Source organism: Lissotriton helveticus, chromosome 4_1, assembly GCF_964261635.1.
Source record: "Lissotriton helveticus chromosome 4_1, aLisHel1.1, whole genome shotgun sequence".
NCBI lineage: Eukaryota > Metazoa > Chordata > Amphibia > Caudata > Salamandridae > Lissotriton > Lissotriton helveticus.
This window is the reverse complement of record NC_136063.1, coordinates 973,300,515-973,372,603: the sequence shown is the minus strand read 5'-3', so window position 1 is coordinate 973,372,603 and position 72,089 is coordinate 973,300,515. Positions and strand designations below refer to the sequence as shown.

Sequence of the window (72,089 nt, the reverse complement as noted above, 5' to 3'; positions counted from 1 at the left end):
TATATTATCAACATGAAGAAACTAATATGGCTTCAAAAAAATTACAATACAAAAGAGATTTTCATACTTAGTGTTAGAACTTAGAACCGTTAAAATTTTTTCCATGTGGTTAAGCAATAAATAAATAAGCATCAGCTATATTGAATTGATTTATCTAATCATTTTATCAGCTTCTCCTCAAAGGAAATATAGAGATAAACATGATACAGTAGAAAATACATCTATTTTCAACATTAAAGGAGCATCAAGTATTGTCTTGGAGCCTGACTGAAAGTATATCCTTTGCGTTTTTAGTTTAACATCATGCTCTAAGAGACTAAACTAATAGTCCCACTAAATATATAGCATACTATTGAAGATGAAGCAGATGATGAAGTCCTACTGATTGATAATCCGGGATTATTGGAAAGCTTATATTCAGCTGTTTACATTCATAGTACCTTTATATGTTATCAACAAGACTAAACAAAAATGATCTCAATAAATTGCAATAAATAAGAGATTTAGTTACTTGGCGTTAGAACTTAGAACCATTAATAGATATTCCAGGTGCTTTGAGAATAGTAATTAATTCTACAATGATATCAAATGTATTCATCCAATCCTTCAAGCAGCGTTTGATCCAAGGAGATAAACAGTCCAAAATGAGACACAGGATAAAATTCATCTTTTTTCAATTAAACTTCGCCTGTACAGGGATCAAAGCTTTGACCTTGGTGTTATTAGCACAACGCATTAACCATCTGAGCCAACAGGACATTTTGCACAACTACCTGGTGGTCCAAAATATGAAGAAGGGCAAATGATAGTTAACCCAGGAGATTTGGAAAGCTTAATTTCAGCAGTTTACCATGAAGTTATAGTTATATATTATCAACCTGAAGAAACTAATATGACTTCAAAAAAATTACAATACAAAAGAGATTTTCATACTTAGTGTTAGAACTTAGAACCATTAACGATTTTCCATGCGGTTAAGCAATAAATAAATATTCATCACCTATATTGAATGATTCATCTAATCATTTTATCAGCTTCTCCTCAAAGGAAATATAGAGATAAACATGATACAGTAGAAAATACATCTATTTTCAACATTAAAGGAGCATCAAGTATTGGCTTGGAGACTGAATGAAGGTATGTCCTTTGCGTTTTTAACTTCATGCTCTAACATACTAAACTAATAGGCTCACTAAATATACAGCATACTATTGAAGACTTAGCAGATGATGAAGTGCTACTGATTTTTAACCCGGGATATTTGGAAAGCTTATGTTTAGCTGTTTACATTCATAGTATCTTTATACATTATTACTTGGCATTAGAACTTAGAACCATTAATAGACATTCCAGGCGCTTTAAGAATAGTAAATAATTCTAAAATTATATCAAATGTATTCATCCAATCCTTCAAGCAGCGTTTGATCCAAGGAGATAAACAGTCCAAAATGAGACACAGGATAAAATTCATCTTTTTTCAATTAAACTTCGCCTGTACAGGGATCAAACCTTTGATTTTGGTGTTATTAGCACCACACGCTAACCATCTGAGCCAACAGGACATTTTGCACAACTACCTAGAGGTCCAGCAAATGAAGAAGGGCAAATGATAGTTAACCCAGGAGATTTGGAAAGCTTAATTTCAGCAGTTTACCATGAAGTTATAGTTATATATTATCAACATGAAGAAACTAATATGACTTCAAAAAAATTACAATACAAAAGAGATTTTCATACTTAGTGTTAGAACTTAGAACCATTAACGATTTTCCATGTGGTTAAGCAATAAATAAATATTTATCACCTATATTGAATGATTTATCTAATCATTTTATCAGCTTCTCCTCAAAGGAAATATAGAGATAAACATGATACAGTAGAAAATAGATCTATTTTCAACATTAAAGGAGCATCAAGTATTGGCTTGGAGACTGATGGAAAGTATGTCCTTGGCATTTTTAACTACATGCTCTAACAGACTAAACTAATAGTCTCACTAAATCTATCGCATTCTATTGAAGATGAAGCAGATGATGAAGTCCTACTGATTGTTAATCCGGGATAGTTGGAAAGCTTATATTCAGCTGTTTACATTCATAGTATCTTTATATATTATCAACAAGACTAAACACAAATGATCTCAATAAATTGCAATAAATAAGAGATTTAGTTACTTTGCGTTAGAACTTAGAACCATTAATAGATATTCCAAGCGCTTTAAGAATAGTAATTAATTCTACAATGATATCAAATGTATTCATTCAATCCTTCAAGCAGCGTTTGATCTAAGGAGATAAACAGTCCAAAATGAGACACACGAAAATGTCATCTTTTTTCAAATATTTAAACTTCACCTGTACAGGGATCGAACCTGTGACCATGGCATTATTAGCACCATGCTCTAACCATCTGAGCTAAAAGCCCATTTTGCTCATCTTCATGAAGACCAGCTCAGGAAGCAGTGCTAATGATAGTTAAGCTGGAAGATTTGGAAAGCTTAATTTCAGCTGTTTAATATGAATTATAGTTTCATATTATCAATATGAAGAAACTAATATGACTTCAAAAAAATTGCAATACCAAAGAGATTTCCATACTTAGTGTTAGAATTTTGAACCAGTAACGTTTTTTCCACGTGGTTTAGCAATGAATAAATATTCATCACCTATATTCAATTAATTCATCTATTCATTCTATGAGCTTCTGCGCAAAGGAAATTTAGAGGTAAACATGATACAGAAGAAAATGCATCTATTTTCAACATTAAAGGAGCATCAAGTATTGGCTTGGAGACTGATTGAATGTATGTCCTTTGCGTTTTTAACTTCATGCTCTAACATACTAAACTAATAGGCTCACTAAATATATAGCATACTATTGAAGACTTAGCAGATGATGAACTGCTACTGATTGTTAACCCGGGATATTTGGAAAGCTCATATTTAGCTGTTTACATTCATAGTATCTTTATACATTATTATTTGGCGTTAGAACTTAGAACCATTAATAGATATTCCAGCTGCTTTAAGAATAGTAATTAATTCTACAATTATATCAAATGTATTCATCCAATCCTTCAAGAAGCATTTGATCCAAGGAGATAAACAGTCCAAAATGAGACACAAGAAAAATTCATCTTTTTTCAAAAAATTGAACTTGGCCTGTAAAGGGATCAAACCTGTGACCTTGGCGTTATTAGCACAACGCTCTAACCATCTGAGCTAATAGGCCATTTTGCACATTCTCAGGTGGACCAGCACAGGAAGCAGTGCTAATGATAGTTAAACTGGAAGATTTGGAAAGCTTAAATACAGCTGTTTAATATGAAGTTATAGTTATATATTAACAACATGAAGAAACTAATATGACTTCAAAAAAATTGCAATACAAAAGCGATTTCAATACTAAGTGTTAGAACTTTGAACCAGTAACGTTTTTTCCATGTGGTTTAGTAATAAATAAATATTTATCACCTATATTCAATTGATTCATCTAATCATTCTATGAGCTTCTGCGCAAAGGAAATTTAGAGGTAAACATGATACAGAAGAAAATACATCTATTTTCAACTTTAAAGGAGCATCAAGTATTGGCTTGGAGACTGATTGAAAGTATGTCCTTTGCGTTTTTAACTTCATGCTCTAACATACTAAACTAATAGGCTCACTAAATATATAGCATACTATTGAAGACTTAGCAGATGATGAAGTGCTACTGATTGTTAACCCGGGATATTTGGAAAGCTTATATTTAGCTGTTTACATTCATAATATCTTCATACATTATTACTTGGCATTAGAACTTAGAACCATTAATAGATATTCCAGGCGCTTTAAGAATAGTAATTAATTCTAAAATTATATCAAATGTCTTCATCCAATCCTTCAAGCAGCGTTTGATCCAAGGAGATAAACAGTCCAAAATGAGACACAGGATAAAATTAATCTTTTTTCAATTAAACTTTGCCTGTACAGGGTTCGATCCTGTGACCTTTGTGTAATTAGCACCACACGCTAACCATCTAAGCCAACAGGACATTTTGCACAACTACCTGGAGGTCCAGCATATGAAGAAGGGCAAATGATAGTTATCCCAGGAGATTTGGAAAGCTTAATTTCAGCAGTTTACCATGAAGTTATAGTTATATAATATCAACATGAAGAAACTAATATGACTGCAAAAAAATTACAATACAAAAGAGATTTTCATACTTAGTGTTAGAACTTTGAACCAGTAACGTTTTTTCCATGTGGTTAAGTAATAAATTAATATTCATCACCTATATTGAATGATTCATCTAATCATTTTATCAGCTTCTCCTCACAGGAAATATAGAGATAAACATGATACAGTAGAAAATACATCTATTTTCAACATTAACGGAGCATCAAGTATTGGCTTGGAGACTGACGGAAAGTATGTCCTTGGCGTTTTTAACTTCATGCTCTAACAGACTAAACTGATAGTCTCACTAAATCTATAGCATACTATTGAAGATGAAGCAGATGATGAATTCCTACTGATTGTTAATCCGGGATAGTTGGAAAGCTTATATTCAGCTGTTTACATTCATAATATCTTTATATATTATCAACAAGACTAAACAAAAATGATCTCGATAAATTGCAATAAATAAGAGATTTAGTTACTTCGCGTTAGAACTTAGAACCATTAATAAATTTTCCAGGCGCTTTAAGAATAGTAATTAATTCTACAATTATATCAAATGTATTCATTCAATCCTTCAAGCAGCGTTTGATCCAAGGAGATAAACAGTCCAAAATGAGACACAAGAAAAATTCATCTTTTTTCAAACATCTAAACTTGGTGTGTACAGGGATCGAACTTGTGACCTTAGCGTTATTAGCACCACGCTCTAACCAACTAAGCTAACAGGCCATTTTGCACATCTTGCGGATGACCAGCACAGGAAGCAGTGCTAATGATAGTTAAACCGGGAGATTTGGAAAGATTAATTTCAGCTGTTTAATATGAATTATAGTTTCATATTATCAAAATGAAGAAACTAATATGACTTCCAAAAAATTGCAATACAAAGAGATTTCCCTATTTAGTGTTAGAATTTTGAACCAGTAACGTTTTTTCCACGTGGTTTAGCAATAAATAAATCTTCATCACCTATATTCAATTGTTTAATCTAATCATTCTATCAGCTTTTGCGCAAAGGACATATAGAGGTAAACATGATACAGAAGAAAATACATCTATTTTCAACATTAAAGGAGCATCAAGTATTGGCTTGGAGACTGATTGAAAGTATGTCCTTTGCGTTTTTAACTACATGCTCTAACAGACTAAACTAATAGGCTCACTAAATATATAGCATACTATTGAAGAATTAGCAGAAGATGAAATGCTACTGATTCCATCCAATCCTTCAAGCAGCGTTTGATCCAATGAGATAAACAGTCCAAAATGAGACACAAGAAAAATTCATCTTTTTTCAAACAATTAAACTTGGCCTGTACAGTGATCGAACCTGTGACCTTGGCGTTATTAGCACTACGTTTTAACCAACTGAGCTAACAGTCCATTTTGCACATCTTCCGGAAGACCAGCACAGGAAGCAGTTCTAATGATAGTTAAACCGGGAGATTTGGAAAGCTTAATTTCAGCTGTTTAATATGAATTATAGTTTCATATTATCAACATGAAGAAACTAATATGACTTCAAAAAAATTGCAATACCAAAGAGATTTCCATACTTAGTGTTAGAATTTTGAACCAGTAACGTTTTTTCCACGTGGTTTAGCAATAAATAAATATTCATCACCTATATTCAATTGATTCATCTAATCATTCTATCAGCTTCTGCGCAAAGGAAATATAGAGGTAAACATGATACAGAAGAAAATACATCTATTTTCAACATTAAAGGATGATCAAGTATTGGCTTGGAGACTGATTGAAAGTATGTCCTTTGCGTTTTTAACTTAATGCTCTAACAGACTAAACTAATAGGCTCTCTAAATATATAGCATACTATTGAAGAATTAGCAGATGATGAAATGCTACTGATTCCATCCAATCCTTCAATCAGCGTTTGATCCAAGGAGATAAACAGTCCAAAATGAGACACAAAAAAAATTCATCTTTTTTCAAAAAGTTAAACTTGGCCAGTAGAGGGATCGAACCTGTGACCTTGGCGTTATTAGCACCACGCTCTAACCATCTGAGCTAACAGGCCATTTCGTATAACTACCTGGAGGTCCAGCATATGAAGAAGGGGAAATGATAGTTAACCCAGGAGATTTGGAAAGCTTAATTTCAGCAGTTTACCATGAAGTTATAGTTATATATTATCAACATGAAGAAACTAATATGACTTCAAAAAAAGTTACAATACAAAAGAGATTTTCATACTTAGTGTTAGAACTTAGAACCATTAACGATTTTCCATGCGGTTAAGCAATAAATAAATATTCATCACCTATATTGAATGATTCATCTAATCATTTTATCAGCTTCTCCTCAAAGGAAATATAGAGATAAACATGATACAGTAGAAAATACATCTATTTTCAACTTTAAAGGAGCATCAAGTATTGGCTTGGAGACTGAATGAAAGTATGTCCTTTGCGTTTTTAACTTCATACTCTAACATACTAAACTAATAGGCTCACTAAATATATAGCATAGTATTGAAGACTTAGCAGATGATGGAGTGCTTCTGATTTTTAACCCGGGATATTTGGAAAGCTTATGTTTAGCTGTTTACATTCATAATATCTTTATATATTATCAACAAGACTAAACAAAAATGATCTCAATAAATTGCAATAAATAAGAGATTTAGTTACTTCGCGTTAGAACTTAGAACCATTAATAGATATTCCAGGCGCTTTAAGAATAGTAATTATTTCTACAATTATATCAAATGTATTCATTCAATCCTTCAAGCAGCGTTTGATCCAAGGGGATAAACAGTCCAAAATGAGACACAAGAAATATTGATCTTTTTTCAAACATCCAAACTTGGTGTGTACTGGGATGGAACTTGTGACCTTGGCGTTATTAGCACCACGCTCTAACCAAATAAGCTAACAGGCCATTTTGCACATCGTTCGGAGGACCAGCACAGGAAGCAGTGCTAATGATAGTTAAACTGGGAGATTTGGAAAGCTTAATTTCAGCTGTTTATTATGAATTATAGTTTCATATTATCAAAATGAAGAAACTAATATGACTTCCAAAAAAGTGCAATACAAAGAGATTTCCCTATTTAGTGTTAGAATTTTGAACCAGTAACGTTTTTTCCACGTGGTTTAGCAATAAATAAATATTCATCACCTATATTCAATTGATTCATCTAATCATTCTATCAGCTTCTGCGCAAAGGACATATAGAGGTAAACATGATAAAGAAGAAAATACATCTATTTTCAACATTAAAGGAGCATCAAGTATTGGCTTGGAGACTGATTGAAAGTATGTCCTTTGCGTTTTTAATTACATGCTCTAACAGACTAAACTAATAGGCTCACTAAATATATAGCATACTATTGAAGAATTAGCAGATGATGAAAAGCTACTGATTCCATCCAATCCTTCAAGCAGCGTTTGATCCAAGGAGATAAACAGTCCAAAATGAGACACAAGAAAAATTCATCTTTTTTCAAACAATTAAACTTGGCCTGTACAGTGTGTGAGAAGATGGCCTGGTATATGCTGCTCACTAGTTCTAGTGATCACCTTGTACCATGCCAATCAACCCTTATGATGATTGGTTGTAAGTCAACCTTATAGACCAGCTATCCTAGTGGTAGCATGGACAAAGCAGTCTTAGGCTAAACTCTGTAAAGGCATGTGAAGCAAGCTGTTTTACTGTAGTGTAGTTCCTATTATCCCAATAGGCTCTGCGCATTGGAATAATATCTTCAATAGTATAGACCTAGGGCAGAGGTTAACTAGGTCTTCTACTGACGATATTAGACTTAAAGTTTTTGGTTTTGCCAGCTAGCTCAGAGTTCACTAGAAACTTTCTCGAATAGACAAGGAGGAGTTTAACTTCCCTGGATAGACAAGAAGGGATTTAGTTTCTGACAACCATAGAACATGACAACTTTGCTCTCCCCCAATCAAGAGTGTATCTCTAGAGTCGTGTGAAAACAAAAGACAACTTATTTTGCTCAGTCAGTACGTGCATTCTTAGTTTCACCAGTTTGTAGAGAAAAGGAAGAGACGGGCGTGTTCAATAAAAGATGGTATTTATTGATCAGTCTCTTTTCTCGTACAAGAGAAATGAATCGATATTATTGCGATACTTATGGTTAAGTAAAGTGCATACAATAAAAGCAGAAGTATAAAATAATACTGCAGAAGCATTGATATGGTTTCTAAGCCATATGATATTTAAAATCGATAAAATAGATATATACATATATACATTGACTAATCATACTCAACTGGTGCTTCTACCCACGCCTACCCCAGTGTACCTGACCTAAGCCTAATACTTGGGCGGGAGTAGATAAGTAGCAGTTTAAGTTAAGTTTGTTTTGCCAAGTGACTGACTCAAGAATTCTCTGCAAGGGGTTGTTCAGTTCTGTACCTGAGATCTAGAATGGTTGAGGGCTGGTATCTCTCGTCTCTGGTCTTGATTTTCCAGCTGCCTGCGAGGGCTGCTTGGAAGCGCCGGAGCTGGATTTCTCAGCAGGAGAAAACAGCGTCTCGTTCTCAGCGCGTCAGGAAGGCGGGGCAGCGCGTGTGGGCTTCACTCTCTACTCGGCTCCTCAGCACGTCTCGCTGCTCCGATCTCGTCACCACCGCGTGTGTTTGCTTAAGGCAATGTCGGTAATATTTATACCTGTAAGGTGTCGAGATTGACGTAAGGATGGACATAGATATGTCAATAAGGATGTCATACAAACGGGCTTGTTCGCACATTCTTTTGCTGAAGTTCTCGGTGAAATCAAAACAATGGCCGCAGGGATTTTCCCAGGTTGTCATAGGTTTGATTTGTTTTGAGAACTCCGTATGCCTTATCAGGGGCTGGAGGAATAGTGCTTGTCTAATTAGATGGCATGCGTTATTACCTAATCAGATAACACGTTTCTGTGCCGTGGTGTGGCTTAATCAGATAACGGTTTTTTGCACCGTGGGTCGGCTGCTAGTTAAGTATTAACCAGAACAGGGTCAGGAATAGGGGAATCGATACAGAACCTATAGGAATACATCACACCCACTCCACGCTGACTATGTCCATATTTACAAGATCTAGGCATAGTAAATATACTAGTAGAGCATGTGTATACCGTACCACCCCAAAATACATCCATATGCATTTTGAAACATGAAATATACGAAAAGATATATATATACATTATATGCACTCAAGCAGTATATTAATGCTAAATAAATCACGCATATTCACACATCATTATTAATAAAATATGAAAATTACACATGAAATGGCTCTTAATACAGAAAAAAAAAAAAAAATGCGAGACCATTTCATCACAAAATAAAATATTTATGAACAGGCCAGAGGGCAGCTAATGACTCTAAAGTTCCTAAAATAGAAATATAGTTCTCTAAGAATAGTTTCTACTTTAAGCAGAAGATAAGTGTCCCGAAAAATTGTAAAATATTTTTGGGGCCACTGAAAAATAATGTTCCGCTGTCCGTAAACTGGAGAAAATTGTTCATGATACTTTATTATCAAAGTTGAAGGCCAAATTCAGGGTGTTGGGAACGCCTTGTGCTAGCTTGTTCAAAAGTCATTATTTCTGCTCTGGTGAGAACATCATATCATTTAGACTCTCAAAAAAGCTGTCAACAGCTTCTTGTGAAAGTTCCATTAACTCGGAAAAAGATGTTACCATGCATTCGTGAGCATGATTGCCTTCATTGGTGTTTGGATCAGCATAGCTGACAGAAGGTCGTACCTGATCGATGCTGCTTTCATCTTGAACCTCACTACCCCTTAATCGTAGTGGTGAAGTCTCCACGAATGCCGTCATCAGGATTGGTAGCCGCTGGGGACAGCACAATGCATGAGCCGTAACCAGACCCAACAAATTTTCTGCATCCATTGGCGCATCCGATTGTAGCGTCAGACAGGTGTCCAACACGCATTCTTCTCCGCATAGCAAGCACCTTAATACAGGTAAAACACAGCTTTGCCACATAGGTCTAAATGAAAGAAACCAAGTCATGTTCAGGTCTCTAAGCCGGGACAGTCCAAGGATTTTAGATATCCGGTCCCGGTATCCAATGGCTAGGATTGTTTCTTCCCTTGTCGCAGGTGTTTTGTCTGTGACACGGTTTGCCATAGCGAAATAACAGGATCAAAAATAGGATTCCTGCCACTAGTCCCAAAAGGAGAGGAAGTCCACCAAAGACGGAATGGACAAAGTCTGGAAAAATACCCAGAATGGCTTTAAATGGTGTTAGAGCCCCTGAAAACACTGTCTTAAATACATTTGAGACTCCACTGGTATCAGAAATATTTAAGATTTCGTTCAAGATTTCTGCGAAATGTATGGGGGAATTAGTCGATAACAATGAATGAATCTCTGCCGTTGTCCTTGCAACTTGGAGATCATACGTTTCTTTTGATGACGTGAGCCTGGTCGGCGTCTGAAGGAGCACAGTTTTCATTCTGCTTAAAGTATCAACTCTAATGGAAGAAATTTTCAAATTCGGCCATAACCTTGCCTCCCTGTCTGGCATTGCGCTGGGGAACAATACTCGTTCACGGCACATGACCTTCGCAGTCGTAGTTATGAGATAAGCTATTCCGGGCACCAAGCTACAACATCTGCGGTCTACAATTATAATGTAACTCCCGTTCGATAGACTCCTAAAGAATGGTTCTATTTGTGTCGCAGGTGTGCCTAGCTGGTGACATGAAAGGTTATTTGAGGACCCTTCACAGGCTCCGTGTAAACTAATACCATTACACAGAAGTGTACCGCTTAGTGACATGGCACAATTATCGCCACTAAGAAACACTTTCCGGCCTTTATTACTGACACATGCATGTGAATAGGGCAAGTTCCATGTTGACTTAATGTACCCTTTACCCAATTTTTCGTACATGCCAGCCTGTATATATTTTTGGCAGTATTGAAACCTGAAAGTAGATATTGGAATATTAATTATTCCATGTATTATCCACTCACTGACAGGTCGTTCTGACATTGTCAATGGTAATCTCTCGAGTTTCTCAATGCTCAGGATTGTATAATCAGCACCCTTCTGTGCCATACTGATTTGTTTATCAGTAAGGTTAAAGATATTGAACAGTGACGTTGTGTTGATTAAACGCCAAGGCACATAGCCTGAACGCAGATTTTGTAACGTCCAGCCAAGTTGTACAATAGAACGCAATTGGGACTGACCGTGTTGTAATAACAGTAAGTCTTGCGATATTATGTCGATTGCTGAAGACACAATGCTGTCCAAAGAGTATATTCTGGAGGACAGAGTCATTAACCCATTGTCCACCACAGAAAGTGATTTTTCCAAATTAATACGGTCAATTTCCCGTATTTTCTCTGATGTTTCAATTTGAGTTATTTTCCAGGCTTCGTTATAAGCTGCATATACAGAGGCTGCTATGAAGCGTTTTTGACGCTGTTTGCGTGGTCCCATAATGAAATCACGCAAGTCAGCACCATCAGTAAGTAAAGTTAGGTGTTGCTTAATTTCAGACAGTGTGGATGTTTGTAGCCATTGAAGGCAGAGTTTGCCCACACTGTACGTGGTAATTATCCCTGGGTGTTGTCTTTGGGAATATCTAGGGTCTGGCCTGGTCAATTTGAACCCCTGGATTTTGTTCAGGAATCTGTCTTGACAGTTATTAGTATCTGTGGGCCAGATCAACCACTTTTTCCAATCTGGATGTGTTCTGTTTTGGCTTAATATATGGTTTACGTCTATCTCCTCATCTGTAGAGCTATTACTGTTCATTGTTGGCTTTGGAATAGATGGTTTGTTTAACTCTTTGATTTTGGCTAGGCCAAGACAGGTAGTTTGTTGAATAGTGTCATTCAAAAATATCATTTGTTCTGGGATCATGCAGGCTCTAAACAATGATTCTATACCTTGTACTTGCCATTCCTTTGTACCCCAAACACTTTTTACTTCAACATTTTGTCCCAGTAATCAAAATAAAACGAGTCTGAATATATCAATTTAGTGTATGTAAGCATGGTCTTCGTACCTGTCTTATTTGATAATTTGAAATAAAATGTTTCTGCATTACTTGTGTTGAACCCTGAAAAATATGAATATTTGTCATAAAAAGTTCTTGAGCTACCTTTTGGAGGGGTTGCACAGTGTTCCCATTGATTATAATTTAAAACATTTCTACGTTGTGCAGATTTATGCAGATAATGATTACTATAGTGATTATAGCAGAACATTTTATCATAATTAGACGAACCCTGCAAATAATCATGTTTTGTAAATTTAGCAGACATCACTAGGTCAGACATCATATTATTAATGCTTTCAACGTCCCAATCATCAGTAACTGAGCTTGGTTTTACAAAGTCACTCAATGAGATCTTGATTTGATGTGGATACTTCAGGATTTCAACCGGACCATAGATTTCATAATCAGTATTGTCCCCTGCTACCCCACCGGGTATAGGATTGGCTGTGAAGTTGACTGAAGAAAGTTCCCTTTTCTCGATGTGTGAAGACGTGTGTGGTTTGAGGACCAAGTTGATTTTCTGGCTTGCTGTGTCCATTTTATCATATTTTCCCTCAATGAAGTGTCCCAAACATAGTACCATGATGAGCCAAAGTATGAGGATAAGTGCACCTAAGGCCACCCAGAATTCAATCCATGGAGAAATCAGATAGGTTTCTTTCAGATGTTGAAAAAGTTCCTTAGCTTTATTTTTAAAGGTTTTTGTTGATTTTTGTTCCTTTGATTCACTCAGGTTTTCAGATGAATCGCTGAAGTTGATGAAGTAACCGGATGCCGTTCTGTCTATTGTTCCAATAGCTTCAGGATTGATATTTGCTTTATCCGTGTGTTTTGTTGCAGCAGCATAGTCATTTATTACTTCATTGTAGATTGGTGTGTCTCTGCTAAATGTTTTTATTTGGGTTTTTAGAGGTTTAAGTTCCATAGCATTGTTGCATAGTCCTTGTTGTTGTTCTTTTGGCATTTCAAATGTGAGTAGCCTCTTAGATTGAACCTCTGTGTTTGTAGCAAACCTTGGTGTTCTGCTACTTATCGGGAGTCCACTTGGCCTACTGTTTGTTATCGGCCACATGATTGTGGTTTAACCAGGTCGATGGATACAACTCGGTTCTCCTCTTTACCAGCAAGGGGCGGTAGTACTACTGATCTTGTCCCGTTGACAGACAAGACAGGAACTGCTTTTCTGTAAGAAGGCCCAAATTCCTTCTTTACCGCGATCTTTTCTCTGACTAGATCCCCGACTTTTGGAATCCAGACAGGTCTTGCTGGGACAGGTGGTTTTTCTTCAGTGGTTGTTGGCTGTTGTTTCAACTTTATGTTGCTCAGGTCTTTCCTTGTTTCGTTTAAGTCCTGTAAAATAGCCAAACGATCTTTGATATCAAAGCTTTTTTCTTTAACCACTGAAGTCTGACTGTCAAGATCTAAGACCATCATTCTAGTTCCAAACAATAGTTCGTACGGACTGAATCCCCTCAGAGAATTTCTTGGCAGGTTATTTAGACTACGTTGGACACTTATTAGATGTTTGACCCACCCAGCACCCGAACCTAATACCTTCGCTGTTATAGATTGCTTTATGTCACGGTTTTTTCTTTCTACGATTCCGTTTCCCTCGGGATGAAATGGACAAGAATACCGCAATGCAATGCCCATGCTGGTCATGGCCTCCTTATAAGCTCGAGAGCTAAAAGCAGGACCCTGGTCAGAATGCAGCATGCCCTGAAAAAGGCTCTCGCAACTACATATGTATATATCAAGACAAGGTTCAATGACCAACAGTAAAAGGAAAACGCAGAAGCAGGTTCTTTGGTGTGATACTTCTTGTTACAGCAAGTTGTTTTACTTTTCTCCAGACTTTTGAGAATTGGCGATTTCTTTCTCAAAAGTCTGGAGAAAAGTAAAACAACTTGCTGTAACAAGAAGTATCACACCAAAGAACCTGCTTCTGCGTTTTCCTTTTACTGTTGGTCATTGAACCTTGTCTTGATATATACATATGTAGTTGCGAGAGCCTTTTTCAGTGTATAATTGTCTTGTCTTTGACTTGTTTAGACGGTTAAGGAGGTTTTGCCGTCTGCTCTTTACGCACTACACTACGAAACCCTTGCTTTTCACACACTTTGTAACGTTTCAGCCCAGGCAGTGCGCCCCCGTAGTCCTAATTTTCTAAAAACCCCATGCACAGTTTCTCAGAATGCAGCATGCCAATTGCGTATGTGCCGATAAAGACTCGCAAATCTTTTATAACAGTTCTGGCGTCAGCCGATCGCTGGGGCCACATCCAAATTAATCTCGTGCAGGAATCCACTGCGACCATGATATATTTATAGTTACCATCCCTTTGTAAGGGACCACAGTGGTCCAGGTAAACACAAGCTAATGGTTTATCCGAGATTAGAAGGGGCGTCTGAGCTGGTCGTCTCACTGTTGATACTTTCATTTTTTGACATATTTCACATTCTAGAACATAGTTCCGTGTTTGTCTTCTCATTTGTGGCCACCAGTATCTCTGTTTTAATAACGATACTGTGGCTGAGACGCCAGCATGTACAGAAGCAAGTCCTTCGTGTGCCGCTATGATAAGTCCTAACCTATGTTCCATGTTTGGAATTGCCCTATCCCCCACTCCAGGGATTCGAGCAAACGGAACATTGTTTGTATCAGTCATATATGAGTATTTCACTGGAAAGCCTTTCGGGAGTGTTTCTATCGAATCTTTTCCTGTAGCGCTGACAGCTTGTAATATATCCCTGTCTATTTTTGTTTTTGACCGTGTGATGGCGGCTACGGAAGCCGTTTGCACCGCTGCCTTCGCTGCCTCATCAGCCAATGAATTCCCTGCAACGTGAACGCCATCACGTTGATGACTCAGTGTATGTATCACGTGAGTCTTTGGTAGTTCTTTTTGCAAATGAACTACTTGTTCCCAAAGCATTTTATGCTTGATTGTGCCTCCTTTTGCATCCTTAAAACCATTCTGAAGCCAGATCTGCAAGTATTCATTGTAAGACTGAACGCAATAATACGAATCGCACACTATGAGTGTGGGGAATTCTCGATCTGTATTTTCAAGCGCCATCTTGAATGCTAGTAGTTCAGCTCGCTGAGCTGTACAATCTCCTAGAGATTGTGTTTTAGTGACCGCTGGTTTAAATTTCCCTTCGTGCCAGCGACCTTTAACAATCGCGCACGCAGCACTGTAAGCTTGTTTACCCCCTACTGCGGGTTGTGCTGACCCGTCTGTATATACCCGGCCAGTCGACCCCAGCTGAATTGCTCTCCCCTTGCAGCCCCTGATTCAGCTCCCTGCTTGGGAGCTCCGGCAATTGTAGCCAGTCGACCTCAGCAGGGTAGCTTTCTCCCCCTTCTGGTGGAGCCTGCTCTCAGTCTGGGTGCTCCGGCAAGCGAGGCCAGTCGACCCCAGCTGAGTGGCCCCTCTGTCCCCACTTTGGATCAGGCTCTCTGTTTGGGTGCTCCGGAGATCGTAGCCAGTCGACCCCAGCTGAGAGGTCACTCTTCTCCGTCCTCGGAGCCGACCCTCAGTTTGGGAGCTCCGGCGAGCGAGGCCAGTCGACCCCAGCTGAGCAGCTTTCCCCTTCCATCCTTGAAGGAGTTCGGCGAATTAGCTCTGACGATTTCTTCTGGCTCGCCTCTGGATCCTCTCCCTCCAAGACTATGGAAGGTGTTTCAAGAGGACCTCTTCCAGCCCCTGCACGCCATCTGCTGTCAATCATTTGAGACAGCTACTGTTCCGAGCTGCTGGAAGAAGGCAGTGGTATCCCCACTTTTAAAAAAACCTACACTCGACCCTGCCTGCCTCTCTAACTACCGGCCAATTTCCCTGCTCCCTTTTCCCGTTAAAATCATGGAAAAACTGGTCACCCGTGCTCTGTCCAGCTTCCTAGAAGGGAACAGCTGGTTGGATGAGACGCAATTTGGCTTCCGCCCAGCGCATGGGACCGAATCTGCGCTGGTGACCGTGTTAGACAATCTGCGGGCGCGAGTCGACAGTGGTCGGGCAGCATTCTTGGTGCTGCTCGACATGTCGGCCGCGTTCGACACGGTCAGCCATCCCACCCTGATTTCTAGGCTGAAGGAATGCGGGGTCAGGGATAAGGCCAGGGATTGGTTAATCTCCTATTTGGACTGCCGTCAGCAACGGGTTTCGTTACCCCCCTTCAGTTCAGAGGAGCGGAGAGTGGGACAAGGAGTACCTCAGGGCTCGGCCATCAGCCCCATACTCTTTAATGTCTACCTCCGCCCCCTAGTCCAGCTCATTAAAACCTTTGGTATCTCTGCATGTAATTATGCAGATGATACCCAGCTGGTCTTCTCTCTGGAGGGACAGGACGCAGTCACACTGGAGACTTTCCATCGGTGCATGCAGGCGACAGCAGACTGGCTCCGGTTGAACTCGTTACAGTTCAACGGAACCAAGACGGAGGTTTTACACTGTTCCACTGATCGAGTTCCTCGTGACCTCCCAGTGGACTTCTGGCCACCGTCCTTCTCAGAGACGGTGTCTGCGGCACAATCAGCGCGCAATTTAGGCGTCATTTTTGGGCCTAACCTGCAGCTGGATCTACATGTGAATAAGATCTCTTCAAGATGTATGATGCTGATTCGTATGCTGCGTAAGGTCCTTCCTCTCCTCCCTGTGCAAGCCAGACCAGAAGTAGTGCGTTGTACCATCCTCAGTCGACTTGACTATTGTAACGCACTACTTCTGGAGGCCCCGGTAACACTCTTGGGCAAGCTGCAAAGGGTGCAAAATATCGCTGCTAAACTCGCCCTTTCTCGCCCTTACCATAGCTCTTCTACGGCAGCACTGCGAGAACTTCATTGGCTGCCAGTTCATCTACGGGTACGCTACAAAGCAGCGTGTATTGTGTTTAGGGCTATTCATGACCTGGGCCCCATTCCTCTGCGGCGAATGTTTGCCTGGTATTGTCCTTCCAGAGTGTTACGCTCCTCGTCATCCAGACTACTGGTAGTCCCAAGATTCCAGAGAATGAGGATGGGGGGCCGCTCCTTTAGAGTAGCGGCAGCCAAACTCTGGAACTCCCTACCCATATCCTTGAGAAGCCTTGGAGATCTCTTTTCCTTTAGAAAGGCTCTGAAAACTCATCTCTTCCCAGGATAGGCTGAGCTACTGTTTCCACTGAGTAGGGTTCAAAGCGCCAGGATGCCCTTGGTGGTGACAGGTTGCGCTATATAAGTATGCCACAATAAACAATAAACAATAAACAATTATACAGCCGTAGTGTTCTAGAGGCAGAATTTCGATTGGGGGAGGACATTCAAATTCGTATTGGAGAAATTCTTGTGTTTTTAAGTTGGGATCAAATTCGTATACCACGTCTGTTGCAGCAAGAGAATTAGCCCACTGTATCCACCTTGGATGGAGTGCTTTAGCATTCGGAATGCTTGCCTTTGTTACCGCCTCCAGGGCTGGTATCGGTGTCACGATGATTATTCGTTTACCTTGTGCTAGGGCCCTTTCCTTTGCTACAGCAGTCTGCACCGCGGTCAGAATTTTTTCCGTTGGACTAAATTTCATTTCAGCCTTTGTGTACAAGTGTGATTTGTATGCAATTGGTACCTTTTCTCCCTCATTAGAGGTCAGGTATGTGAATCCGCATCTTCCTGGGATGACTCGAATCACAAGATTACGTGTGTTATCACGTGTTTCTAATTTTGTTTTAATTAGCATGTCTGTTTGTAAAGATCTCAAAATTTCTGTGTGTTTTTGAGTCCAATTGATTCTTTTAAAATCTGGTTTTATTAGATAATAAAGGGGTTTTACCCTTTCTGCATAATTTGCAATGTATGTTCTTCCGAAATTTAGGAAGCCTAGAATTGATTGTAAGTTTTTTAGTGTTCTAGGAGCTTGGAGTACAGCACATTTCTCTAGGAAATTGTCAGCCAGGCTTTTGCCTTCACTTGATAATTCATATCCTAAAAACAGGACTGTTAGATGGGCAATTCTTGATTTTTTAAAGTTGAATTTGTAACCCTCTGCTGTGAACCCAAGTATTATGGTGTTCACTCTCTTCAAGTGAGTATCCAAGTCATCATCTGTTAGGTAAATGTCGTCGACATATGATAATGCCTCGTCATCGTATGTTTGTAGTAATTCTGTTACTCTCTTTGAGAATAATCCTGGGCTATTCTTGTGCCCCTGGGGTAAACGGCAGAAACTTTTTTGCGAGCCATTTACCGAGAATGCAGTCAAATATCTGCTCTCTTGTGCTATATTTTGACAAAAGAAGCCATTAGAGATGTCTAATGTTGTTTTGTATTTTTTGCGTACTATGTTATTCATTAGTGCAGCACTATGCGAGTTTTGCACTGCAAAGGTTTTGCAACATGAGTTTAGGTGTCTGTAATCCAAAACTAGACGATATGAGTTGTCTGGCTTGGAGACAGGAACCAAAGGATTGTTCATTTGTGAGGTGCAAGTTTCAATCACCCCCTGGTATTCAAGTTGATCTAGGATCTCTTTTACCTGTTTTTTAGCTTCTTGCTTAATTGGGTACTGCCTCTGTACAGTAGGTTGTGATTTTAACTGGATTTTGTGAGGAGGAGAGTCCTCATCCCATCCTACATGATTTTTATATAAAGCAGGAGCTTGAGCTACTGCCCACTTTCTAGCAAGTGTATATTTTTTATGAATTGGAATATGATTTGAGAAGGCAGGCATAATTATTTCTTTGTCATGAGGGCACTCTCTGAAAAACTCGGGTGGCCAGTCTCGTTCAGCTAGAAGGATGTCATAGCCCTTGGAGAGATTATTCCAAAAGAGACCCCTTATTTTTCTAGTCTTATCCCCCTCTATACGTAATGTTATTTCATATATTTTGTGAGGTTTGCTAACTCTGGTGTCTGCAGTTTCCACTTGAATATATTCATTCGTGTCCACTGTCTCCAGATTATTCATAAGGACTTTGCGAGCTATGCTCACTTCTGCTGCGCTGTCTAGCATTGTCTGAGCCCATTCTCCATTTTTCAGCTGTGTCCTCAGTATTCTCGGCATCTTTGACTACTTTAATACTGGCTACCTTCTTTTTTGGAAATTGTAACTTTTTATTTGGATAAGCAGGTTCCTTGTCTTTGGACTTGACGTGCTCTTCCCTGTGTTCTGATCGTCCTCTTCTTTCCGATTTCTGCGAGGAAGTCTGAAAAGATTGAGAGGGACGTGTATCAATATCTTGATATCTATCAGGTTTCTTTATATTATCCCTATTTCTAAGGTTGTATTTTTTCCCAGAGGGCTCACTTTGAGGAGACCTGCGTCCTTGGTTCGGAGATCTTTCTCTCCGCCGAGGAGACCTTCCTCTGGACTGGAATCTTTTTTCTTTAGGATTGGATTGTTTGTTTCCATCCCAGCTCTTATTTTGAGTGTTTAAATTATTTTTAATAAATATCTTTTCAGGACTTTCAATCAGTTGAGGTTTTACCGGTATTCAACCCAGACTATCCCTTCCTAGTTCTTCATAGGATTTCTCTATGATTCTGGCAATTTCAGTTGGTTGGTCCGCTATGTCTGTCTCTTTTAACCTTTGGCGGATCGCCACGTTTGCTGCTTCTCCCTTTATGTTGGCTAATAATATAGCCGAGACCTGCTTGAAGTCTTTCAGTAATTTCATACCAAGAGTTAAAGCGGGTTCTGGACCATATTCATCTTGAATTTGTTTTAGCACATCTGGTATTACTGACATGGATGGTACACCATGTGTTTTCGTGTATATGGAAGCAAAGACTGTACCCCAAGAGTCACAGTTCTCCACGTGTGGTGCGATTCCCATTGGAAGACAGATAGTCAGAATCCTGTGTTTATCTACAGGGGTGGTGTCTGGAAACACCGCCTCTATTTGAGTGATTTTTTGTGCTAGCCAGAAAGGTATTTGATCCCGTTTTGCGGGTACTTTACCTAGACAGGACTGTATGTTCTGTGGTGTAATTTTATTTGTGTTACCCTGATGAGGGGTCTCTGTGGAATTTTACTTGCTGGTTGGATTGTTGAAGTCCGCATTACATATTGGACTAATTGTCTATGTATTTTGATTAGTTGTTTTAGCTGTATTAGAAGCTCTGCTGCAGACATTTCTTCAATGTCTGGATGTGGTGTATATCCGGCTAGGACCGGCCACGTTGCTCCTGGTCTACCTAGTGGACCGAGCCTGGGGATGTGATTATTATGTTTTAGGGCGCCATCAAACAAGAGCAGGTGCTCTTGGAATTTGAGTGGTACTTCTACCTCCTCGAAAGGAGTGTAGGTATCCGATGGTTCCTCTATTTTATAATAGTGGAACTCTTTTGTTACAGCGTTCGCTGCTGGAAAGTTCATCCATGAATAGAATACCTCTGTCTGCCGATATTCGTGTGCCTCAATTACGAATATGACTGTACCACCTCTCGATGTCAGTCCATTTTCTATAAGTTTTAAAGTTATAGATTTTCTTATGTTGACCGGGATGAGTTTTATATCCGGGTCATTTTGTAGCAGACTATTATCAGCTGCTAGGAGTTCAGCTGCTAGTCTAGCTATCTCCCTTTCATCATCACTGTCTACCATTTTACCGACAGGAAGGTTATTCTGTTTGTTTGCAGATCAGGTTTCTAGGGAAACAAAGATTAGATGCACAATATTTTGGAACAGTGTATCCTTCAACGTTGACTAAACCAAGAACCATACATAGGAGTCTCCTCCTGCGAGGTTTGGCGGATATGACCTTTCACCCACTCCAGACGTCTTTGGAGTATTATGGGAAAAAAGGGGTTCTGTGTGAAAAAGCACGACTGAGTTACTCTAATGTCTTGCGTTAGTTTTATCGCCTATCCAAACGCTGGGCGCCATGTAGTGTAGTTCCTATTATCCCAATAGGCTCTGCGCATTGGAATAATATCTTCAAAAGTATAGACCTAGGGCAGAGGTTAACTAGGTCTTCTACTGACGATATTAGACTTAAAGTTTTTGGTTTTGCCAGCTAGCTCAGAGTTCACTAGAAACTTTCTCGAATAGACAAGGAGGAGTTTAACTTCCCTGGATAGACAAGAAGGGATTTAGTTTCTGACAACCATAGAACATGACAACTTTGCTCTCCCCCAATCAAGAGTGTATCTCTAGAGTCGTGTGAAAACAAAAGACAACTTATTTTGCTCAGTCAGTACGTGCATTCTTAGTTTCACCAGTTTGTAGAGAAAAGGAAGAGACGGGCGTGTTCAATAAAAGATGGTATTTATTGATCAGTCTCTTTTCTCGTACAAGAGAAATGAATCGATATTATTGCGATACTTATGGTTAAGTAAAGTGCATACAATAAAAGCAGAAGTATAAAATAATACTGCAGAAGCATTGATATGGTTTCTAAGCCATATGATATTTAAAATCGATAAAATAGATATATACATATATACATTGACTAATCGTACTCAACTGGTGCTTCTAACCACGCCTACCCCAGTGTACCTGACCTAAGCCTAATACTTGGGCGGGAGTAGATAAGTAGCAGTTTAAGTTAAGTTTGTTTTGCCAAGTGACTGACTCAAGAATTCTCTGCAAGGGGTTGTTCAGTTCTGTACCTGAGATCTAGAATGGTTGAGGGCTGGTATCTCTCGTCTCTGGTCTTGATATTCCAGCTGCCTGCGAGGGCTGCTTGGAAGCGCCGGAGCTGGATTTCTCGGCAGGAGAAAACAGCGTCTCGTTCTCAGCGCGTCAGGAAGGCGGGGCAGCGCGTGTGGGCTTCGCTCTCTGCTGGGCTCCTCAGCACGTCTCGCTGCTCCGATCTCGTCACCACCGCGTGTGTTTGCTTAAGGCAATGTCGGTAATATTTATACCTGTAAGGTGTCGAGATTGACGTAAGGATGGACATGGATACGTCAATAAGGATGTCATACAAACGGGCTTGTTCGCACATTCTTTTGCTGAAGTTCTCGGTGAAATCAAAACAATGGCCGCAGGGATTTTCCCAGGTTGTCATAGGTTTGATTTGTTTTGAGAACTCCGTATGCCTTATCAGGGGCTGGAGGAATAGTGCTTGTCTAATTAGATGGCATGCGTTATTACCTAATCAGATAACACGTTTCTGTGCCGTGGTGTGGCTTAATCAGATAACGTTTTTTTGCACCGTGGGTCGGCTGCTAGTTAAGTATTAACCAGAACAGTGTCAGGAATAGGGGAATCGATACAGAACCTATAGGAATACATCACACACAGGTGCCAAGTAGTGTCGGGTTTCGTCACGCAGGTCGATGGTGCCTGGAGATGAAGATGCTGCAGGCGGGTCATCGAGGAGAGTTACGGTGGATCCAAGAATGGATCGGAAGAGGTGAAGACCTGAAAGCAGAGGGGACAATGTTCAAAGTCACTAGCCAGTGACTACCGTGGAACCAGGATGGAACCAGGCGATGTCGGGTGCCAACAGGTGAAGAGGTATGGCTTGTCTCCGCAGCCACGTGGACATGAAGAGGTCGAGGATGTCCAGTAGTCGATCACGAGCTATCCCCCAAAGGCTCTAGCTGATGGCGGTGTCGGCAACTTGATTGGAGCACACAGGCCTTGGCTAATGCAAGCCACGCAGGAAATGAAGAAAGCTTGTTACTCGGACCAGCAAGGTCAGAGCGGGTGCTCCATTTCAGGGGAGCGAGGGCCAGTCTGGAGCAACCAGACCAGCAGTGTTGTTTGTAGATTTCGTTGCCAAGATGGCCACCAGCCAACGGGCTAGCGACCGGGCTGGCGCGTCAAGTGGCAAAGTGCAAAAGGGCTCCACGCAGATCGTGGAGATGCTGGGGGGCTGATCTTTGGTGCAGATGCTGCTCAGTGGTGGGGCTTCTCAAACCCCAAAGCACAGCATCGAGGGTGCCTCGGGTGCTGCGCAGTCAGCTTCTCGGGGGTCTTTCACGGGTCTCTTCTTTTCAGGGACTGTGGATCGGGCTGTGAGATGTCTTGGAATCCAGGTCTTGTCGGGCTCTGGGCTCAGGCCCTGGCGGGAGGCGGCGGCAAAGCAGATGTTGAGTTGCTGGTTGGTGCCTGTATTCACAGGGTGGTCACTCCTTGGCCACAAGGGAGATTCTCTTCAGTCTTCTGTGCAGCAGAATGTCGAAGTCCAGTTTTCTTCTTAGTTTCAAGTCGAGTTCAGGATGATCTGCAGTCTTGGGACACAGCTCCTACTCTTATTCCAAATCTAGGGGCCGGATTACCTGCTAGGTCCCTCCTCTGGGTGGGACCAGGAAGGGGGTGGTTACACCCCCTTTCCTTTGTCCAGCTTCACGCCAAGACTGGGGCTGGAGAGCCCCAGCACCGGTTTGAACTGGCATATGCACAGGGACACCTTGTGTGCCCCAGGCATGTCTCATTCTATTCAACCCTGTCCTACCCAATACACAAAATCCTGTCTGGGGTGGTGCTAGCACCTCCCAAGGCAGGAAACCCTTTGTCCAAGCCTCCCTCGCTGGAAGGACTCCCACTCCCACTTGTGGGACACCCCCGCGCCGCACGGCCACCAGCTGCTGCGTGTGCCCCTCGCTTTGCCCTCTGCCTCGCTGCCTGCCTCGCTGCCGGCTGACCCTGCTGTCGTTTGCCTTGACTTGTTTTGTCTGTCATTTGTGCTTGTTTTATTATAGATTTTGCCCGTGTTAGCGTTTCTTGATTTGTTTTGTTTTTCACTTGTGCTTGTTTTTATTGTAGATTTTGCCCGTGTTAGCGTTTCTTGTCTTTATTTGTGCTTGTTTTCGAGCAGATCTTGCCCGTTCTGCCTGTTTCCCGCCTCCCTCGCCGCCCCCCGCTTCCCGCCACCACCGCGGACCCCGCCCCTTTTTTCCTTCTGTTCCCTCCCCGCTCCCGCCTCCCAGCTGCTCCGCCCACCCGCGCACTTCGCCTTATATGGCGACCGTGCGAACGCGCAGCGGGCGTGCCGATTGTGCGCCGAAGGCGCGCCAAAGGTAAGCCCGTCTGCGCCCGTCCGCGCCTGGACCGCACCCAGCGCCAGGACCCCTGGCCCTCGAAGACCTCGACCGACCCGCCTGACGTACTCCGCCGCCTCCCTCATCGCTCTCAACACCGGCCGACTCCCAGATTGCCACCTAGCCACACCACGACGCACCCACGGACCTTTCTGCTGCCACGCCTGCAAATTCACCTGCATCCGGACCTGCCTCGCTCCAGCACCCGCCAAGTCGACCTCCAACAGCACCCACCTCAAGTGCATCCTGCTCAACACCCGCTCCGTCCACAGGCACGCGGTCGAACTCTGGAACCTCCTAGACGCCACAGCACCTGACGTTGCCTTCCTCACGGAGACCTGGATGAACGCCTCTTCAGCTCCCGACATCGCCATCGCCATCCCAGAGGGCTACAAGATCGTCCGCAGGGACCGCAACTCCAACCAGATGGGAGGAGGCATCGCCATCATCCACATGAACACCATCCGTCTCACGACCAGCACCGACGACTCCCTGACCACTGCGGAACACCTGCATTTCCAGATCCACACAGACCCGAAGACCACCCTCAGAGGCACCCTGATCTACCGACCCCCGGGACCACGCACACAATTCTGCGAGGACATCGCCGACTTCGTCAGCCCGCATGCCCTCCCCTCCGCCGACTACATCCTCCTGGGGGACCTCAACTTCCATCTGGAGAACAACAACGACCGCAACACCAGCACCCTGCTCGACGACCTCGCCAATCTTGGACTCAAGCAGCTGGTGTCCACCCCCACCCACCTCGCCGGACACACACTCGACGCAGTCTTCTCCTCCAGCACAGACATCGACTTCAGCCACGCCACAGAGCTGCAATGGACGGACCACAGCTGCGTCCACTTCACCTTCAAGAGAACGACGACCCACCACCACCAGCAACAGGCCGCCCGCAGAAGCTGGAACAAGATCACAGCAGACCAGCTCGCCACCTCCCTGAGCCAGCACCCTCCTGCCAGCTCAGCAAACCCCAGCCAGGCCGCCGACAACCTCACGAAGTGGATCAGCACCTGCGCGGACGAGCTCGCCCCGATGAGGACCCCGCCCAGCAGACCCGGCAGCAAGAAAGCCCTGTGGTTCACCGACGAACTCAAGAGCTCCAAGAAGAACTGCAGAGCCCTCGAGAAAGTCTGGAAAAGGGATCCTACACCAGACAACAGGACCACCTTCAAGCTGGCCACCCGGAAGCACCACCAGCTGATCCGCGCCGCCAAGAAAACTGCATTCAAGGACCGGCTGGACAACAACGCACACAACTGCAAGGAACTCTTCAACATCGTGAAAGAGCTATCCAACCCCAGCGCAGGAAACAACGACATCACCCCATCGCAAGACCTCTGCAACTCCCTCGCTTCATACTTCCACAACAAGATCAAGGACATACACAACAGCTTCAACACCCAAACAACGCACACCAAGACCGAACAACCACCCCCCACCACCACCCTGCACGCCTGGACCCCGATCAGCACCGAAGAAACCATCCGCACGATGAACTCCATCCACTCCGGATCACCGACCGACCCCTGCCCCCACCACGTCTTCAACAAGGCCGACGCCGTCATCGCACCCCACCTGCGAGACATCATCAACACATCCTTCGACACCGCCACCTTCCCCGAGAGCTGGAAGCACACCGAACTCACCGCTCTACTCAAGAAACCCACAGCGGACCCCACCGAACTCAAGAATTACCGCCCCATCTCGCTCCTCCCGTTTCCCGCCAAAGTCATCGAGAAGACCGTCAACAAGCAGATGACCGCCTTCCTCGAGACGAATGGATCCCTCGACCCCTCACAGTCCGGCTTCCGAGCCAATCACAGCACCGAGACCGCCCTCCTCGCCGCCACCGATGACATCCGAGCCCTGATGGACAACGGAGAAACAGCGGCCCTCATCCTCCTAGACCTCTCCGCAGCATTCGACACTGTCTGCCACCGCACCCTAGTGCAACGCCTCAGGAACGTCGGAATCCAGGAGAAGGCACTGGAATGGATCATCTCCTTCCTCGCTGGAAGAACACAGAGAGTCCGCCTACCACCGTACAAGTCAGAGGCCTCCGAAGTCATCTGCGGCGTCCCCCAAGGATCCTCGCTGAGCCCCACCCTCTTCAACGTCTACATGAGCCCCCTCGCGGCCATCGCACGCCAACACAACCTCAGCATAATCTCCTACGCCGACGACACCCAGCTGATCCTCTCCCTGACCAACGACCCCGCCGCCGCCAGAGCCAACCTGCACGAAGGGATGAAAGAAGTAGCCGAGTGGATGACGACCAGCCGCCTGAAACTGAACTCTGACAAGACGGAGGTCCTCATCCTGGGCTCTTCACCCTCCGCCTGGGACGACTCCTGGTGGCCTCCCGCCCTGGGCACCGCACCCAAACCGACAGACCATGCACGCAACCTGGGCTTCATCCTGGACTCCTCCCTCTCCATGACCAGACAAGTCAACGCCGTCTCCTCGTCATACTTCAACATCCTGCGCATGCTACGGAAGATCTTCGGGTGGATCCCCACCGAGACCAGGAAGACCGTCACCCAGGCCCTCGTCACCAGCCGACTGGACTACGGCAACGCCCTCTACGCCGGTACCACCGCCAAGCTCCAGAAGAGACTCCAGCGGATCCAGAACGCCTCAGCCAGACTCATCCTCGACATCCCACGAACCAGCCACATCTCCGGACACCTGAGAGACCTCCACTGGCTCCCCGTCAACAAAAGAATCACCTTCCGCCTCCTCACCCACGCACACAAAGCCCTACACGACCAAGGCCCGAGCTACCTCAACAACCGGATCAACTTCTACGCTCCCAAATGCCACCTCCGATCAGCCAACCACGCCCTCGCCGCCGTCCCCCGCATCCGAAGAGCGACCACAGGAGGAAGGTCCTTCTCCTACCTGGCCGCCAAGACCTGGAACTCCCTCCCGACCGACCTGCGCCTGACCCGAGACCACCTCTCCTTCAGGAAGAAGCTGAAGACCTGGCTGTTCGAGCAGTAGCGGCACCCCCCCTCCCCCAGCGCCTTGAGACCCTACGGGTATGTAGCGCGCTATATAAATGTCATTGATTGATTGATTGATTGAGCAGGAGGTCAGACTTGTGTCTGTGGTGGCAGCATCCATTTTGTGATGCTGAGGCTCATGTTTAACTTTACCCGGGTTTCAGGTTATGTACATGTCGTGTCCCTCTAGAAGGGTGGAACACTACCCCCGTCGCCAGAACTGGCGAGGGGGTAGTATTCCAATTCATATGACACCTTTCTCGACATGTTTTGATAAAGCCAAACTAAAGATAGCATTTAACCGTGAGGTTCATAATGCTCTTAAGAGTATATGGTATGGCAGTATCATGGAACAGCTAAAGGACGTGGTTCCGAAAGCTGCAGACAGGCTCAGCTCATGCTAGAGCACCATCTCACATATTTCCAAGCACTCTGCCTCCAGGATTGATGAAGCCTTCCATGGGAGTGGCTGATAGGAACATATGTGTCCATTTTAGGTAAGATATAGACATACTATACCTAAGTAAGGGGTGATTACACCGACTTACCCCAGCTGAGTGATCAGCCAGTTGTGTCAAATATGGAGGCCAGGCCAGGGGTGGCATAATACATGCTGCAGCCCTTGGTAGGCCTTGGAAGCACCTATGCCCTGGGTACCTGGGGTACACTGTTACAGGGGCCAATAAGGTGAACCAGTTCCAATTTTGTAATGCACCTAATGTGCATTTGCATTAATTTAGAGAGAGAACAGCAGGCTGTGGGTCTGATTAGCAGGCCCACAGCCACATTAAGTCATAAACCATTGAAGCAAAAAGCAAAAATTTGTGGTGACCATAGGATAGCAGACCCTACTCTCCTACACAACCCCCCCCAAACGCAGGGACATTAGACTAACCTTGACCAGTTGTGTCTTCATGTTCTAAGTGGAAGTACCTGGAGAGACCATCTGCATTACCATGGTCAGTCCCTGGGCGGTGCTCCACTGTAAAGTCCATCCCCTGTAGGGAAATGGACCACCTGAGCAGTTTGGGGTTTTCACCCTTCATCTGATTAAGCCATACGAGGGGCTTATGGTCGGTCTGAATCTTGAAGTGAGTGCCAAACAAGTATGGTCTCAACTTCTTCAGGGCCCATACCACAGCAAAGGCCTCCCTCTCAAGGGCTGACCAACGTTTCTCTCTGGGGGTCAGCCTTCTGCTAATAAAAGCAATGGGCTGGTCTTGACCATCTACATTAAGTTGTGAAAGCACAGCTCCCACTCCCAACTCAGAAGCATCTGTTTGGACAATGAACTCTCTTGAGTAGTCAGGACTCTTCAACTACCTGGAACCTTCACGAAAAACCGTACACCCCCTACCTTCAGCAAGGATAGGACCTGGCCCAGACTCTCCACGGACGAATGGGCTCAGACCCTTGAAAAAAACATCCCTGCTCACGCTGAAGACCCAAATACGGCAGACAGAAGATTCAGGGACTGGATTACCGTCTCCCTAGACCTAGTACTCCCACTCAGAAATAGGGAAAATAAAAACGGCAAACATGGCTCAGCACCATGGTACTCCGCAGAACTAAGAACACTTCGCAAAAACTGCAAAAAGGCCGAACGACTCTGGAGAAAGACTTGGCAACATGCCAGCAAAGTAGCCTACCAGGCCACGGTCAAACTTTACAAAGAGGCCATTAAATCAGCCAAAGCTTCTTACTACAACACACGAATACAAGAAGCATCCAATTCAGCCCGAGAATCCTTTTCAATCGTCAAAGAGCTGACCAAGGTCCCCACCACCTCTCCCTCCAACACCCCCAAAGTTGACAGAAGTAATGAGCTAGCTAACTTCTTCAACGAGAAAATCACCCGAATCCTGACCTCCCTCCCACCCCCCAGCTCCCCTAGCCTCACGGAAAGTAGCACTTCCCTCGAACAGACTGAAAGTATCTGTCGTCCTTCGCTTCAGACTTTCCGACCTGTCACCCCCGTAGAGGTGGAGCGAACCCTAGTAAAAATGAAAAGTGGATCCCCTTTGGACCCAGCCCCTATAAGGTTCCTCAAGACTGTAGCCTCAGTAATTGTGCCTATCATTACGGACCTTATCAACTGCTCGTTTACCCACGGAACCGTCCCTGACAGCTGGAAGAGTGCTGTGGTCAAAGCACTCTTAAAAAAACCCCAGCTAGATCCATTGGACCTGTCCAACTATAGACCAATATCCCTACTCCCGGGCATTAGCAAAGTCACCGAGAAACTGGTAAACATTCAACTGTCCCAGTTCCTTGAAACCAATAAACTGCTCCGACAATCCCAAACCGGATTTCGCCCAGGCCATGGAACGGACACCGCACTCCTTGCAGTTATTGAAGAGGCAAGGGGCTTACTGGATTCAGGAGGATCAGTGGCAGTGATCCTCCTGGATCTAAGTGCAGCCTTTGACACGGTCAACCACCGTGTCCTTCTGCATAGACTGGCAAATGCAGGACTTACCGGGACAGCTATCAAATGGATCGAATCCTTTCTTACAGGACGCACTTTTCAAGTGTGGGACGACATCCATCACTCATCCACCCTCCCACTCACCAGCGGCGTCCCCCAGGGCTCTTCCCTAAGCCCGACGCTTTTTAATGTCTATATGGCCCCCCTCGAGGATGTGGTAACACCATTTAACATCAAAATGGTGAGTTACGCTGACGACACCCAACTAGTCGTCTCCTTGTCCCAGCTGATTGACCATCCTGAAAATCTAACTAACTGCCTCATAGATATCCACAACTGGATGAATGACTCATCACTGAAATTGAATGGGACTAAGACAGAGGTAATGCTACTCGGCAAGCAATGGACAACTATCCCTCCTACACTATGGCCCGATGTGTTCGGAGAAATTCCCCCCCCTAAATCTGAAATCAAGACACTCGGGGTGTGGCTTGAGCCACAGCTTACGATAAAAACCCATGCAACCAAAACCTCGGGCATATGTTTTGGATTCATGCGCACGACCCGTAAAATTCTGCCCTTACTCCCACCTATGTCCAGAAAGCTTCTTATCCAGGGTCTAGTGTTGTCCCGTCTGGACTACAGCAATCTGGTCTATCTGGGAGCCCCCGAGGCTACCATCACGAAACTCCAGCGGACACAGAAGAGGGGCTTGGAGACGAAGATATGATCCCGAAGATAAGAGCAAATATAAGGAGCTTATCTATGTCTATCATAAGCACATCTTTGAGGCAAAAAAGGTGTACTTAGAGCGTAGAATTGATGCCGCCGAATGCATTAGCAAGGAAATTTTTAAAGTTGTACGGGAATTTGTGTCACCTGTATCCGGCACACCTACTCATGCTCATAGCGCAGTCTGGATCAGCCAACTTGGTGAATTTTTTACCAATAAAATTAAACTTATTCAGGGCTCTTTTCCGGCACCTTCTCCTCTGGCTGACCCCCCAGTATCTGGGCTTTCTGCTGCAGAGGCGGCGGGTCCTCTGCTCTGGATTTTTCCGTCTATCTCCCATGCTTCCTCTTTGAATCTGCTCTCTCGGCTCAAATCGGGCTTGCCGCTTGACCCCTGCCCTGCCAAGTGCTTGGGGAAAATTGCACCGGCAGTCAACACTCTGATCAATCCTATGCTCAATGCCTCCCTGTCTTCCGGAGAGGTACCTGATTCTTGGAAGCATGCCCTTATCCTCCCGCTGCTGAAGAAACCATCTTTAGACCCTCTTGCACATGCGAACTATAGACCAATCTCCCTCCTCCCCTCGCTGGCTAAAGTGATCGAGAAGCACGTGCACCTCTCTATTTCCACCTTTATAGAGAGTAACAACATTCTGCACGACTCTCAGTCGGGCTTCCGTGCTAATTTTAGCACGGAGACGGCTCTTCTTGAGATCACTGATGCTATTCGCGAGATATTGGATGGAGGGGGAAAAGCCATCTTGGTCATGCTGGACTTGTCGGCGGCTTTCGACACCGTGCCCCACGCCGGTCTCCTTTTAAGACTCTGGGAGATAGGCTTTCGTGGGACGGTGTTGGATTGGTTTAAGTCGTTCCTGACCAACCGCCGGCAAGTGGTCTGGGCACCGCCGTTCTCCGCCGAAATGCCGCCGCTCGAGGTGGGGGTTCCTCAGGGGTCCATCCTGAGCCCCACCCTTTTTAATATCTATATGGCCCCTCTTGCGGCGGTGGCGGAGTCTTTTGGTGCCCAGATCATCTCCTACGCGGATGATACGCAGCTTCTTTTTTCATGTGGCAAGGGGGAGGATTTCGACGGCGGGCGGATTCGGGAATGTCTGGAAGCCGTTTTTGAGTGGTTTCAGGGACATAGTCTGAAGTGCAACTCAGACAAATCCGAGTTGCTCTTCTTCGGCTGCTCTCCCGACCCGGCCTGGAAGTCATGGTGGCCGTGTGATATGTCCCCTCCTTCCACGGTTGCAGTAAAGGCAAAGAATCTTGGCTTCGTGTGCGATGTCGACCTTTCCCTGAGACCTCAGATCATTGGGCTGACGGGGAAATGTTTCGGCATCCTCAGGATGCTACGAAAATTTCTCCCTTTGCTGTCCTTTCATCACAAAAGAATAACGGTGCAGGCCTTGATAGGATCACGCCTCGATTACGTGAACGCGCTTTATTTGGGCCTTCCTAAATATTTGATGGCCCGTCTGCAGGTGGTGCAGAACTCGGCGGCCAGAGCTATCTTTGGACTTCCCCGGAGGGCGCGGGCCTCGGAGCTTTTGGAGCAACTCCATTGGCTTCCGATGGCCAAGAGAGTCACGTTTAAAACCTTGACTCTGGCTTTTAAGGCGCTCCATGGAATTGGTCCTCACTATCTCCGTAAGCGGATAGCCTTCTATGTCCCCAGAAGAGCTCTCAGGTCTGCCTTCGAGGCCAAAGCGGTGGTTCCTTCCATTAGGCGCTCTCGAATTGGAGGTCGCTCTTTTCGGTACCTTGCGCCTCGGTGCTGGAACGATCTCCCTCGATTCTTAAGACTGACGACCAATCTGTTAGCCTTTAGAAAGGAGTTAAAGACCTGGCTTTTCACTCTGTAATCTGTGTCTTCTCTGGATCACTGTTATGCTGTACCTAACCTTGTTTCACTCTTCGCCAAAGCGCCGGGACACTCCTCCGAGTAGCCGTGCGCTATAGAAGAGCTAATTTAACATAACATAACATAACAGAACGCGGCAGCACGCCTGATTACCAACACCCCCTCCAGAATATCTGCCAAGCCAGCCCTCAAAACCCTGCATTGGCTCCCCGTGCGCCAAAGGGTGCACTTTAAAGCAATGTGTACAACACACAAGCTTTACAACGGATCTGGTCCAGCGATCCTCAGTAAAATGATCACACCTTATACAGCAACTAGATCACTACGATCTCAAAATGAGAATCTAGTCTGCATCCCCAGATTCAAAAAAGCCCGCACAGGAGGTCGACAATTCTCCGTTCAGGCGGCTAAGGGCTGGAACGCACTCCCTCGCGCCCTCAGACTGGAATCCAACTACCTTGCTTTCCGCAAAAAACTAAAGACCCATCTGTTTCCCAAATAACTCCCTTCGACCGCCTTCCCTCTCAATAGGACTTCAAGCTACATAGCGCGGGGATGCCCTTGGGTCACCAGGCGCTTTAGAAATCGCTAAAATAAATAAATAAATAAAAAATAGGTGCAGAGCACATGGCCTTCTTCAGGTCATCAAATGCCTTTTGACAGTTTACTGTCCACTGAACCTTTTTGGGCGTCTTCTTGGATATCAGATCATTAAGAGGAGTCACAATGGACCCATAGTTCTTAACAAACTTCCTGTAGTACCCAGTCAGGCCCAAGAAAGCTCTGACCTGAGTCTGGGTAGTTGGAGGGGACCAGTCCTTTATGGTCTGGATCTTACTCTCCAGTGGTTGAACTTGGCCTCCACCTACAAGGTGGCCCAAGTATACAACTTTACTCTGCCCTATCTGGCACTTTGTTGCCTTGATAGTGAGGCCTGCCTTTTGCAGATCCTCTAGCATTTCCTTCAGGTGGACCAGGTGATCCTCCCAGGTGGAGCTGAAGACAGCAATATCATCCAGATATGCTGCGCAAAAGTCATCCAACCCAGTAAGGACTTGATTCACCAACCTTTGGAAGGTGGCAGGGGCATTTTTCAAACCAAAGGGCATCGCCACAAACTGGTAATGCCCACCTGGGGTAGAAAATGCAGTTTTGGCTTTAGACTCCTCAGCTAACCTGATTTGCCAATAGCCAGCTGTCAAGTCAAATGTGCTCAAATACTTGGCAGAAGCCAATTTGTCTATGAGCTCATCTGCCCTTGGAATAGGGTGTGCATCTGTCCTGGACTGGTGACAGCATTGAGTCCTCTGTAATCCACACAGAACCTCATCTCTCTCTTACCATCTTTGGTGTGAGGTTTGGGGACCAGAACCACTGGGCTAGCCCAGGGGCTCTCTGAAGGCTCAATAACACCTAATTCCAGCATCTGTTGCACCTCAGTCTTTATACAGTCCCTGACATGGTCAGGTTGCCTGTAAATCTTGTTTTTCACCGGAAGACTGTCACCAGTGTCCACCACATGGGTACACCAGTTAGTCTGACTGGGTGTCAATGAGAACATATGTCTATATGACTGCAAAACTTGTCTACAGTCATTTTGCTGAGGTTCAGTGAGGCTGCCATCTAAGGCCACACCATTACCTGAGCCATCCTCAGGGTTCTGAGTCAGCAGGTCTGGGAGAGGGTCACTCTCTTCCTCCTGCCCCTCATCTGTAGCCATGTGCAAGCCCATGTCTGCCCTGTCAACATATGCCTTCAATCTGTTAACATAGAGCTCCCTGTGTGGGGCTCCTGGGAGTTCCTAGGTCCACCAAGTAGGTGATCTCTCCCTTCTTTTCAATGATAGTATGGGGTCCAGACCATTTGTCTTGGAGTGCTGCTGGGGCCACTGGCTCCAACACCCATACTCTCTGTCCAGGCTGGTACTCAGTCAAGACAGCCTTTTGGTCATGCCAAGCTTCCTGTAATTCTTGGCTGGCCTCAAGGTTTTTGGATGCCTTCTCCATATACTAAGCCATCCTGGAGCGGAGACCAAGTACATAGTCCACTATGTCTTGTTTGGGTTTTCTGAGAGGTAACTCCCATCCTTCCCTCACTAAACACAGGGGTCCTCTTACAGGGTGCCCAAACAACAATTCAAAGGGGCTGAAGCCAACCCCCTTTTGTGGGACCTCTCTGTAAGCAAACAGTAGGCAGGGTAGAAGGATGTCCCATCTTCGTCTGAGCTTTTCTGGTAATCCTTTGATCATACCCTTTAGGGTCTTGTTGAACCTTTCAACAAGTCCATTGCATTGTGGATGATAAGGCGTGGTGAACTTGTAGTTGACACCACATTCCTTCCACATAGCTGTTAAGTATCCTGACATGCATGAAGTTGGCATCTCTATCAGATACTACCTCCTTAGGAAACCCCACTCTGGAGAAAACTCCAAGTAAGGCCCTGGCCACAACAGGAGCTGTAGTGGTCCTAAGGGCAATTGCCTCTGGGTACCTGGTGGCATGGTCCACCACCACCAGTATGAATCTGTGCCCAGATGCTGTAGGGGGATCCATTGGACCTACAATATCAATCCCCACTCTTTCAAAGGGGACCCCCACCACAGGTAGTGGTATCAGGGGGGCCTTTGTTGTTCCACCTGCTTTGCCACTGGCTTGGCAGGTTACACAGGAGCGACAAAACTCCATTGTATCTTCAGACATGTGAGGCCAGTGAAAGTGTGGGACAAGCCTGTCCCAAGTCTTATTCTGGCCTAAGTGTCCTGCTAAGGGAATATCATGGGCCAAGGTTAGAAGGAAGCCCCTAAATTGCAGAGGTATAACCAACCTCCTGGTTGTACCAGGCTTGGGGTCTCTACCCTCTGAATAAAGGAGCCCATCATCCCAATACACTTTATGGGTACCTTGAGCATTCCCAGCTGCCTCAGCAGCAGCCTGCTGTCTGAGGGGTTCAAGAGAAGGACAGGTTAACTGAACATGCCCCAAGTCTGCCCTAGAAGGTCCCCCTGTCCCCAGAAACTCAACCTGATCAGGTTCAAGTTCTTCAGGGACAGTTCCTTCAGGGGTCTCCAGATCATCTTCCTGTGAAGGCTGATCCTCACCTGTAGGCAGTTGGGAAGGCACACCCTTTACCCTCCTGGTCTTCTTCTTGGAAGGTGCTTGGTCCATTGTTCCAGGACCCAAGACCTGAGGTTCAGAGAGGCACTTTTTGGCCTGTGACCTGGTCACAGCAAGGACATGTGATGATATCCCTAACATCTCTGCATGAGTCCTGTACTCAACTACTGACCATAAAGAGCTCTCCAGGTCATTGCCCAACAAACATTCAACTTGGAGATCAGCACTAACCACAACTCTTTTTAGGCCAGTTACCCCTCCCCAGGAGAAATTAACAATTGCCACACTATGTGTAGTAGTGACATTGCTGGCATTGGCCACCAGGTAATTATCACCTGGTATGTATTGTCCAGGGTCCATAAAGTTAGGTGTCACCATAGTGACACTGGCACATGTGTCCCTGTATGCTTGAGCCACTTTTTCATTAATCAAAGGTGTCTGCCTGTACTTGCCCAGATTACTGGGACTGACAGTAGTGGACAAATCTATTTCCACATCACAAATCAGAACAGCCTGTGTAGGGGTTCCGACTAGGCCAGACTCTCCCTCGGTTCCCAAGGTGATACCTACTACCCCCTTAGTTTGTGGACCAACACTGCTACCTGTACTAGTGGGTGCAGGTACCTTAGGGGCTGCAGTGTTGGGGGCTCCACCCTTTTTACACTCACTGGTCCAGTGAGAGGTGTTTTTACAAGTACTACACCAGGGTTTTCTTTGACCTTCTTTCTACTTCTTCTTGGAAGTTTGGGACCCACCCTCAGTGTTAGTTTGGGGCCCTGTTGAAGACTTCTGGTCTTTAGCTTTCTGCTCCCCACCCTTCTGGTCTGTTTTCTTTTGGTCACCACCCTGGTTCTGGTTCTGGTTCTTTTGCTTAACTCTGGTTCTAACCCATTTGTCTGCCCTCTTTCCCAATTCTTGGGGAGAGGTCAGATCTGAGTCAACCAAATGTTGATGCAACTGCTGGTTCTGACAATTATTTAAAATTTGTTCTCTCATAAGTAAATTGTACAATCCTTCATAGTCTGCAACCTTACTTCCCAGCAACCAGCCCTCCAGAGCCTTAGTGGCACATTCAACAAATTCAGACCAGTCCTGAGTCTGTGTCGTCTGGGTTTCTCTGAACATTAACCTGTACTGTTCAGTGGTTAGGCCTAACCTATCTATCAGAGCACTCTTCAGGACCAGGTAGTTTCTAGAATACCCATCACTAACTGTGAGGAGTCAGTCTCGGCCTCTACCTTCAATGGAGAGCCACAAGATTGCTGCCCACTGCTCCTGAGGCATCTGCTGTACTCTGCAGGCTCTCTCAAGGGCAGTCATCCATTTGTGGATATCATCCCCAGCTTTGTAGGGGGGCACAATCTTACTCAGGTTTCTATTGTCATAGGACCTGTCTTTATCCTTAGGGATAGTGCTGCCACCAGTGGATCCTAATCCCCTCTCTCTAGGCTGTCTTGCACTAGCAAGTTTCTCTTTGGCCAGGGCAACTTCTAGTTCTTGCTTCTGTATCCTAAGCTCAGCCTCTCTCATTTTGGCCTCATGTTCCCTTCTTTGAGGGCTAGTCATCCCCCTTCTGGAGTGACCATGAGAACCTCTAGAAGCTTGGGAGGTGTTGGATTCACCTGGGTGATTCCTCCTCCTCCTTTGCTCCTGGTTAAGTCTACTTGGGGGTCTGAATGGGTTGGACCCACTTTCAGTCCCAAATAGGCTTAAGTTAGCCTGATTAAGCCTGCTGACTAGCAACTGGCTATTTTTACCATCATCAGAATCACTTTCTTCCTCCTCTTCCTCTTCCTCGTCCTCAGGCTGAGTATCTCCAGTGTTCTGGTCTTCCTCATCTATCTGGACGACAGGGACAGGGGCATCAGTGTTATCATCTTCAGAGGGAGAGCCTCCTTCTCCAGACATTTTGGGGTCAGGATGGGAGGTCTTTAGAGCTTCAGACTGGTCTAAAAGCTCTCTGAGGTGTACTGTGGTAGGGGTTGGACCCGTCTTGAGACCTCTTAAGGTACACAGCTGCCTCATTTCTTTAAAGTTTAACATAGCAAATTTGGATGGTGCCTTTGGAGGGTCACTCTCAACAGGGACAGGTCCAGTGGACCCCTCTGCTCCAGACATTGCTCTAGTGTGGGTGGATATGTTGCAATCTACCTACACTGGTGTTTTCCTACTAAACCTATCTAGTAGTTATAGTCAGGGTGTGCTACTCCCTATCCTCTACAACAACTAAGTTCAGTAGAACTTAAGTATACTAGTCTTGTTTTACATGTACCTAACAGGTACCTGTATGATCTTTCAAATGATACTCTCAAAGATTGTAATGGTAAAACAACAGCAAGCTCAAATCCCACCGCTGCCACCAATGTGAGAAGTTGGCCTGGTATATGCTGCTCACTAGTTCTAGTGATCACCTTGTACCATGCCAAGCAACCCTTATGATGATTGGTTGTAAGTCAACCTTATAGACCAGCTATCCTAGTGGTAGCATGGACAAAGCAGTCCTAGGCTAAACTCTGTAAAGGCATGTAAAGCAAGCTGTTTTACCATACACAATCCCCTTGAAGACCAAATGAAAGGACACCACACAGATATATATTGAAAATATATATATATATTTATTTACTACAAATATCCCCTATACCTTTATGAGCACAGAAGCAAATGCGATAAAACAAAACACAGTTTAAATATACAAAAGTTGCACAATATGGATGAGCCCTAGGTGCCACCTAAACCATATACTAAAATAGTGGTATAAGGACCACTAATCGAAAAGGAAATAGGCCTAGGGCCTGGGAAATCGCTGGAGCTGTTCGGGACTAACAGTGAAGAAGTCGGGAAAGGCCCGCGGGACTTGGGTGCAGCGCTTAAAGCACACGCATGCACCAATGCAATGTCAATGGTGCATAAAAGTTATAGAGTTACTGTTTTAGGAACCTTCTGACTGACCTAGAAGGACAAAACTTTAGATCTAGGCACTAGAAGTGTGTACCAGTGTAGGAACACCGGCGTTGCTGAGTTACTTCACCCACAGGAAGCGGGTGCACAGGTGCCAAGTAGTGTCGGGTTTCGTCACGCAGGTCGATGGTGCCTGGAGATGAAGATGCTGCAGGTGGGTCGTCGAGGAGAGTTCCGGTGGATCCAAGGATGGATCTGAAGAGGTGAAGACCTGAAAGCAGAGGGGACAATGTTCAAAGTCACTAGCCAGTGACTACCGTGGAACCAGGATGGAACCAAGCGATGTCGGGTGCCAACAGGTGAAGAGGTGTAGCTTGTCTCCGCAGCCACGTGGACACGAAGACATCGAGGACATCCAGGAGTCAATCACGAGCTGTCCCACAAAGGCTCTAGCTGATGGCAGTGTTGGCAACTTGATTGGAGCACACAGGCCTTGGCTAATGCAAGCCATGCAGGAAATGAAGAATGCTTGTTACTCGGACCAGCAAGGTCAGAGCGGGTGCTCCTTTTCAGGGGAGCGAGGGCCAGTCTAGTGCAACCAGACCAGAAGTGTTGTTTGTAGATTTCGTTGCCAAGGTGGCCACCAGCCAATGGGCTAGCGACCGGGATGATGCGTCAAGTGGCAAAGGGCAAAAGGGCTCCACGCAGATCGTGGAGATGCTGGGGGGCAGGTCTTTGATGCAGATGCTGCTCGGTGGTGGGGCTTCTCAAACCCAAAAGCACAGCATCGAGAGTGCCTCGGATGCTGCGCAGTCAGCTTCTCAGGGGTCTTTCAAGATGGCCGGTCCCACGTCTCTCTGTGCCTCCACGGGTCTCTTCTTTTCAGGGACTGTGGATCGGGCTGTGAGATGTCTGGGAATCCAGGTCTTGTTGGGCTCTGGGCTCGGGCTCCAGCGGGAGGCGGCAGCAAAGCAGACATTGAGTTGCTGGTTTTTGCCTGTATTCACAGGGTGGTCACTCCTTGTCCACAAGGAAGATTCTCTTCACTCTTTTGTGCAGCAGAATGTCGAAGTCCAGTTTTCTTCTTAGTTTCAAGTCGAGTTCAGGATGATCTGAAGTCTTGGGACACAGCTCCTACTCTTATTCCAAATCTAGGGGCCGGATTACCTGCTAGGTCCCTCCTCTGGGTGGGACCAGGAAGGGGGGTGGTTACACCCCCTTTCCTTTGTCCAGATTCGCGCCAAGACTGGGACTGGAGAGCCCCAGCACCGGTTTGAACTGGCATATGCAGAGGGACACCTTGTGTGCCCCAGCCATGTCTCATTCTATTCAGCCCTGTCCTACCCAATACACAAAATCCTGTCTGGGGTGGTGCTAGCACCTCCTAAGGCAGGAAACCCTTTGTCCAAGCCTCCCTCGCTGGAAGGACTCCCAGCAGCAGGAGGTCAGACTTTTGTCTGTGGTGGCAGCATCCATTTTGTGATGCTGAGGCTCATGTTTAACTTTACCCGGGTTTCAGGTTATGTACATGTCGTGTCCCTCTAGAAGGGTGGAATGCTACCCCCGTCACCTGAACTGGCGAGGGGGTAGTATTCCAATTCGTATGACACCTTACTCGACATGTTTTGATAAAGCCAAACCAAAGATAGCATTTAACCGCAAGGTTCATAATGCACTTAAGAGTATATGGTATGGCAGTATCATGGAACAGCTAAAGGACGTGGTTCCGAAAGCTGCAGACAGGCTCAGCTCATGCTAGAGCACCATCTCACATATTTCCAAGCACGCTGCCTCCAGGAATGATGAGGCCTTCCATAGGAGTGGCTGATAGGAACATATGTGTCCATTTTAGGTTAGATATAGACATACTATACATAAGTAAGGGGTGATTACACCGACTTACCCCAGCTGAGTGATCAGCCAGTTGTGTCAAATATGGAGGCCAGGCCAGGGGTGGCATAATACCTGCTGCAGCCCTTGGTAGGCCTTGGAAGCACCTATGCCCTGGGTACCTGGGGTACACTGTTACAGGGGCCAATAAGGTGAATCAGTTTCAATTTCGTAATGCACCTAATGTGCATTGGCATTAATTTAGAGAGAGAACAGCAGGCTGTGGATCTGATTAGCAGGCCCACAGCCACATTAAGTCATAAAACAGTGAAGCAAAATGCAAAAATTTGGGGTGACCATAGGTTAGCAGACCCTACTCTCCTACACAGTGATCAAACCTGTGACCCTGGCGTTATTAGCACCACGTTTTAACCAACTGAGCTATCAGGCGATTTTGCACATCTTCACGAGGACCAGCACAGGACGCAGTGCTAATGATAGTTAAACCGGGAGATTTGGAATGCTTTATTTCAGCTGTTTAATATGAATTATAGTTTCATATTATCAACATGAAGAAACTAATATGACTTCAAAAAAATTGCAATACAAAAAAGATTACCATACTTAGTGTTAGAATTTTGAACCAATAACGTTTTTTCTACGTGGTTTAGCAATAAATAAATATTCATCACCTATATTCAATTGATTCATCTAATCATTCTATCAGCTTCTGCGCAAAGGACATATAGAGGTAAACATGATACAGAAGAAAATACATCTATTTTCAACATTAAAGGAGCATCAAATATTGGATTGGAGACTCATTGAAAGTATTTCCTTTGCGTCTTTAACTACATGCTCTAACAAACTAAACTAATAGGCTCACTAAATATATAGCATACTATTGAAGAATTAGCAGATGATGAAATGCTACTGATTCCATCCAATCCTTCAAGCAGCGTTCGATCCAAGGAGATAAACAGTCCAAAATGAGACACAAGAAATATTCATCTTTTTTCGAACAATTAAACTTGGCCTGTACAGGGATTGAACCTGTGACCTTGGCGTTATTAGCACCATGCTCTAACCAACTGAGCTAACAGGCCATTTTGCACATCTGTGAGTGGTCCAGCACAGGAAGCAGTGCTAATGATAGTTAAACCAGGAGATTTGGAAAGCTTAATTTCAGCTGTTTAATATGAATTATAGTGTCATATTATCAACATGAAGAAACTAATATGACTTCAAAACAATTGCAATACAAAAGAGATTTCCATACTTAGTGTTAGAATTTAGAACCAGTAACGTTTTTTCCACGTGGTTTAGCAATAAATAAATATTCATCACCTATATTCAATTGATTCATCTAATCATTCTATCAGCTTCTGCGCAAAGGAAATATAGAGGTAAACATGATACAGAAAAAAATACATCTATTTTCAACATTAAAAGAGCATCAAGTATTGGCTTGGCGACTGATTGAAAGTATGTCCTTGGCGTTTTTAACTTAATGCTGTAACAGACTAAACTAATAGTCTCACTAAATATATAGCAGACTATTGAAGATGAAGCAGATGATGAAGATCTACTGATTGTTAATTCGGGATAGTTGGAAAGCTATATTCAGCTGTTTACATCCATAGTATCTTTATATATTATCAACAAGACTAAACAAAAATGATCTCAATAAATTGCAATAAATAAGAGATTTAGTTACTTGGCGTTAGAACTCAGAACCATTCATAGATATTCCAGGCGCTTTAAGAATAGTAATTAATTCTACAATTATATCAAATGTATTCATCCAATCCTTCAAGCAGCGTTTGATCCATGGAGATAAACAGTCCAAAATGAGACACAAGAAAAACTCATCTTTTTTCAAATATTTAAACTTGGCCTGTACAGGGATCGAACCTGTGACATTGGCGTTATTAGCACAACGCTCTAACCAACTGAGCTAACAGGCCATTTTGCACAGCTTCTGGAGGACCAGCACAGGAAGCAGTGCTAATGATAGTTAAACCGGGAGATTTGCAAAGCTTAATTTCAGCTGTTTAATATGAATTATAGTTTCATATTATCAACATGAAGAAACTAATATGACTTCAAAAAAATAGCAATACAAAAGAGATTTCCATACTTAGTGTTAGAATTTTGAACCAGTAACGTTTTTTCCACGTGGTTTAGCAATAAATAATTATTCATCACCTATATTCAATTGATTCATCTAATCATTCTATCAGCTTCTGCGCAAAGGAAATATAGAGGTAAACATGATACAGAAGAAAATACATCTATTTTCAACATTAAAGGAGCATCAAGTATTGGCTTGGAGACTGATTGAAAGTATGTCCTTTGCGTTTTTAACTTCATGCTCCAACAGACTAAACTAATAGGCTCACTAAATATATGGCATACTATTGAAGAATTAGCAGATGATGAAATGCTACTGATTCCATCCAATCCTTCAAGCAGCGTTTGATCCAAGGAGATAAACAGTCCAAAATGAGACACAAGAAAAATGCATCTTTTTTCATACAATTAAACTTGTCCTGTCCAGGGATCAAACCTGTGACCTTGGCGTTATTAGCACCACGCTCTAACCAACTGAGCTAACAGGCCATTTTTAACATCTTTTGGAGGACCAGCACAGGAAGCAGTGCTAATGATAGTTAAACCGGGAGATTTGGAAAGCTTAATTTCAGCTGTTTAATATGAATTATAGTTTCATATTATCAACATTAAGAAACTAATGTGACTTCAAAAAAATTGCAATACAAAAGAGATTTTCATACTTAGTGTCAGAATTTTGAAATAACGTTTTTTCCACGTGGTTTAGCAATAAATAAATATTCATCACCTATATTCAATTGATTCATCTAATCATTCTATCAGCTTCTGCGCAAAGGACATATAGAGGTAAACATGATACAGAAGAAAATACATCTATTTTCATCATTAAAGGAGCATCAAGTATTGGCTTGGAGACTGATTGAAAGTATGTCATTGGCGTTTTTAACTTCATGCTCTAACAGACTAAACTAATAGTCTCACTAAATATATAGCATACTATTGAAGATGAAGCATATGATGAAGTCCTACTGATTGTTAATCCGGGATAGTTGGAAAGCTTATATTCAGTTGTTTACATTCATAGTATCTTTATATATTATCAACAAGACTAAACAAAAATGATCTCAATAAATTGCAATAAATAAGAGATTTAGTTACTTGGCGTTAGAACTCAGAACCATTAATAGATATTCCAGGTGCTTTAAGAATAGTAATTAATTCTACAAATATATCAAATGTATTCATCCAATCCTTCAAGCAGCGTTTGATCCAAGGAGATAAACAGTCCAAAATGAGACACAAGAAAAATTCATCTTTTTTCAAACATTTAAACTTGGCCTGTAAAGGGATCAAACCTGTGACCTTGGCGTTATTAGTACAACGCTCTAACCATCCGAGCTAACACGCCATTTTGCACAACAATCTGGAGGTCCAGCATTTGAAGAAGGGCAAATGATAGTTAACCCAGGAGATTTGGAAAGCTTAATTTCAGCAGCTTACCATGAAGTTATAGTTATATATTATCAACGTGAAGAAACTAATATGACTTCAAAAAAAGTACAATACAAAAGAGATTTTCATACTTAGTGTTAGAACTTAGAACCATTAAAGTTTTTTCCGTGCGGTTAAGCAATAAATAAATATTCATCACCTATATTGAATTGATTCATCTCATCATTTTATCAGCTTCTCCTCAAAGGAAATATAGAGATAAACATGATACAGTAGAAAATACATCTATTTTCAACATTAAAGGAGCATCAAGTATTGGCTTGGAGACTGATTGAAAGTATGTCCTTGGCGTTTTTAACTTCATGCTCTAACAGACTAAACTAATAGTCTCACTAAATATATAGCATACTATTGAAGATGAAGCAGATGATGAAGTCCTACTGATTGTTAATCCGGGATAGTTGGAAAGCTTATATTCAGCTGTTTACATCCATAGTATCTTTATATATTATCAACAAGACAAAACAAAAATGATCTCAATAAAGTGCAATAAATAAGAGATTTAGTTACTTGGCGTTAGAACTCAGAACCATTAATAGATATTCCAGGCGCTTTAAGAATAGTAATTAATTCTACAATTATATCAAATGTATTCATCCAATCCTTCAAGCAGCATTTTGATCCAAGGAGATAAACATTCCAAAATGAGACACAAGAAAAACTCATCTTTTTTCAAATAATTAAACTCGGCCTGTACAGGGATCGAACCTGTGACCTTGGCGTTATTAGCACCACGCTCTAACCAACTGAGCTAACAGGCCATTGTGCACATCTTCTGGAAGACCAGCACAGGAAGCAGTGCTAATGATATTTAAACCGGGAGATTTGGAAAGCTTAATTTCAGCTGTTTAATATGAATTATAGTTTCATATTATCAACATGAAGAAACTAATATGACTTCAAAGAAATTGCAATACAAAATGGATTTCCATACTTAGTGTTAGAATTTTGAACCAGTAAGGTTTTTCCATGTGGTTTAGCAATAAATAAATATTCATCACCTATATTCAATTGATTCATCTAATCATTCTATCAGCTTCTGCGCAAAGGAAATATAGAGGTAAACATGATACAGAAGAAAATACATCTGTTTTCATCATTAAAGGAGCATCAAGTATTGGCTTGGAGACTGATTGAAAGTATGTCCTTGCCGTTTTTAACTTCATGCTCTAACAGACTAAACTAATAGTTTCACTAAATATATAGCATACTATTTAAGATGAAGCAGATGATGAAGTCCTACTGATTGTTAATCCGGGATAGTTGGAAAGCTTATATTCAGCTGTTTACATTCATAGTATCATTATATATTATCAACAAGACTAAACAAAAATGATCTCAATAAATTGCAATAAATAAGAGATTTAGTTACTTGGCGTTAGAACTTAGAACCATTAATAGATATTCCAGGCGCTTTAAGAATAGTAATTAATTCTACAATTATATCAAATGTATTCATCCAATCCTTCAAGCAGCGTTTGATCCAAGGAGATAAACAGTCCAAAATGAGACACAAGAAAAATTCATCTTTTTTCAAACAATTAAAAATGGCCTGTACAGGGATCGAACCTGTGACTTTGTCGTTATAAGCACCACGCTCTAACCAACTGAGCTAACAGGCCATTTTTCACATTTTATGTAGGATCAGCTCAGGAAGCAGTGCTAATGATAGTTAAACCAGGAGATTTGGAAACCTTAATTTCAGCTGTTTAATATAAATTATAGTTTCATATTATCAACATGAAGAAACTAATATGACTTCAAACAAAATTGCAATACAAAAGAGATTTCCATACTTAGTGTTAGAATTTTGAACCAGTAAAGTTTTTTCCACGTGGTTTAGTAATAAATAAATATTCATCACCTATATTCAATTGATTCATCTAATCATTCTATCAGCTTCTGCGCAAAGGAAATATAGAGGTAAACATGATACAGAACAAAATACATCTATTTTCAACATTAAAGGAGCATCAAGTATTGGCTTGGAGACTGATTGAAAGTATGTCCTTTGCGTTTTTAACTTTATGCTCTAACAGACTAAACTAATAGGCTCACTAAATATATAGCATACTATTGAAGAATTAGCAGATGATGAAGTGCTACTGATTCCATCCAATCCTTCAAGCAGCGTTTGATCCTAGGAGATAAACAGTCCAAAATGAGACACAAGAAAAACACATCTTTTTTCAAACAATTAAAGTTGGCCTGTACAGGGATCGAACCTGTGACCTTGGCGTTATTAGCACCACACTCTAACCATCTGAGCTAATAGGCCATTTTGTACAACTACTTGGAGGTCCAGCATATGAAGAAGGGCAAATGATAGTTAACCTAGGAGATTTGATAAGCCTAATTTCAGCTGTTTAATATGAATTATAGTTTCATATTATCAAAATGAAGAAACTAATATGACTTCAAATAAATTGCAATACAAAAGAGATTTTCATACTTAGTGTTAGAACTTAGAACCATTAACGTTTTTTCCATGTGGTTAAGCAATAAATACATATTCATCACCTATATTGAATTGATTCATCTAATCATTTTATCCTCTTCGCCTCAATGGAAATATAGAGATAAACATGATACAGTAGAAAATACATCTATTTTCAACATTAAAGGAGCATCAAGTATTGGCTTGGAGACTGATTGAAAGTATGTCCTTGACGTTTTTAACTTCATGCTCTAACAGACTAAACGTATAGTCTCACTAAATATATAGCATACTATTGAAGATGAAGCAGATGATGAAGTCCTACTGATTGTTAATCCGGGATAGTTGGAAAGCTGATATTCAGCTGTTTACATTCATAGTATCTTTATATGTTATCAACAAGACTAAACAAAAATGATCTCAATAAATTGCAATAAATAAGAGATTTAGTTACTTGGCGTTAGAACTTAGAACCATTAATAGATATTCCAGGCGCTTTAAGAATAGTAATTAGTTCTACAATTATATCAAATGTATTCATCCTATCCTTCAAGCAGCGTTTGATCCAAGGAGATAAACAGTCCAAAATGAGACACAAGAAAAATTCATCTTTTTTCGAACAATTAAACTTGGCCTGTACAGGGATTGAACCTGTGACCTTGGCGTTATTAGCACCACACTCTAACCAACTGAGCTAACAGGCCATTTTGCACATCTGCTAGTGGTCCAGCACAGGAAGCAGTGCTAATGATAGTTAAACCGGGAGATTTGGAAAGCTTAATTTCAGCTGTTTAATATGAATTATAGTGTCATATTATCAACATGAAGAAACTAATATGACTTCAAAACAATTGGAATACAAAAGAGATTTCCATACTTAGTGTTAGAATTTTGAACCAGTAGCGTTTTTTCCCCGTGGTTTAGCAATAAATAAATATTCATCACCTATATTCAATTGATTCATCTAATCATTCTATCAGCTTCTGCGCAAAGGAAATATAGAGGTAAACATGATACAGAAAAAAATACATATATTTTCAACATTAAAAGAGCATCAAGGATTGGCTTGGCGACTGATTGAAACTATGTCCTTGGCGTTTTTAACTTCATGCTCTAACAGACTAAACTAATAGTCTCACTAAATATATAGCATACTGTTGAAGATGAAGCAGATGATGAAGTCCTACTGATTGTTAATCCGGGATAGTAGGAAAGCTTATATTCAGCTGTTTACATTCATAGTATCTTTATATATTATCAACAAGACTAAACAAAAATGATCTCAATAAATTGCAATAAATAAGAGATTTAGTTACTTGGCGTTAGAACTTAGAACCATTAATAGATATTCCAGGCGCTTTAAGAATAGTAATTAGTTCTACAATTATATCAAATGTATTCATCCTATCCTTCAAGCAGCGTTTGATCCAAGGAGATAAACAGTCCAAAATGAGACACAAGAAAAATTAATCTTTTTTCAAACAATTAACCTTGGCCTGTACAGGGATCGAACCTGTGACCTTGGCGTTATTAGCACCACACTCTAACCAACTGAGCTAGCACGCCATTTTGAACATCTTCCGGAGGACCGGCACAGGAACAGTGCTAATGATAGTTAAACCGGGAGATTTAGAAAGCTTAATTTCAGCTGTTTAATATAAATTATAGTTTCATATTATCAACATGAAGAAACTAATATGACTTCAAAAAAATTGCAATACAAAAAAGATTTCCATACTTAGTGTTAGAATTTTGAACCAATAACGTTTTTTCTACGTGGTTTAGCAATAAATAAATATTCATCACCTATATTCAATTGATTCATCTCATCATTCTATCAGCTTCTGCGCACAGGACATATAGAGGTAAACATGATACAGAAGAAAATACATCTATTTTCAACATTAAATGAGCATCAAGTATTGGATTGGAGACTGATTGAAAATATTTCCTTTGCGTCTTTAACTACATGCTCTAACAGACTAAACTAATAGGCTCACTTAATATATAGCATACTATTGAAGAATTAGCAGATGATGAAATGCTACTGATTCCATCCAATCCTTCAAGCAGCGTTTGATCCAAGGAGATAAACAGTCCAAAATGAGACACAAGAAAAATTCATCTTTTTTCGAACAATTAAACTTGGCCTGTACAGGGATTGAACCTGTGACCTTGGCGTTATTAGCACCACGCTCTAACCAACTGAGCTAACAGGCTATTTTGCACATCTGCCAGTGGTCCAGCACAGGAAGCAGTGCTAATGATAGTTAAACCGGGAGATTTGGAAAGCTTAATTTCAGCTGTTTAATATGAATTATAGTGTCATATTATCAACATGAAGAAACTAATATGACTTCAAAAAAATAGCAATACAAAAGAGATTTCCATACTTAGTGTTAGAATTTTGAACCAGTAACGTTTTTTCCACGTGGTTTAGCAATAAATAATTATTCATCACCATCACCTATATTCAATTGATTCATCTAATCATTCTATCAGCTTCTGCGCAAAGGAATGATAGAGGTAAACATGATACAGAAGAAAATACATATATTTTCAACATTAAAGGAGCATCAAGTATTGGCTTGGAGACTGATTGAAAGTATGTCCTTTGCGTTTTTAACTTCATGCTCTAACAGACTAAACTAATAGGCTCACTAAATATATAGCATACTATTGAAGAATTAGCAGATGATGAAATGCTACTGATTCCATCCAATCCTTCAAGCAGCGTTTGATTCAAGGAGATAAACAGTCCAAAATCAGACACAAGAAAAATTCATCTTTTTTCAAACAATTAAACTTAGATTGTACAGGGATCGAACCTGTGACCTTGGTGTTATTAGCACCACGCTCTAACCATCTGTGCTAACAGGCAATTTTGAGCAACTACCTGGAGGTCCAGCATATGAAGAAGGGCAAATGATACTTAACCCAGGAGATTTGGAAAGCTTAATTTCAGCAGTTTACCATGAAGTTATAGTTATATGTTATCAACATGAAGAAACTAATATGACTTCAAAAAAATTACAATACAAAAGAGATTTTCATACTTAGTGTTAGAACTTAGAACCATTAAAGTTTTTTTCATGCGGTTAAGCAATAAATAAATATTCATCACCTATATTGAATTAATTCATGTAATCATTTTATCAGCTTCTCCTCAAAGGAAATATAGAGATAAACATGATACAGTAGAAAATACATCTAATTTCAACATTAAATGAGCATCAAGTATTGGCTTGGAGACTGATTGAAAGTATGTCCTTGGCGTTTTTAACTTCATGCTCCAACAGACTAAACTAATAGTCTCACTAAATATATAGAATACTATTGAAGATGAAGCAGATGATGAAGTCCTACTGATTGTTAATCCGGGATAGTTGGAAAGCTTATATTCAGCTGTTTACATTCATAGTATCTTTATATATTATCAACAAGACTAAACAAAAATGATCTCAATAAATTGCAATAAATAAGAGATATAGTTACTTGGCGTTAGAACTTAGAACCATTAATAGATATTTCAGGTGCTTTAAGAATAGTAATTAATTCTACAATTACATCAAATGTATTCATCCAATCCTTCAAGCAGCATTTGATCCAAGGAGATAAACAGTCCAAAATGAGACACAAAAAAATTCATATTTTTTCAAACAATCAAACTTGCCCTGTACAGGGATCGAACTTGTGACCTTGGTGTTATTAGCACCACGCTCTAACCATCTGTGCTAACAGGCAATTTTGAGCAACTACCTGGAGGTCCAGCATATGAAGAAGGGCAAATGATACTTAACCCAGGAGATTTGGAAAGCTTAATTTCAGCAGTTTACCATGAAGTTATAGTTATATGTTATCAACATGAAGAAACTAATATGACTTCAAAAAAATTACAATACAAAAGAGATTTTCATACTTAGTGTTAGAACTTAGAACCATTAAAGTTTTTTTCATGCGGTTAAGCAATAAATAAATATTCATCACCTATATTGAATTAATTCATGTAATCATTTTATCAGCTTCTCCTCAAAGGAAATATAGAGATAAATATGATACAGTAGAACATACATCTATTTTCAACATTAAAGGAGCATCAAGTATTGACTTGGAGAATGATTGAAAGTATGTCCTTGGCGTTTTTAACTTCATGCTCTAACAGACTAAACTAATAGTCTCACTAAATATATAGCATACTATTGAAGATGAAGCAGATGATGAAGTCCTACTGATTGTTAATCCGGGATAGTTGGAAAGCTTATATTCAGCTGTTTACATTCATAGTATCTTTATATATTATCAACAAGACTAAACAAAAATGATTGCAATAAATTGCAATAAATAAGAGATTTAGTTACTTGGCGTTAGAACTTAGAACCATTAATAGATATTCCAGGCGCTTTAAGAATAGTAATTAATTATACAATTATATGAAATGTATTCATCCAATCCTTCAAGCAGCGTTTGATCCAAGGAGATAAACAGTCCAAAATGAGACACAAGAAAAATTCATCTTTTTTCAAACAATTAAAATTGGCCTGTACAGGGATCGAACCTGTGACCTTGGCGTTATTAGCAGCAGGCTATAACCAACTGAGCTAACAGGCCATTTTTCACATCTTCTGGAGGACCAGCACAGGAAGCAGTGCTAATGATAGTTAAACCAGGAGATTTGGAAAGCTTAATTTCAGCTGTTTAATATAAATTATAGTTTCATATTATCAACATGAAGAAACTAATATGACTTCAAAAAAAATTTGCAATACAAAAGAGATTTCCATACTTAGTGTTAGAATTTTGAACCAATAACGATTTTTTCGACGTGGTTTCGCAATAAATAAATATTCATCACCTATATTCAATTGATTCATCTAATCATTCTATCAGCTTCTGCGCAAAGGACATATAGAGGTAAACATGATACACAAGAAAATACATCTATTTTCAACATTAAAGGAGCATCAAGTATTGGATTGGAGACTGATTGAAAGTATGTCCTTTGCGTTTTTAACTACATGCTCTAACAGACTAAACTAATAGGCTCACTAAATATATAGCATACTATTGAAGAATTAGCAGATGATGAAATGCTACTGATTCCATCCAATCCTTCAAGCAGCGTTTGATCCAAGGAGATAAACAGTCCAAAATGAGACACAAGAAAAATTCATCTTTTTTCAAACAATTAAACTTGGCCTGTACAGGGATCGAACCTGTGACCTTGGCGTTATTAGCACCACGCTCTAACCAACTGAGCTAACAGGCCATTTTGCACAGCTTCTGGAGGACCAACACATGAAGAAGTGCTAATGATAGTTAAACCGGGAGATTTGGAAAGCTTAATTTCGGCTGTTTAATATGAATTATAGTTTCATATTATCAACATGAAGAAACTAATATGACTTCAAAAAAATTGCAATACAAAAGTGATTTCCATACTTAGTGTTAGAATTTTGAACCAGTAACGATTTTTTCGACGTGGTTTCGCAATAAATAAATATTCATCACCTATATTCAATTGATTCATCTAATCATTCTATCAGCTTCTGCGCAAAGGACATATAGAGGTAAACATGATACACAAGAAAATACATCTATTTTCAACATTAAAGGAGCATCAAGTATTGGATTGGAGACTGATTGAAAGTATGTCCTTTGCGTTTTTAACTACATGCTCTAACAGACTAAACTAATAGGCTCACTAAATATATAGCATACTATTGAAGAATTAGCAGATGATGAAATGCTTCTGATTCCATCCAATCCTTCAAACAGCGTTTGATCCAAGGAGATAAACAGTCCAAAATGAGACACAAGAAAAATTCATCTTTTTTCAAACAATTAAACTTGACCTATAAAGGGATCGAACGTGTGACCTTGGTGTATTTAGCTCCATGCTCTAACCATCTGAGCTAACAGGCCATTTCACACAACTACCTGGAGGTCCAGCATATGAAGAAGGGCAAATGATAGTTAACCCAGGAGATTTGAAAAGCTTAATTTCAGCAGTTTACCATGAAGTTATAGTTATATATTATCAACATGAAGAAACTAATATGACTTCAAAAAAACTTACAATACAAAAGAGATTTTCATACTTAGTGTTAGAACTTAGAACTATTAACGTTTTTTCCATGCGGTTAAGCAATAAATAAATATTCATCACCTATATTGAATTGATTCATTTAATCATTTTATCAGCTTCTCCTCAAAGGAAATATAGAGATAAACATGATACAGTAGAAAATACAACTATTTTCAACATTAAAGGAGCATCAAGTATTGGCTTGGAGACTGATTGAAAGTATGTCCTTGGCGTTTTAACTTCATGCTCTAACAGACTAAACTAATAGTCTCACTAAATATATAGCATACTATTGAAGATGAAGCAGATGATGAACTCCTACTGATTGTTAATCCGGGATAGTTGGAAAGCTTATATTCAGCTGTTTACATTCATAGTATCTTTATATATAATCAACAAGACTAAACAAAAATGATCTCAATAAATTGCAATAAATAAGAGATTTAGTTACTTGGCGTTAGAACTTAGAACCATTAATAGATATTCCAGGAGCTTTAAGAATAGTAAATAGTTCTACAATTATATCAAATGTATTAATCCAATCCTTCAAGCAGGGTTTGATCCAAGGAGATAAACAGTCCAAAATGAGACACAAGAAAAATTCATCTCTTTTCAAACAATTAAATTTGGCCTGTACAGGGATCGAACCTGTGACCTTGGCATTATTTGCACCAAGCTTTAACCAACTGAGCTAACAGGCCATTTTGCACATCTCGCGGAGGACCAGCACAGGAAGCAGTGCTAATGATAGTTAAACCGGGAGATTTGGAAAGCTTAATTTCAGCTGTTTAATATGAATTATAGTTTCATATTATAAACATGAAGAAACTAATATGACTTCAAAAAAAATGCAATACAAAAGAGATGTACATACTTCGTGTTAGAATTTTGAACCAGTAACGTTTTTTCTACGTGGTTTAGCAATAAATAAATATTCGTCACCTATATTCAATTGATTCATCTAATCATTCTATCAGCTTCTGCGCAAAGGACATATAGAGGTAAACATGATACAGAAGAAAATACATCTATTTTCAACATTAAAGGAGCATCAAGTATTGGCTTGGAGACTGATTGAAAGTATGTCCTTTGCGTTTTTAACTTCATGCTTTAACAGACTAAACTAATAGGCTCACTAAATATATAGCATACTATTGAAGAATTAGCTGATGATGAAATGCTTCTGATTCCATCCAATCCTTCAAGCAGCATTTGATCCAAGGAGATAAACAGTCCAAAATGAGACACAAGAAAAATTCATCTTTTTTCAAAATATTAAACTTGGCCTTTAAAGGGATCGAACCTGTGACCTTGGCGTTATTAGCTCCACGCTCTAACCATCTGAGCGAACAGGCCAATTTGCACAACTGCCTGGAGGTCCAGCATATGAAGAAGGGCAAATGATAGTTAACCCAGGAGATTTGGAAAGCTTAATTTCAGCAGTTTACCATGAAGTTATAGTTATATATTATCAACATAAAGAAACTAATATGACTTCAAAAAAATAACAATACAAAAGAGATTTTCATACTTAGTGTTAGAACTTAGAACCATTAACGTTTTTTCCATGTGGTTAAGCAATAAATAAATATTCATCACCTATATTGAATTGATTCATCTAATCATTTCATCAGCTTCTCCTCAAAGGAAATATAGAGATAAACAAGATACAGTAGAAAATACATCTATTTTCAACATTAAAGGAGCATCAAGTATTGGCTTGGAGACTGATTGAAAGTATGTCCTTGGCGTTTTTAACTTCTTGCTCCAACAGACTAAACTAATAGCCTCACTAAATATATAGCATACTATTGAAGTTGAACAGATGATGAAGTCCTACTGATTGTTAATCCGGGATAGTAGGAAAGCTTATATTCAGCTGTTTACATTCATAGTATCTTTATATATTATCAACAAGACTAAATAAAAATGATCTCAATAAATTGCAATAAATAAGAGATTTAGTTACTTGGCGTTAGAACTTAGAACCATTAATAGATATTTCAGGCGCTTTAAGAATAGGAATTAATTCTACAAATATATCAAAAGTATTCATCCAATCCTTCAAGCAGCATTTGATCCAAGGAGATAAACAGTCCAAAATGAGACACAAGAAAAATTCATCTTTTTTTCAAACAATTAAACTTGGCCTGTACAGGGATCGAACCTGTGACCTTGGCGTTATTAGCACCACCCTCTAACCAACTGAGCTAACAGGCCATTTTGCACACCTTTTGCAGGACCAAGAAAGGAAGCAGTGCTAATGATAGTTAAACCGGGAGATTTGGAAAGCTTAATTTCAGCTGTTTAATATGAATTATAGTTTCATATTATCAACATGAAGAAACTGATATGACTTCCAAAAAATTGCAATACAAAGAGATTTCCCTATTTAGTGTTAGAATTTTGAACCAGTAAGGTTTTTTCCACGTGGTTTACCAATAAATAAATATTCATCACCTATATTCAATTGATTCATCTAATCATTCTATCAGCTTCTGCGCAAAGGACATATAGAGGTAAACATGATACAGAAGAAAATACATCTATTTTCAACATTAAAGGAGCATCAAGTATTGGCTTGGAGACTGATTGAAAGTATGTCCTTTGCGTTTTTAACTTCATGCTTTAACAGACTAAACTAGTAGGCTCACTAAATATATAGCATACTATTGAAGAATTAGCTGATGATGAAATGTTTCTGATTCCATCCAATCCTTCAAGCAGCGTTTGATCCAAGGAGATAAACAGTCCAAAATGAGACACAAGAAAAATTCATCTTTTTTCAAAATATTAAACTTGGCCTGTAAAGGGATCGAACCTGTGACCTTGGCGTTATTAGCTCCACGCTCTAACCATCTGAGCGAACAGGCCAATTTGCACAACTGCCAGGAGGTCCAGCATATGAAGAAGGTAAATGATAGTTAACCCAGGAGATTTGGAAAGCTTGATTTCAGCAGTTTACCATGAAGTTATAGTTATATATTATCAACATGAAGACACTAATATGACTTAAAAAAAAAACAATACAAAAGAGATTTTCATACTTAGTGTTAGAACTTAGAACTATTAACGTTTTTTCCCTGCGGTTAAGCAATAAATAAATATTCATCACCTATATTGAATTAATTCATCTAATCATTTTATCAGCTTCTCCTCAAAGGAAATATAGAGATAAACATGATACAGTAGAAAATTCATCTATTTTCAACATTAAAGGAGCATCAAGTATTGGCTTGGAGACTGATTGAAAGTATGTCCTTGGCATTTTTAACTTCATGCTCTAACAGACTAAACTAATAGTCTCACTAAATACATAGCATACTATTGAAGATAAAGCAGATGATGAAGTCCTACTGATTGTTAATCCGGGATAGTTGGAAAGCTTATATTCAGCTGTTTACATTCATAGTATCTTTATATATTATCAAGTAGACTAAACAAAAATGATCTCAATAAATTGCAATAAATAAGAGATTTAGTTACTTGGCGTTAGAACTTAGAACCATTAATAGATATTCCAGGCGCTTTAAGAATAGCAATTAATTTTACAATTATATCAAATGTATTCATGCAATCCTTCAAGCAGCATTTGATCCAAGGAGATAAACAGTCCAAAATGAGACACAAGAAAAATTCATCTTTTTTCAAACAATTAAACTTGGCCTGTACAGGGATCGAACCTGTGACCTTGGCGTTATTAGCACCACGCTCTAACCAACTGAGCTAACAGGCCATTTTGCACATTTTCCGGAGGACCAGCACAGGAAGCAGTGCTAATGATAGTTAAACCGGGAGATTTGGAAAGCTTAATTTCAGCTGTTTAATATGAATTATAGTTTCATATTATCAACATGAAGAAACTATTATGACTTCAAAAAAATTGCAATACAAAAGAGATTTCCATTCTTAGTGTTAGAATTTTGAACCAGTACCGTTTTTTCCACGTGGTTTAGCAATAAATAAATATTCATCAACTATATTCAATTGATTCATCTAATCATTCTATCAGCCTCTGCGCAAAGGAAATATAGAGGTAAACATGATTCAGAAGAAAATACATCTATTTTCAACATTAAAGGACCATCAAGTATTGGCTTGGAGACTGATTGAAAGTATGTCCTTTGCGTTATTAACCTCATGCTCTAACAGACTAAACTAATAGGCTCACTAAATATATAGCATACTATTGAAGAATTAGCAGATGATGAAATGCTACTGATTCCATCCAATCCTTCAAGCAGCGTTTGATCCAAGGAGATAAACAGTCCAAAATGAGACACAAGAAAATTTCTTCTTTTTTCAAGCAATTAAACTTGGCCTGTACAGGGATCGAACCTGTGACCTTGGCGTTATTAGCACCACGCTCTAACCAACTGAGCTAACAGGCCATTTTGCACTTCTTACGGATGACCAGCACAGGAAGCAGTGCTAATGATAGTTAAACCGGGAGATTTGGAAAGCTTAATTTCAGCAGTTTACCATGAAGTTATAGTTATATATTATCAACATAAAGAAACTAATATGACTTAAAAAAAATTGCAATACAAAAGAGATTTTCATACTTAGTGTTAGAACTTAGAAACATTAACGTTTTTTCCATACGGTAAAGCAATAAATAAATATTCATCACCTATATTGAATTGATTCATCAAATCATTATATCAGCTTCTCCTCAAAGGAAATATAGAGATAAATATGATACAGTAGAACATACATCTATTTTCAACATTAAAGGAGCATCAAGTATTGGATTGGAGACTGATTGAAAGTATGTCCTTGGCGTTTTTAACTTCATGCTCTAACAGACTGAACTAATAGTCTCACTAAATATATAGCATACTATTCAGGAAAAAACTCAAGACCTGGCTGTTCGAGCAGTAGCATACCCCTCCCCCCAAGCGCCTTGAGACCCTCCCGGGTGAGTAGTGCGCTATACAAATGGCATGATTGATTGATTGATTGAGTCCTACTGATTGTTAATCCGGGATAGTTGGAAAGCTGATATTCAGCTGTTTACATTCATAGTATCTTTATATATTATCAACAAGACTAAACAAAAATGATCTCAATAAATTGCAATAAATAAGAGATTTAGTTACTTGGCGTTAGAACTTAGAACCATTTGTAGATATTCCAGGCGCTTTAAGAATAGTAATTCATTCTACAATTATATCAAATGTATTCATCCAATCCTTCAAGCAGCATTTGATCCAAGGAGATAAACAGTCCAAAATGAGACACAGGATAAAATTAATCTTTTATCAATTAAACTTCGCCTATACAGGGATCAAACCTGTGACCTTGGTGTTTTTAGCACCACACGCTAACCATCTGAGCCAACAGGACATTTTGCACAACTATTTGGAGGTCCAGCATATGAAGAAGATAGTTAACCCAGGAGATTTGGAAAGCTTAATTTCAGCAGTTTACCATGAAGTTATAGTTATATATTATCAACATGAAGAAACTAATATGACTTCAAAAAAATTTACTATACAAAAGAGATTTTCATAGTAAGTGTTAGAACTTAGAACCATTAACGTTTTTTACATGTGGTTAAGCAATAAATAAATATTCATCACCTATATTGAATGATTTATCTAATCATTTTATCAGCTTTTCCTCAAAGGAAATATAGAGATAAACATGATACAGTAGAAAATACATCTTTTTTCAACATTAAAGGAGCATCAAGTATTGGCTTGGAGACTGATTGAAAGTATGTCCTTTGCGTTTTTAACTTCATGCTCTAACAGACTAAACTAATAGGCTCACTAAATGTATAGCATACTATTGAAGAATTAGCAGATGATGAAATGCTACTGATACCATCCAATCCTTCAAGCAGCGTTTGATCCAAGGAGATAAACAGTCCAAAATGAGACACAAGAAAAATTATTCTTTTTTCAAAGAATTGAACTTGGCCTGTACAGGGACCAAACCTGCGACCTTGGCGTTTATTAGCACCACACTCTAACCAACTGAGCTAACAGGCCATTTTGCACATCTTACACAGGACCAACACAGGAAGCAGTGCTAATGATAGTTAAACTGGGAGATTTGGAAAGCTTAATTTCAGCTGTTTAATATGAATTATAGTTTCATATAATCAACATGAAGAAGCTGATATGACTTCAAAAAAATTGCAATACAAAAGAGATTTCCATACTTAGTGTTAGAATTTTGAACCAGTAACGTTTTTTCCACGTGGTTTAGCAATAAATAAATATTCATCACCTATATTCAATTGATTCATCTAATCATTCTATCAGCTTCTGCGCAAAGGAAATATAGAGGTAAACATGATTCAGAAGAAAATACATCTATTTTCAACATTAAAGGACCATCAAGTATTGGCTTGGAGACTGATTGAAAGTATGTCCTTTGCGTTATTAACCTCATGCTCTAACAGACTAAACTAATAGGCTCACTAAATATATAGCATACTATTGAAGAATTAGCAGATGATGAAATGCTACTGATTCCATCCAATCCTTCAAGCAGCGTTTGATCCAAGGAAATAAACAGTCCAAAATGAGACACAAGAAAAATTCATCTTTCTTCAAACAATTAAACTTGGCCTATACAGGGATCGATCCTGTGACCTTGGTGTTATTAGCACCACGCTCTATCCATCTGAGCTATCAGGCCAATTTACACAACTACCTGGAGGTCCAGCATATGAAGAAGGGCGAATGATAGTTGACCCAGGACATTTGAAAAGCTTAACTTCAGCAGTTTACCATGAAGTTATAGTTATATATTATCAACATGAAGAAACTAATATGACTTAAAAAAAATTACAATGCAAAAGAGATTTTCATACTTAGTGTTAGAACTTCGAACCATTACCGTTTTTTCCATGTGGTTAAGCAATAAATAAATATTCATCACCTATATTGAATTGATTCATCTAATCATTTTATCAGCTTCTCCTCAAAGGAAATATAGAGATAAACACGATACAGTAGAAAATACATCTATTTTCAACATTAAAGGAGCATCAAGTATTGGCTTGGAGACTGATTGAAAGTATGTCCTTTGTGTTTTTAACTACATGTTCTAACAGACTAAACTAATAGGCTCACTAAATATATAGGATACTATTGAAGAATTAGCAGATGATGAAATGCTACTGATTCCATCCAATCCTTCAAGCAGCGTTTGATCCAAGGAGATAAACAGTCCGAAATGAGACTCAAGAAAAATCCTTTTTTTTTCAAACAATTAAACTTGGCCTGTACAGGGATCGAACCTGTGACAATGGCGTTATTAGCACCACGCTCTAACCAACTGAGCTAACAGACCATTTTGCACATCTTCTGGAGAACCAGCACAGGAAGCAGTGCTAATGATAGTTAAACCGGGAGATTTGGAAAGCGTAATTACAGCTGTTTAATATGAATTATAGTTTCATATTATCAACATGAAGAAACTAATATGACTTCAAAAAATTTGCAATACAATAGAGATTTCCATACTTAGTGTTAGAATTTTGAACCGGTGACGTTTTTCCATGTGGTTTAGCAATAAATAAATATTCATCACCTATATTCACTTGATTCATCTAATCATTCAATCAGATTCTGCGCAAAGGACATATAGAGGTAAACATGGTACAGAAGAAAATACATCTATTTTAAACATTAAAGGAGCATCAAGTATTGGCTTGGAGACTGATTGAAAGTATGTCCTTTGCGTTTTTAACTACATGCTCTAACAGACTAAACTAATAGGCTCACTAAATATATAGCATACTATTGAAGAATTAGCAGATAATGAAATGCCACTGATTCCATCCAATCCTTCAAGCAGTGTTTGATCCAAGGAGATAAACAGTCCAAAATGAGACACATGATGAATTTATCTTTTTTCAAACAATTAAACTTGGCCTGTACAGGGATCGAACCTGTGAACTTGGCGTTATTAGCACCACGCTCTAACCATCTGAGCTAACAGGCCATTTTGCACAGTTACCTGGAGGTCCAGCATATGAAGAAGGGCAAATGATAGTTAACCCAAGACATTTGGAAAGCTTAATTTCAGCAGTTTACCATGAAGTTATAGTTATATATTATCAACATGAAGAAACTAATATGACTTCAAAAAAATTACAATGCAAAGGGGATTTTCATACTTAGTGTTAGAACTTAGAACCATTAACGTTTTTTCCATGTGGTTAAGCAATAAATAAATATTCATCACCTACATTGAATTGATTCATCTAATCATTTTATCAGCTTCTCCTCAAAGGAAATATAGAGATAAACACGATACAGTAGAAAATACATCTATTTTCAACATTAAAGGAGCATTAAGTATTGGCTTGGAGACTGATTGAAAGTATGTCCTTGGCGTTTTTAACTTCATGCCCTAACAGACTAAACTAATAGGCTCACTAAATATATAGCATACTATTGAAGAATTAGCAGATGATGAAATGCTACTGATTCCATCCAATCCTTCAAGCAGCGTTTGATCCAAGGAGATAAACAGTCCAAAATGAGACACATGATGAATTTATCTTTTTTCAAACAATTAAACTTGGCCTGTACAGGGATCGAACCTGTGAACTTGGCGTTATTAGCACCACGCTCTAACCATCTGAGCTAACAGGCCATTTTGCACAGTTACCTGGAGGTCCAGCATATGAAGAAGGGCAAATGATAGTTAACCCAAGACATTTGGAAAGCTTAATTTCAGCAGTTTACCATGAAGTTATAGTTATATATTATCAACATGAAGAAACTAATATGACTTAAAAAAAATTACAATGCAAAAGAGATTTTCATACTTAGTGTTAGAACTTAGAACCATTAACGTTATTTCCATGTGGTTAAGCAATAAATAAATATTCATCACCTATATTGAATTGATTCATCTAATCATTTCATCAGCTTCTCCTCAAAGGAAATATAGAGTTAACACGATACAGTAGAAAATATATCTATTTTCAACATTAAAGGAGCATCTAGTATTGGCTTGAAGACTGATTGAAAGTATGTCCTTGGTGTTTTTAACTTCATGCTCTAACAGACTAAACTAATAGTCTCACTAAATTTATAGCATACTATTGAAGATGAAGCAGATGAAGAAGTCCTACTGATTGTTAATCCGGGATAGTTGGAAAGCTTATATTCAGCTGTTTACATTCATAGTATCTTTATATATTATCAACAAGACTAAACAAAAATGATCTCAATACATTGCAATAAATAAGTGATTTAGATACTTGGCGTTAGAACTTAGAACCATTAATAGATATTCAAGGCGCTTTAAGAATAGTAATTAATTCTACAATTATATCAAATGTATTCATCCAATCCTTCAAGCAGCGTTTGATCTAAGGAGATAAACAGTCCAAAATGAGACACAAGAAAAATTCATCTTTTTTCAAACAATTAAAATTTGGCCTGTACAGGGATCGAACCTGTGACCTTGGCGTTATTAGCACTGAGCTCTAACCAAATGAGCTAACAGGCCATTTTGCACATCTTCAAGAGGACCAGCACAGGAAGCAGTGCTAATGATAGTTAAACTGGGAGATTTGGAAAGCTTAATTTCTGCAGTTTAATTTGAATTATAGTTTCATATTATCAACATGAAGAAACTAATATGACTTCAAAAAAATTGCAATACAAAAGAGATTTCCATTCTTAGTGTTAGAATTTTGAACCAGTAACGTTTTTTCCACGTGGTTTAGCAATAAATAAATATTCATCACCTATATTCAATTGATTCATCTAATCATTCTATCAGCTTCTGCGCAAAGGAAATATAGAGGTAAACATGAAACAGAAGAAAATACATCTATTTTCAACATTAAAGGAGCATCAAGTATTGGCTTGGAGACCGATTGAAAGTATGTCCTTTCCGTTTTTAACTTCATGCTCTAACAGACTAAACTAATAGGCTCACTAAATATATAGCATACTATTGAAGAATTAGCAGATGATGAAATGCTACTGATTCCATCCAATCCTTGAAGCAGCGTTTGATCCAAGGAAATAAACAGTCCAAAATAAGACACAGGAAAAATTCATCTTTTTTCAAACAATTAAACTTGGCCTGTACAGGGATAAAACCTGTAACCATCTCAGCTAACAGGCCATTTTGCACAACTACCTGGAGGTCCAGCATATGAAGAAGGGCAAATGATAGTTAACCCAGGACTTTTGGAAAGCTTAATTTCAGCAGTTTACCATGAAGTTATAGTTATATATTATCAACATGAAGAAACTAATATGACTTCAAAAAAATTACAATGCAAAAGAGATTTTCATACTTAGTGTTAGAACTTAGAACCATTAACGTTTTTTCCATTTGGTTAAGCAATAAATACATATTCATTACCTATATTGAATTGATTCATCTAATCATTTTATCAGCTTCTCCTCAAAGGAAATATAGAGATAAACATGATACAGTAGAAAATACATCTATTTTCAACATTAAAGGAGCATCACGTATTGGCTTGGAGACTGATTGAAAGTATGTCCTTTGTGTTTTTAACTACATGTTCTAACAGACTAAACTAATAGGCTCACTAAATATATAGGATACTATTGAAGAATTAGCAGATGATGAAATGCTACTGATTCCATCCAATCCTTCAAGCAGCGTTTGATCCAAGGAGATAAACAGTCCGAAATGAGACACAAGAAAAATTCATATTTTTTCAAACAATTAAACTTGGCCTGTACAGGGATCGAACCTGTGACAATGGTGTTACTAGCACCAAGCTCTAACCGCATGAGCTAACATGACCTTTTGCTAATCTTCTGGAGGACCAGCACAGGAAGCAGTGCTAATGATAGTTAAACCGGGAGATTTGAAAAGCTTAATTTCAGCTGTTTAATATGAATAATAGTTTCATATTATGAACATGAAGAAACTATTATGACTTCAAAAAAATTGCAATACAAAAGAGATTTTCATACTTAGTGTTAGAATTTTGAACCAGTAAAGTTTTTTCCACGTGGTTTAGCAAGAAATAAATATTCATCACCTATATTCAATTGATTCATCTAATCATTCTATCAGCTTCTGCGCAAAGGAAATATAGAGGTAAACATGATACAGAAGAAAATACATCTATTTTCAACATTAAAGGAGCATCAAGTATTGGCTTGGAGACTGATTGAAAGTATGTCCTTTGCGTTTTTAACTTCATGCTCTAACAGACTAAACTAATAGGCTCACTAAATGTATAGCATACTATTGAAGAATTAGCAGATGATGAAATGCTACTGATTCCATCCAATCCTTCAAGCAGCGTTTGATCCAAGGAGATAAACAATCCAAAATGAGACACAAGAAAAATTCATCTTTTTTCAAACAATTAAACTTGGCCTGTACAGGGATCGAACCTGTGACCTTGGCATTATTATCTCCACGCTCTAACCATCTGAGCTAACAGGCCATTTTGCACAACTACCTGGAGGTCCAGCATATGAAGAAGGGCAAATGATAGTTAACCCAGGAGAGTTGGAAAGCTTAATTTCAGCAGTTTACCATGAAGTTATAGGTATATATTATAAACATGAAGAAACTAATATGATTTTTAAAAAATTACAATACAAAAGAGATTTTCATACTTAGTGTTAGAACTTAGAACCATTAACGTTTTTTCCATGTGGTTAAGCAATAAATAAATATTCATCACCTATATTGAATTGATTCATCTAATCAGTTCAGTTCATTATGTCTTTATTTCGAAGTAAAATTCATAAAAGACAGCATACAATACATAAAAATATGTTAAAAAACTACAGACATCTTATATGATATATAAAAAGTTGTAACCATACAATATGTGCTTCATGTCATAACAGTTAATTAGGCTTCATGTTGTAACAGTTGATTGATAGGAATTCAGTTTCTTAATACGGATCAACCACGCCCAACCCAGGAATTTAGCCACACAGATCACAAAAAGTTCGGATCTAATATTACGAAATTTCAGCAGAGCTTCAAGATATCCCCCACAATCCAAGCTTCTACATAAAGGTTTCAACCATTTGAGTCGTGGGGCTCGATAAGATGGGCAGGCGAAAAACAAATGGCCAATACTTTCTACATGATCCGGTCACCAGGGACATTTGTTACTTACATTCTTTGCCCACTTTGTAGTAAAAGAATTAATGGGGAGTGTGCCTACACGAAACTGATGATACAGTTTCCGATCCTGGGTTTTGCATATCAGGTCCCAATAGGGCTCAAGGGAGGGTGTCAATTTGTGTATTAAAAAAAGCCCCGTTAGGTTCGTGTCTGAAGAATGGATAACCACAGTAGATTTTATCAAGGCCCAGAATAGATCTCTGAAGTCTTATTTTGAGGGAAATCTGGAACACCCGGGATTTAGCCACAGCTCAGGAAGGCCCATTGCATACAAAACATGTTTGACTTCCCTGAGCCAGGGGATTCTGTGGGCACCCCACAAAGATTTAACCTCATTCAACTCACGGGCAAAGAGGCTAAGCTCTGGAGTCGTCCATAACCGTCGCCACAGTGCCACTAAACGAAACTGTGCCATCTGATCTAAAGGTCTGCATCCTAGGTCTAATAACAAGGGTTTAATGGGAGTAGATTGGGGAAGCCCCACCAAGTTCCTCAGAAACCTATTCTGGGCAGTAGTCAAAACTGACAAATCCCTGTAGCCCCATATGTCTGCTCCGTAGAGGGTCGCTGCATTAACCTTGGCCTCATATATCTTTAATGCTGCAGTAATACGTTTGATCAAGGATTTCTTCTGTTCAAGCAATAGGCAACCCGTGAGGCGAACAAATTTTAGATTTAGTGCCTCCAGCTGGGGTTTCCAGCTGAGTTGGTAATAAAGGGTCACACCCAAATACGTCATAACCTTGACCTGATCAATTGGAACACCATTCAGACTAACAGAGCTTTTGACTGGGGTTTTATTACTAAAGACCATGAATTTAGTTTTGTCTACGTTGATCTGCAAGTCATTTTTCTTACAGAACTCTGCAAACTTGTTCAGGCCTGCCTGCAACCCGCTCCGAGTTTTAGAAAGGAGCAGGGTGTCGTCGGCAAAGATTAGCATTGGATACTTTGACCCGGCCAGAGATGGTGCATCAGTCTGCGTGTTGGTGAAATATTCGACAACCTGGTTTATGAAGAGGAGAAACAGGGTAGGAGCCAACACGCAACCCTGGCGCACCCCTCGTTGGACCGGGAAGCTGTTAGTCACCTGACCCTGCTTGCCCCACCTCACTCGGGCAAAATTATCCTCATGCAATCTCATGACTAATTCCAGGAGATCGACTGGAAAGCCCATGCGTCTTAATGCATCCCAAAGTTTCACCCTTGGAACTAGATCAAAAGCCGACTTAAGATCTACGAATGCGGCATAGATAACCCCTCCACCCAAGAAGACCACCTTCCAATAAAGCATGGTGAGTCTGAACACCTGGTCTATAGTACTGGTACCCAATCTAAACCCAGCCTGCATGGGGGAAAGTATATTATTCTGTTCTATCCATCCCTGGATTCGAACAAGAACCATTCTTGATACTATTTTTTGAAGTGAATCGATCAAGCTTATGGGGCGATAGTTATTTGGCAATGATCGATCCCCTTTCTTATATATTGGCAAGATCTCAGCCCCTTTCCAGGATTGTGGAATCCTTGCCCCTGCTGAGATAACATTTGCCAATAGGGTGATGTAAGGGACCCATAGATCAAGGTTCAATTTAAAAAGATCTGCGGGGATGGCATCTAGGCCCGGGGCTTTTCCTGACTGGACGGAGCCGAGAGCATGCGCCGTGTCTAGGGCAGAAAAAATAAGTGGGGCCCCGGGGTTAGTGGGCTGGACCCCCAGTACAGGCTTAATTACCAGTTTAGACTCGGCGCTCGTATCTTTAAATTGGGCTGTAAAGAATTCCACCCAGTCAAGAGCAGAGACGTGGTTAACCGGTATTTGAGAGTCCGGATCCCTACCCCACCTAATAATCTCCCAAAATTTCACTTGGTTTGATGACTTGCACGCCATAAGTAGATCAGCCCAATAAGAGTCATCCCAGTCCCTCTTGGCTATCCAAAGAGCCTGCTTATAGAACTGTCTAGCATTCTTGATGTCTTGGGAAAGCCTCGATTTAACAGCTGCTATTAATTTGCTGTGGGCTTCCCTACAGCTCTTATTATACCATTTTTTGTGGGCTTTGACTACCTTATTTTTTGATGGCTTGGTGAGCAGGCTTTTAAGTTCCGTAAAGCACTTCTCATGGAGATTGATAATTAGGGAGTCGGCCTCACTGAGTGGGGATAAGTCTATCATCTTACCCCTTGTTTCTAAGACCAGCTCCTCTATTTCATGGGTGAGCTCTGGGTCACCCAAGACCCTGGGCCATTTGACCCGTCTTCTGTTGTTACACAATATTATGTCGGACGTTGGGCAAGTTGTTACCATAGGACCGGTGCACAGTCCGGGGACCTTAAGACCCAGGGAGAGGGGATTGTGGTCACTCTCTGGTCTAGGCTCTACCTCCATATCTATTACATGTGACCAGAATTCTATTTTGACCAGTATATAATCGATACGACTCTCACTGGTCCCATTATCAAAAGTTGGTTTCCCGGATTTATCAGACAGAGTACGGCCGTTCACTGCCCGAAGCCCCCACTCCAGACAAAGTCCCAACCAGTGGAGGGCCGCCTCAGTTCCCCTAACACCCTTGCTTATGGTTAACGGGGGGATATTCCAAGCAGTATCTTCATCAATTCCCACATCTTCGGCCAAACTAAGGATGGGTTCGTAAGAACAATTCAGGTCGCCTGCTACTAGAGTAAAACGGTCACCACTGTACTTCTTCAGGAGGCTATCTAGATCGTTCAGGACCGGTTGCTTACGACCACCCTGACAGCCTCGGGCGTAGATGTTAATTAAGAGAATATCCGTATTGTTACCCTTTCTCAGGCTGCTACATAGAAGATCAGCATTCTCAACCAAGATTTCCTTAGCTTGGAATCCCAGGGTGTTTCTGATCCACATCACAAGACCGCCAGAGGCCCTGCCCTTAGGGCCCTGTATAGCGGGCTTATAATAATTTAGGTAGCCTGCTCTAAATAGAGGACCAATTGCCCAGGTTTCCTGAAAAACGACGATATCATACATGTCGATAAAATCGGCCCAATCATCGTTATCCAGGCGACCCCTTAGCCCTGCAACATTCCAGGAAGCCACCCTGATTGTTCCTGCTAAACTACCAGCTGTAATAGTCTCCCATAAGCCCAAGTCAGCCGCCCTGTTCTCAGTAGCTCTAATAACGTGACCAGGGACTGGGCTTGGGCCGTCGGAGAAAGCAGAACTGTCTACTCGAGCTACTAAGGGGGTAGGGGGGGAGTCACCTGAATGGGATTAGGTTCGATGGTATGCACTGAAGCATCAATCCCCCCAAGTCAATCGACCTCATCCAGACAACCAAACATATTAGAAGTAGGAGCCCCTTCCCACCAGGTGTTTTGACCTAGCCAGCCATCCCTTCGTCCATTTCGTCTAATGAAATGGACAATTGACCAGTTCCCCTCAATGTCCACATTCTGCCGTGGGGGGTAAAACAATGTAAGGGGTCTGACAACGATAGTTGAATTGTCTCTTTGTGTATTCCAGGAACAGAGATGTTGGGCTGTGTGGGGATCCGCAAAGGAGACTACTATGCAGTCACCAGCAATAGACTTACGTGTGGAACCTACCCATGGTACCCTACGTACCATTAGTATCTTGCTTCTTAGATGGTTTGGGAGCTGTCTATTTGCATTAAGCCAGTGAATGACCTTGTTTTTAGCGACCAATGGGTCTCTTGAGTTTGTAGATCCGGGGCAGGCACGCCAGCTAATACAATGACATAAGGGCTAGCTTCTGGTGGTAGATCGATAAAACCCCCACGAAAATTCGGGTGGCTAGGTTGTTGGGGAGGTATACACGTGTTCGCTGGCTGATAAGGCTGTTGGGGAACAGCTTGAGTCCTCTGATTGGATAGTACTATACCTTGCGTGGGGCGGGCGGTTGGGGCTGCAGTTCGTGGGATGGTGGCTGTGGGATTACAAACTTTTGTCCGAGGTTTGGGTATGGGTTTAGGTTTCGGGGAGGGCAGGGCCGGGGGTTCTAGCACAGGGGCCTGTGGGGTGCAATCATCGCCCTTGGTAATCTTGTCTTCCATTTGTTTTAGACTAAGACTAGCTAGAGTGACTATAGTCTTGTCCATTTCTAATAAGCTGTTTTCAATACGAGAAAGTCTAAGTTCCAATGGAGTTAAGAGCTGTTTTAAGGTAACCTAGACAATTTTAAGAAAATCTTCATCATCCCCCAGATCCTTCCCAGGGTTACTCAACCTACCCTCAGTAGACCTCTCAGCGATGTTAGCAAGGGAATCCCCCGTTGTTAGGTCTAACACAGCGCTGGTTAAGCCAGAACCAAATTCCTCTCCCAGTAAACAGGTATTAACTTTAGGGACCTCTTTGCCTACCCCATTTGAGAACAGACTTCGACGATTATTAAAGAATTGCGACCTCGCAATTTTGGCCTTTTTACGTGCATAGACTGATCTAGCAAGGCATTTCCTTTTGTATGTGGCATCTTTTTGTTTTATACTTGCTGCCTGCTTTGGCTGCTCAAATTTGTTGGTAAAGGCCATGCCTGACCCAGGGACATAAGGCACCAACACTTGAGTGGGCTTTGGTGGTGACAATGGTGGAATAAGGGGGGGCTCAGGTGATGGTATGGATGGGACATAATGAATATCCGCCTGTGTTAATAATGATCGAGGGCCAGACAGGCGCTCCGGGGTTAGGGCAGAGGCAATTTCCCTAAGGATGATTTTTTTGAGGATACTAGGTTCTGGGAAAGTCTTCGCGCTGCTTCTAGTTCCAAGGACACTCTATGTTGCATTTTGCTGATTTCCTCATCAATGGCCATATTGGTCTTGGTAAGGAAATCATCAAGAGTCCCACTGAGCTTGTTCGTCCCCCTTGCAGTTTTGCTACGACTACCCCGTGTGCACATGATAATTGGGAAGGATGAACAAAATAACAGGCAAACGATAAGGCAACAAAAAAAATAAAAAAAGAAAGCAAGGGGGGTGGCCCAGGTCAGGCCTCTCAGACCTCGAACGGCCTCAAACGGCCCGCTCTTAGCCCGGTCTTCGCCCCGAGCTGCGTCCCGTGCTGCGGGAGGGTGGACCGTATTAATGGGGAACGTAGTGGGGCAGGGGGCGGGAGAGCGGACCGGAAGGTGTCGCTCGGTCACGCAGGGACTCCTGGGATATGGAGTCCCCGCAACGCTCGCAGCCCCGCTGCCTGCCTGCCTCGACCCGGACCCAGAAATGCTCCCTCTCAGTTCAGGATGCTGCCTCTCACGCAGCAGACGATGCGGCACCCGCGAAGCGGGTGCGGCGAGCTCCAGGGATTCAGGTGCAGAAAAAGTGGCAAGACCTCCTCCAGTCGAGTGCTCCACACGGTAAGAGCAGTTCCGTGATGCAATCCCACAGGAAACAGGGCAATGATGGTTTAAATAGCCTTCAGTGGGCGGGGGGCGGGACAGCAGGGAGAGCGGACCGGAAGGTGTCGCTCGGTCACGCAGGGACTCCTGGGATATGGAGTCCCCGCAACGCTCGCAGCCCCGCTGCCTGCCTGCCTCGACCCGGACCCAGAAATGCTCCCTCTCAGTTCAGGATGCTGCCTCTCACGCAGCAGATGATGCGGCACCCGCGAAGCGGGTGCGGCGAGCTCCAGGGATTCAGGTGCAGAAAAAGTGGCAAGACCTCCTCCAGTCGAGTGCTTCACACGGTAAGAGCAGTTCCGTGATGCAATCCCACAGGAAACAGGGCAATGATGGTTTAAATAGCCTTCAGTGGGCGGGGGGCGGGACAGCAGGGAGAGCGGACCGGAAGGTGTCGCTCGGTCACGCAGGGACTCCTGGGATATGGAGTCCCCGCAACGCTCGCAGCCCTGCTGCCTGCCTGCCTCGACCCGGACCCAGAAATGCTCCCTCTCAGTTCAGGATGCTGCCTCTCACGCAGCAGACGATGCGGCACCCGCGAAGCGGGTGCGGCGAGCTCCAGGGATTCAGGTGCAGAAAAAGTGGCAAGACCTCCTCCAGTCGAGTGCTCCACACGGTAAGAGCAGTTCCGTGATGCAATCCCACAGGAAACAGGGCAATGATGGTTTAAATAGCCTTCAGTGGGCGGGGGGCGGGACAGCAGGGAGAGCGGACCGGAAGGTGTCGCTCGGTCACGCAGGGACTCCTGGGATATGGAGTCCCCGTAACGCTCGCAGCCCCGCTGCCTGCCTGCCTCGACCCGGACCCAGAAATGCTCCCTCTCAGTTCAGGATGCTGCCTCTCACGCAGCAGACGATGCGGCACCCGCGAAGCGGGTGTGGCGAGCTCCAGGGATTCAGGTGCAGAAAAAGTGGCAAGACCTCCTCCAGTCGAGTGCTCCACACGGTAAGAGCAGTTCCGTGTTGCAATCCCACAGGAAACAGGGCAATGATGGTTTAAATAGCCTTCAGTGGGCGGGGGGCGGGACAGCAGGGAGAGCGGACCGGAAGGTGTCGCTCGGTCACGCAGGGACTCCTGGGATATGGAGTCCCCACAATGCTCGCAGCCCCGCTGCCTGCCTGCCTCGACCCGGACCCAGAAATGCTCCCTCTCATTTCAGGATGCTGCCTCTCACGCAGCAGACGATGCAGCGAGCTCCAGGGATTCAGGTGCAGAAAAAGTGGCAAGACCTCCTCCAGTCGAGTGCTCCACACGGTAAGAGCAGTTCCGTGATGCAATCCCACAGGAAACAGGGCAATGATGGTTTAAATAGCCTTCAGTGGGCGGGGGGCGGGACAGCAGGGAGAGCGGACCGGAAGGTGTCGCTCGGTCACGCAGGGACTCCTGGGATATGGAGTCCCCGCAACGCTCGCAGCCCCGCTGCCTGCCTGCCTCGACCCGGACCCAGAAATGCTCCCTCTCAGTTCAGGATGCTGCCTCTCACGCAGCAGACGATGCGGCACCCGCGAAGCGGGTGCGGCGAGCTCCAGGGATTCAGGTGCAGAAAAAGTGGCAAGACCTCCTCCAGTCGAGTGCTCCACACGGTAAGAGCAGTTCCGTGATGCAATCGCACAGGAAACAGGGCAATGATGGTTTAAATAGCCTGCAGTGGGCGGGGGGCGGGACAGCAGGGAGAGCGGACCGGAAGGTGTCGCTCGGTCACGCAGGGACTCCTGGGATATGGAGTCCCCGCAACGCTCGCAGCCCCGCTGCCTGCCTGCCTCGACCCGGACCCAGAAATGCTCCCTCTCAGTTCAGGATGCTGCCTCTCACGCAGCAGACGATGCGGCACCCGCGAAGCGGGTGCGGCGAGCTCCAGGGATTCAGGTGCAGAAAAAGTGGCAAGACCTCCTCCAGTCGAGTGCTCCACACGGTAAGAGCAGTTCCGTGATGCAATCGCACAGGAAACAGGGCAATGATGGTTTAAATAGCCTTCAGTGGGCGGGGGGCGGGACAGCAGGGAGAGCGGACCGGAAGGTGACGCTCGGTCACGCAGGGACTCCTGGGATATGGAGTCCCCGCAACGCTCGCAGCCCCGCTGCCTGCCTGCCTCGACCCGGACCCAGAAATGCTCCCTCTCAGTTCAGGATGCTGCCTCTCACGCAGCAGACGATGCGGCACCCGCGAAGCGGGTGCGGCGAGCTCCAGGGATTCAGGTGCAGAAAAAGTGGCAAGACCTCCTCCAGTCGAGTGCTCCACACGGTAAGAGCAGTTCCGTGATGCAATCGCAGAGGAAACAGGGCAATGATGGTTTAAATAGCCTTCAGTGGGCGGGGGGCGGGACAGCAGGGAGAGCGGACCGGAAGGTGTCGCTCGGTCACGCAGGGACTCCTGGGATATGGAGTCCCCGCAACGCTCGCAGCCCCGCTGCCTGCCTGC

At 42.0% G+C, this 72,089-nt stretch overlaps 9 non-coding genes across 9 annotated transcripts; all 9 read right to left on the bottom strand.

Moving 5' to 3' along the window:
• Positions 1 to 41,078: 41,078 nt before the first annotated feature.
• TRNAI-AAU (transfer RNA isoleucine (anticodon AAU)) lies at positions 41,079 to 41,152 on the bottom strand. Its single transcript has one exon. It is a non-coding gene; the product is annotated as a tRNA-Ile (tRNA).
• Positions 41,153 to 41,939: 787 nt separating this feature from the next.
• On the bottom strand, positions 41,940 to 42,013 carry TRNAI-AAU (transfer RNA isoleucine (anticodon AAU)). Its single transcript has one exon. It is a non-coding gene; the product is annotated as a tRNA-Ile (tRNA).
• A 2,305-nt stretch (positions 42,014 to 44,318) lies between these two features.
• TRNAI-AAU (transfer RNA isoleucine (anticodon AAU)) lies at positions 44,319 to 44,392 on the bottom strand. The gene has a single exon. It is a non-coding gene; the product is annotated as a tRNA-Ile (tRNA).
• Positions 44,393 to 45,179: 787 nt separating this feature from the next.
• TRNAI-UAU (transfer RNA isoleucine (anticodon UAU)) lies at positions 45,180 to 45,253 on the bottom strand. Its single transcript has one exon. It is a non-coding gene; the product is annotated as a tRNA-Ile (tRNA).
• A 1,445-nt stretch (positions 45,254 to 46,698) lies between these two features.
• On the bottom strand, positions 46,699 to 46,772 carry TRNAI-AAU (transfer RNA isoleucine (anticodon AAU)). Its single transcript has one exon. It is a non-coding gene; the product is annotated as a tRNA-Ile (tRNA).
• Positions 46,773 to 48,214: 1,442 nt separating this feature from the next.
• On the bottom strand, positions 48,215 to 48,288 carry TRNAI-AAU (transfer RNA isoleucine (anticodon AAU)). The gene has a single exon. It is a non-coding gene; the product is annotated as a tRNA-Ile (tRNA).
• A 2,972-nt stretch (positions 48,289 to 51,260) lies between these two features.
• TRNAI-AAU (transfer RNA isoleucine (anticodon AAU)) lies at positions 51,261 to 51,334 on the bottom strand. The gene has a single exon. It is a non-coding gene; the product is annotated as a tRNA-Ile (tRNA).
• A 4,481-nt stretch (positions 51,335 to 55,815) lies between these two features.
• On the bottom strand, positions 55,816 to 55,889 carry TRNAI-AAU (transfer RNA isoleucine (anticodon AAU)). The gene has a single exon. It is a non-coding gene; the product is annotated as a tRNA-Ile (tRNA).
• Positions 55,890 to 56,470: 581 nt separating this feature from the next.
• On the bottom strand, positions 56,471 to 56,544 carry TRNAI-AAU (transfer RNA isoleucine (anticodon AAU)). Its single transcript has one exon. It is a non-coding gene; the product is annotated as a tRNA-Ile (tRNA).
• Between the last annotated feature and the right edge of the window lie 15,545 nt (positions 56,545 to 72,089).